General features: G+C 45.9%; 1 protein-coding gene across 1 annotated transcript; it reads right to left on the bottom strand.

The window, feature by feature from the left end:
• Positions 1-38,079: 38,079 nt before the first annotated feature.
• LOC128722115 (protein pellino) lies at positions 38,080-70,468 on the bottom strand. The gene is made up of 8 exons (XM_053815951.1): positions 70,458-70,468; positions 56,981-57,181; positions 49,617-49,848; positions 41,681-41,872; positions 38,813-39,100; positions 38,572-38,725; positions 38,303-38,480; positions 38,080-38,213 (listed from the first exon to the last, which is right to left on the bottom strand). Exons 1-8 carry the CDS (start codon positions 70,466-70,468, stop codon positions 38,087-38,089), a joined length of 1,383 nt encoding a protein of 460 aa, XP_053671926.1. The 3' UTR covers positions 38,080-38,086.
• Positions 70,469-72,089: the final 1,621 nt, after the last annotated feature.

The following is a 72,089-nucleotide window of genomic DNA, read 5'->3' as shown; positions in this document are numbered from 1 at the left end:
TACTGCTGCTTTCATGCATGCAAGATGCATGTTTTTCTGGAGCACCAAACATCCGATTGTCTGTTGAAATTATGTCGTAAAAAAAAGCAGCAACGCTCACGAAACCACAAGCAACTCGATAAGATGCCGATAGCTGCGCATGCTAGAACGCGGAAGCACTTCAACATACTCTGTATATATGTATCGCCATTTTCCTCGATTATGGCCGGTGCAGTATTGTCTGCACTTCGCGGCCCGCGTTCGCTTTGGGATTGACTTTTCCCACACAAACCTGCGAGAGATACCACGGCGATGCAATGCTGCTCGTTTGGTGGTGCTCTGTTTCGTGCAAGGAAAAGTGATACCCAGCCCCGATGAAACTGCTGCACACCGTCGTAGCGCTTCCATTTCTTGGGGAAGTATAAAACATGGAAATGCTTCCATCTTCTCGGGGCGGTTATGGATCCATTCGGTAGCGCTACCTTCGCACACATTCCGTTCACCATCGATTCCAACTACAGCACACGGGAAGACCACACCACCCACCATCAAACGACAGCTACGGCCTGTGTTCCGTCGTGAAGTCCGCCGAGGAAAACCAGTTGAGCTGGTGGAGTGTTATGATTTTTTATTGAGGAAATAAATGTAAACCACCCGTCACTATATCCGGCGTGGTGTTCTCTTCCCCAGCAGTAGCAAATATTCTGGGAAAATCTTTTTCTTCACGGTGAATAATACTTCCTTCAATCTGCAATGTTGTGAATCACAATTGCACCTAATCTAGTGCGCAAACACGATCTCGATGTATTATGTATAGTTTATTTATTAACGACCACAAGATTAAATCGATAGAATAGGACTGTAAAGCTTTGTATAAGACTAATTATCATAATTATATCATCCGAAAAGGTAGTTTTATTTTTTACGTTTGAGATAACACTTACAACTAAGTATATGAAAGCAATAAATTTGTTTCTATGTTTATGATTGTTATCAAGGCACTATTTTCGTCTTTAGAGTGACTAGCCACATCCATTGATAAGTTGAGACTTGATTTTGTAAATGAAAATGTGATAAAGTAGTACAATTTAAAAGTTATGCGCACGGCTTAGTATAATAAATGTAACGTGCGAAAAAGGTTAATTTATATTTACTATTAAAACTCTTACTAAGGTTTGAGACGCTCACTACATTCTCCTTTCGAGCGACTAGGCGATCGACTGTCTAGATTATATTTTCAGAATTAAGCTATGAAAAAAAAAATAATAGAAAAAAAACTGAACACCACATACTATCATTATTGATCTAGGCGAAATGGTTGATTTTTTGTTTCGCTTGAAACTCATGTTAATGTTGTCTTATTTCACCTGTTGAGCAACCAGGCGTCTCCATTGGCCTGTCAAGTTTCGGTTTTAAACATAAAAATAAAAAAAAATAAGATACGAAAAGCTGTGAATACGACTGCTTTAAAAAATTTGTATCACCCAAAAAGACAAGTTCATTGTTCCGTTCGAGATTCTTATTTCTGTACTACATTCGGTTTTTGAGGAACTAGGCTTCGTGAGCTATATTCATCTATGGCCAAATTCAACCAATAAAAAAATTAATTCACGATAAAGTGATTATTATTCAAAATCAATAAACCTACCTTTTTTGTTATAAAAATAAATAAAAACAGTTATACAATATTTTTTTATCGACTTATAGAACCCAGGACAAAATTTTAATATCAAAGTTATGTTTGAAATGAATATTCTCAAATAAACTATAACTTCGCAAATAATGTGACGATTTTCAGCCAGAAATGACTATTTGTCTTTTCTCATTTGTTATCAAATAGTAACACGAACATTTTTAAGGATTTCCATAAACATTTGCGCCTCAACCTACAGCTTCAATTCGACAGCATAAAACGTGCTGTATTGTTATCTCCTAACCAATCGCATTTCTCTGAATTTATCTCCTTACCAGAGCGCTCTTGCCATATCTCGTCTTAAATCAGCAGTGAAAGCGGCACGAAGTAGCACAACGGAATTCAATAACGCGATCGAAAACAACAATTTCCCCTCCGGCATCATGCTTCACTTGATACTTGCTCTAGTTTACGGTTTGTTTAGCTTTTTTTTGTACCGTCTACCTTCAGAAATTCGGCATAGATTCGGAAATCGATGGCCAGTGCTACGGTCCCCATACATATATTGTATGTCCGCTTTCGTTTCGCTAACCAACGTCCTCTCCCCGCTTTGCATCTGAGGGACGTCATCCTGCCTGGGACGAGCGGCCAACTTGCTCGTGCCACTTTTACGATTTCTCCGTTTGTCTCCCAAATGGGAATTCCCGTCCTGTACCTTGGCGTCTCTGGCGGCGCCATCTCACCGAGCGAAAGAAACGCGGCGCAGGTACCACAGCTATAAGTGCAAACAAATTTAGATAAAAAAATATTGTTGAAGTTTATTGGAATTGCCTTGCTCTCAATTCGATCGTTCAAAATCCCTCCATACATGCTAGTGGGCCCATTGCTATGTCAGGGAGAAGAAGAAAAAAGCCAGTGATATCAAAAAAAGCCTGAGGACTCTCGCCTTCTTACCGATTTGTCGCCATTGAACGAATTTCCATCCTTTATTTTTTTCCCTCATCTCATCCGCCGGGAGGCGTATGTAGGTCTTCTATTTTTACTTTCTCTGCTACTTTAAAAAAACCAGCTTCCATGAAGAAGCCGAATAGGGCAGTAGGCGTGACAACAGACCCCATAAATGTAGAAATGTCTGTCCAGGACCAGCACAGAAGAGCGTAAGATTACTCTACGGATGCTGCAGCATATAGCGAGCCTACAACACGTAGCCTGCGGCGATGAAATTCGATGTCCCGCAAACTTAAATAGGGATTTCAACCGTCTGTAGTGGATTTACTCATGTGAATTGCCATCGTCCGTGATGGTATTGTTAACGGACTAAGGTTCTCGAACTTTCGTAGTAACACAAAAACATGCATACAAACATGTGTACGAAATTAAATTGAATTATCCTAAGCACCAGATTGTTTCCTTCATCGGTACGCATTTTCTTTACCAATTCAAAAAAGGTGAAAATTCTATGTAACGGAATACATGGCTTAGGTTTGCTACACAAGCATTGAAACGCGTGCGCAAATGTTAGAAAACATACCTTTAGCGAATGACTGATACTATTTTATGACATTTTTTCATTCTTTTTAAGACATATCGTAATCGTCAGCATTATAAACATAATTATTCCACTGACGATGATATTGAAATCTTTTTTATTGCCTTACAACGAACATTATGTGTAAAATCAGCAAGAATAAACTGTTAAAAACTTTATGAAATCAATAATACCAGCAGTGGACCATGTATAAATTGGTAAGTGTGAAAATTAATTCAGCTGCTGTTTTTTTTAATTTCAATGCCTCTCTGCTCTATGTTTTCAACATGTTTGTTAATATCCTGATATCAAACGTAAGCTGATGATACTGTAGACAAAATGTGTTTCACTTAACCAGGTATGTTAGATAAATAATTCTACCGTTAAAATATTCTGTTCTGATGCTTGATACAAACTGTAAATTATACAAAGGAACTATATCACTCATATAAGCATACAAACATCTTTTTATCATCATCATCCGCGTTGAAACTGTGTCTATTATGCATCTTCCACACCTAAGATAATTATTAACTTCTTCATCATTCCTCTCTGCCAAACATTTAGATGGACGTATATTTAGAACTAAGTATGATCACAAATAATCAAAACTTTATGGAAACTGTTTACAACGCTAATAAAATTTCAAAAATAGCATCTGAAAGGCGCATCGATTTTCAAGCACAACAATTAACGCTTTTTGTGACACTCTTTGCTGTTCAACAATCGGATTCCCATCCCTACAACCAGCCCTACGCATAAACGCAAAACGTTCCCACGGATGAAGCATATTCAACCACAATCAACATTGTGCGAGAAATATGGCATACCCATGATCCTAACAGCCTGCGTCTAACAAATGACATTGATCTGGATACGATGGCCACTTACGGGCGAGCTTGACTGATTTTTACTTGCCACCGCGCATCGAACCGAGCGCGCCCGAGATTAGTTCCGTTCTGCATAGATATGGTTGGTTTGGCAGCGGGCTTCCATTTTTTGTGCGCTTTCCTTTTTTTTGTTGTGTGTGTGTGTGTGTGTGTGCTGTACCGGCTTCACAAAGCCGACTGATGGCGCTCTGCGGACACGTAAACGATAATTGAACACATCGAATCCTCCCGCCCGTGGCAGCCTCGGGGAAGCAGAACCGGATCCACAACGATCAATTACGGCGCCCTGCCATGTGGCACAAACACCAACAAAGTGCCGGAAACGCACATCCGGCAATGCCCGTCACGGCAAATGGAACGCGGGTGTGCAGGATGTCGGATGCCATCCACAGCGAAGGGGATAAATTCGCCGACAAACAGGAATCGATTAAACGTCAATTTAGGTCAAAGATGAAACCGTCCCATCGCACCCGCGTGATCACGCGCATCGCCAGTTGCGATGGTTTGGCCACACACCCACACACGCACGTGACCAGGACGGCTCGATCGATGTCCTTGTCGTGCGCGAAAAGGATGGATTCAGAAGCGATCTGAAGCGATGTGACTGTGAGCGGGGACAAATCCTGCAAACGAGAAAACACGCGACCATTATGCCGCTGCAATGATATTGTTTCCAATTTTATCAAATTGATTGGAAAGCTCTCGGAGTAAATTGTTTTGTGCAACTCGCGCGTGCAACTCCCCTGCACCGTACTCCCGCGCCATTATTGCCATACCCTCGAATGCGGTGCGATTGCAAATAATTTGCTCGTGCAGTTTTGCTCGCGTATGATCCTGCGCGCGATTGGAACGGATGGAAAAGCCGGAGCCACGGCTGCCAATTTCTATGACTTATTCCTCGCATGCTCGCAATGCACATTTCCATTTATTTTTCCTCCGATTCCGTCGATACGCGGGCGAGGTGATAACAAAGTGCGACCCCACGCTTATCCTTTGCGAAGCTCGTTTTCCCACTCAAAAGCGCATTGGTATGAGTGTTTTGTGTATGCCGCTTCCTGTTCTGTGGCTGTTTGCGGCGTAATAAGTTCCAGTTAGCTATGGCGGTATGTCCTTCCGGTATGTGTAGCTATTGTGTTGCGGTCCCGGATGCGGTCGACCGGGCCTTCTGGGAAAGCTCATTACCGAAGCACAAAAAAAGGGCACATTTTCGCACTTTCATGTGCGCTTAATTAACGACCGACAGGAATACGGCTCGGGCCGCTTTCTGATCACTCTTCGGAATGTAATCAATCGTGCCGTGGTGGAGGATGAGTTCGAGTCACGATTTCAAAGGACTTTGGACGGCAAATTGAAGACATCAAGAAGCAAACAGATCAAACTATGCCTCAGCTACCAATTCGAATAACAATATAGATAGCAAGTTTTCCGTAATACGTGATTTGATCTTTTCCATTTATAATAAAATTGATATTATTAATGCATTGGACATTAAAAATAATATTTGAGTTAGAAATTAAATGTTGTGCTATTTTACGTTATTGCAAATCTTCCCAATATTGCGATTATTGCAATGGTAAGGCTATTAAATCAGCACATTGGATAAACATAGTATTTAAACTCATCTTTTCAATATTGCTACTAAACCAAAAATAACAGTTTATTGGTATAAAATAATCCTAATCAACAAGTTTGAAAACATTCATTAAAAACCAATGTTTTACGTAGCTGTTTTGAATTATTTTTTATCAATTTGGCCTAAAAGCATTCATATTCGGGGCATTTTTAAAGATTTCTCTTCTTCAAGCTAGTATTTATTTAATTCAGTTTAATTTTTATTTATTAAATTTGCCTATTAAGTATCATGTAAAAACAAGCATTAACATCAATTTCTTTAATCGGTCGCATATGAAGATGCGTTTTGAAAATCTAACGATAACGATAACAATTTGTATTAGCTTCCATTTTGAGAATTACTGCTTCCCGTAGTAATGCTTTCATTCATACTCTCAAGCTAGAACCAACATGGCTAATAATTCAGCGTCCTGAACAAGCGCTGGAAGCTGGCCGCATCATAAGCATGCCCTTTAATGCAAGGTTAGCACGCCATCGAACGAGCAACACACGTACCACGCATTAGCCCTCGGTGCAAAAAAAAAAAACTCTTCAGCCCGACCGTCTCCAACGCATCGACGTAAATCTTCAAAGACGTGATTAATTTCACCGTGATTTCGTCCGTCCCCAGGCAGCGAAACGACAACCAGAGCGTTCTGGTTAACCACAAGCGTTGAGTTTTCCGCTCGAAACGGCCAAGGCTGAACTGTTTTTTTTTGGGTTCCACCGAACACCGCGCTTAACAGCAAACCGGCTGCCGATAACGTGGATCGCTCGAATTTACTGGGAAAACCATGATGATCCTCTCCGGGCGCCCGCGAACAAAATGAAGCACAAATTCCTCGCTAAAAGAAGCTCTTTCGGCAAACATTTATGCAAAAGCGTCCCCACCTGCTGAAAAGGATTTCCGGGCGATACTGCTTTCGCTTTTGGGGAACCAAACTCATCGCTGAAATTATGTTTCCGTGTGCAACGCGAGCGCAGAAGAAAGCGCAGAAGGAAAGCCGAAAGAAGGAAACCCGTATCGAACGCTCGCGTTCCGATTCGTAATCTCGTAAACACGCTCATACTCAATTCATCCTCGACGGGCCCTGACCGGGAATCGCGAGGCCCATGCCACCAGCCCATGCAGCCATGGAAATAAAGCTAGATGAAGGAAAATTCGCCTTCATTTGCCGCCGTTCGTTCCCTTCACAGCCGGGTGCTGTGACCCGACATTCGGCAACCAAATTCCAATCATCGCCGGATTCGCCACCGTTTCCCGTCATTTGTCAATAGCTAAACACACACACAGCCACGCACGTGCGCTCGCTTTTCTTCAAGCCCGACTGCAGTTGCGTAGCGCGAACGACGGGCTGCATTACGTCGGTAGAAAAAAGGAGATTTTGTTGCTGAACGAAGCTCGCTTTGACGAGAGACCGAGCTCGTTTTGGGTGATGGTGAACCCGCGATTCGCCACCACTTCCGCACACGTTTACAGATGAGAGGAAAATTGTTTTACCAACGCTTTCCATCACCTGTGTACGTGTGTGTGTTTCGTGTGGTCCTTTTAGAAGGACCTGCGGCTTTGCGGCGAATGTTGCCGTAAATGGGGAAAATCACTTTCCAAAGCACCAGTGCCACCGGTGGATGTCTTCCGGTGTCGACCGGGATCGGAAATTGGTAAAGAAATAGACGCTTCGTGTCCGCGAGTGGGAGCGGCTGAGTGGCACAAAGTGGTGTCCGGAAAAACGACTGCTTCCTTCGCGCTCAGCGCTCACTTCAAATGAACAGGAAACTAATCCGGCTCTTATCGTGAATTATCAGCCCGTCTGCCCCAGGGAAACCCGCTTCTCGAACCGAACCTTTCCGGGGTCTTGCATGGCGAAACATCAAAATAATGTGTAATAACTTGATCCGAAATAGTATTCACTCAGGCGTCAAGTCCTCTCTTGCGTACAGCTCGTTTTTCGTACGGTTTTTTCCCCCCCCCCCCAACCGGTAATCCCCGTAATGCGTACAAACAGCGACGGGTTTGGGGTTTTCGGGCTCGGATTTAGTGAAACTTCATTCCCAACCATCTCGCCCCGTCTCTCGTCCCTGGAAAAACGCGTTCGAGTGGCTTTTCGCTCCCGAAACGGGACACGATAAGCACTGCTAAACGAGTCACCGTAGTGCGGCGGACGAATCGAATCCTTTTCAAGGCAACCGGTGAGCCTTCTTGGTTGGTGGGGAACACTGAAGCAAACCGAAGAAGTACGCAGAAGCAAGCTTGCGATAAGAAAATGATGGCTTCATTCGCCGCCAGCGAGCGAGTTCGAATGTCGTTCGAATGCTATCTGAACGATGAACACGATTCAATTTCGCTCCATCTTCCGTTCGCCCACTCTTCACCGGAAGTTGGGAGCGAGCAGAACCTGCCCCAGCAAACGCCGAAGACAGCGATCGTCGGCCAACCGTTGATCATTTTTGCCACTCTCGAGGCAACCCATCTTTGCCGGGCCGATCCGATCCATCGTCTCCCTCGTGCCGGCCAATGAAGTTATCTGGTTTTTGCGTGCCGTTGCTGTACCGAGCGTTCGAGTGACGACGGCTTGAAATTAAATCTCCTCAAGGACACAAATCAAGTGTGTGTGTGTGTGTGGGTGGGTGTGTCAGGGTGGAGAGATGAAGCCATGCGTGCCCGGCCGGTGTTGTCGATTTGTGATTGTCGCATTATTCATCAGATGAGGGCTGGTTTGATTTCAATTTTGGCCTCCCCGATTCGATTCTGGCAATTCAATTTCTCCTCTGTATTTGAGTAGTTTGTGCAATTGCTCGGTCCCAGCGCGCTGGTGAGGCGTTGGTTTAAGGGCTTAAGGGCGAGTGACGGCATCAATGCTGGTGAACTAAATTCCGGGCTTGATAGGGCGTTTTGGGAGTGGGAAATGGATGGTTGTATCAAACTGTGCTGCTTTGATAAGGCACTATTCGACCAAGCTCTTCGCTAACAATCTAGTTATAGCGAGCTGTGATGCTTGACAGCGCATTATTAGAACCATTTCAATCATATTTGCTCTCTCGCCGGCAAGCATTGAGTGAAAAGTGTTCTAAAAGCTCCATATTTGGAACCGAATGAAATAACCAAACCAGCATGGATATATTCGTTACCATTCGTAGCTTGACGTCTAGAAACACGTTCTCGAATATGAACACACTTTCATGATTTCATGTCTATAAATAATCCTTAAGAATAGGCGGCATTCTTTTTTTATTTATTCCATGAATTGTTTATTTATAAGTCAGTTAAAAGGACTACACTATAAATGAACTCTTCTTTAACATAAGACATCATTACACCAGCTATACGAGAACCATTGTTCTTGAGATCACTTTTGCTCGTTTTGAAATCATATTGTTACTACAGTGCTGTTTTGGTAGCTCTCTGTTTCGTAAAAACCGCTCAAGTGCATAAATTACTCGAGAGGACTCTAGCAGAGAGCCTTTTATACTAAAGTCTGAGGAAACTTCTTCATTCAAGCTACCTATTACAAGAGCTGACGCTGCAGCTATACAAAAAAACACATATATAGTGTCAGTACTCACATATGGCTTTGAGACATGGCATTTTTTTCCAACTGACTGATGAAACCCTCTTAGTCGCATCCGAGAGGAAGATACTCAGAACGGCTTTTGGCACCGTATCTGTGGAAGAACGTTTTCTTACAGCAAATGACATCTAACGATACATCCATTACAGTTCTTTCAAGTTTTCCGAATGGAGTGAGGTCTAAGCTGAGATGAAGTGGTGACAAAGATGCGGCTGCCAAAAAGACCGACATTAAGACTACTAAACGGTAGTAGCGTGTGATAAGTAAGTAGTATATTGCAAGATACCTGCAAGTAGCGATGGACTTGTATAGGTCAACGAAGTAAATATGCTCGAATAGTGTAGAACATTCACGAAAGTACAACAGCCCATGAAACAGTGCATGTCCTTTTTGCTTCAATCTTAAGAGATGAAGCTGCCTGGAAAAATTCCAAGTACAAAAAGATCATCAACTGCTAGTAACTCAATGCAATTTTAATTATTAAGCCTTCATATTCCTTTACAAGTCCATCACTAGAACCGTTTCATCGGTTCGAGCGGTGAGAAAGAATTCTCTCGAATAAAAATCAATCCCACCGTGATTGTTTCTCAGGGCCGATCATTCCCGTGAAAAGACGCTTAAATCACACAATGCACAGGCTTCCGTTCAGGTAGCGCCTCATTTCCCGCCAACTGTCCGCATCAATTTCAATTCCTTCCGCCGGGTTTTGTGGTTCCTGTTCGCCTCGAGCACCAAAGTTTTCGCCACTCCCAACGCACTACGCCAGCACATCGGTATCGGCCCAAAAAAGGGGCACGATTCCGGGGGTTTTCCCAAAAACTCCGGCACCATTCTCTCACCCAAAGCCCAGGCACGTTCCGAGTACGTGCGAAACGCCACCCTGGCAAACTATCGAGACGGCATGGGGCAGCGATGACCCCCTGAGAGAGAGAGAGAGAGAGAGAGAGAGAGAGAGAGAGATCAAGGTACGAAATTGCCAATATCGCATTCACTCATACTCGTAATAACAGGATAATTTAACTTTACTTCCGTACCGGCATAGACGGAAACCCACGGTTCTCCCCTGGTGCTAGTGGAAATTAACGGGCTTAACTGGCCCTTACCGGCTCGCATTCGCAGGCCGGAGATTTTTCCGGAAGGATTGACCCGCAAAACAGGGGGGCCGATGTCGTCGGATCACATTCCATCGGGAGTACATCCGACGGGCCACTGGGATAGGGCGTGCTAGGGACATTCTCCGGCTCAAGTTCGCCGAAGCGAACCGCTCGTAGCCAAAGACACCCAAGGCCCGGGCCCGGGTGTTGCCGTGTCGTTGGGCACATTTTTAATTATACAAAGGAGGGGATTTTAACAAACGAAAAGTAGAAAAAAAACAAACGGGTGAACCCCGAACATTTTGATAAAATTCGCAACCGGCGCCGAATCGCACGTCGCCATACGAACCGACGATATTGTTTCCGACGCTTGGGCACGACAAACACAAACACGCAACCATGCTTAATCTCTCTCCCACACACACACACACGCACACACACACACGCACACACACTCACGGAGGCACCAACGCCCGGGTGAATGTGTGTTCTGTTAATTAAACTTTTACAACAAAATTGAGCAAACTTTAACCAACTCTCTGGCTCGTTGATGAAAACGGCACGAGGCACACCCGTCGCTGGGGTTTATTTCAGCCGCGTTCCTTTTCCCCACGGTTTCCACTGGCCACGGTGGGTGGCGTGGGTGGGAAAGTTCCCGCTCGTTTCCCGCTACAGCCACTACGGCTTCGAGCCGCGGCCTTTTTCGTCATTAGTAGCAAAGACAAACTCTAGCTTCCCGGTCTCTAGCTCTGGTCCCGAGTCTCGAGCTTGGAAGACGTGAGGAGCAACGAGGGAGAAAAAAAAATGTATATATATATGGAGGAGGATAAAAACTCCCCAACCTTCGGGTCGTCGCTTTTCCGCGTGAGTTTTCGATTTTTCCGCAATGCCCCATTTCCACGACCGTCGACTCGTGCCCGACCGAATGCAAGAGACGCAGTAAAGAACGGCGACAAACGGGATAATGAAGTAAAAATTCACTCGTAAATAAACATAATTGCCGCGCCCGCGTGTGGGTGGGCGCATGCAGATGGGAGGAGAGGGCGTAGTAGTAGTGCGCGTCGTTGCCGTTGGATGTGCACTTTCCATGCTTGCTGGGCTGGCGAGAGCTGGTTGGATGGTTGATGCCGCCTCGGCTAAGTTACGAACTACGAAACGACGCGTTGCGCGCTTTCCCGAGAGAGCGCGCGCGCCCATTCCCAGGATCAAGCGCACCCCTTCTGCGCGTAATTTGATCCACCCACTCCCCCCTTACCTCCCTCCCTATCAGCTCGAGAAGTGTTCACGTTTGATATCACACCACTAATGAAATGGCTACGCCCAGCGCGACGATTGTAACTTTGTGCTTTTTATTCTAATTACAACGCGCGCGTGTGCTTGCGCGCGGGTGAAATGAGGAATTAAAAGGAGCACGTTGCAAAAAAAAAGAACAAAACAAAAGGAACTGATTCGTGTCTCCGCTTTTTAGTGAAATCCATTTCGGGCGGACGTGCTAAAGACGCGAAGTGAAATGGCGGCTTGTGTGCTGGGGCTAAAAAGAAAAAAGGAGAACGAAACTAATCAACTGTCAACTAGTGGCCGAGATGTTTTAAAAATCAATCTCTCTCTCTCTCTCTCTCTCTCTCTCTCTCTCTCTTTGTGATGCACTAAAGGCGACACTCGTCAACGCAAATAAATGCATTTTTTTGGTTTCACTCGCAAGCCGCCCTCTCTTTTTATAAACTAACAAATTACAACGCCACACTCACGAAGCCGATAACACCTGCTTTATCCACGGAAAGCAGCTTGATTGTGCTTTGCGACAAAAATCACCGTCAAATGAGGCGAGTGTAAGCGCGACACGGAAAGCATAACTTTAAAAAAAAGGCTCACACACACACACCCAAAAAATACACACCCCCACAGTTCGAGGGAGTTTTATGTCTCGCGAGAGATGAGCAGCCCAAATGAATGCTGCACAAATTACGATTCATCACCGCACGTGTTTCGCACGTGTCGCATTTTCCGGATCCGGTTCCGGTGCCGGTTTTTTTTTTTTATGCACCGGAATTATGCACACCGTTCCACCGGGAGTGCGTCATCAGCAGCGGGCATCGGGCGCTTGCAAAAAAACGGAAGAAAAAAAAACAAAACCCCTCCGAACGACGAGTGACCGACCGAAAGCTGAAGAAGCAACCAAAAAAAAAAAAAGGGGGAAACACACTCACTCGGTGCACAATCAATTTGCATTGAAAGCGGCGCACGCAAACAGTCATAAAACAGTAAAACCTTAAAGTCCCGGAATGCCGTCACCCCGTCGCAAAAGGGAATCGATTTCGGGTGGGGGTGGGGGCCATAAAACACAACAGAAAGTGCTCGCCGAGCAAAAGGAACCCGATCGAGAGCACTCGAGAGCAGTGATTGTGTGGAATTTATCGGATCGAATATTTAAGCGCCGCATATTTCAACATCACTTCTGTCCGGCGAGTAAAACCGACCGTACCGGGGATTCTTGGCACGATTCCGGCCACCTGCCATTGCCATTGCCCCACGCAAAGCCAGGCGGCAGTTCATCGATCATCGACCGGTGTTTATCGATTTCCCAACCGACGCATTTTCCACGCCAGGAGTAGGGGCGGGCCAGCCCCGTTTCCAGCATGCAACACTCGACCGCATTCAAATCGCGCACAACTGCAATCGAATGCAATCAAATCATTTCCCGACACTCTGGCGCGCTCTCGCTGACGCTCGCTTGTGGCTGCACCTGAAGCGCCACAAAATCGTCCTCGTCGGCTCGTGCCATTGTTGGGGAGGTGTTTTTTTTTTTTTTTGGCACGTCCCAGCATCAATCCACCCACCGTTACGCCGTTGCTCTCGTGCATAACAATCAGTTTTCCTATGCTTCTTTTTTTTCAATCCAATTCCCATCACGGCATATCACAGCCACCGGTTGTTGGGTGCCAGAAAGCCATCACGCAAGTTCCCCGGGGTGTTGTAACGCAACCCGCCAACTCGCCATCTGCATGCTGCAATCGAGCGACGATCACCTGCACTGCCTCTTGCGCTCACGATTGTATTGTGCCCCGAAAATTGAATTCAAAAACCTCCCCTTTCGCAAGCCGCCCACCGACAGGAAAAATCTATTATCAACCCACAAGCAAGCGGTTTCGGTTTCTTCTCTGCCACCTGGCAGGCCGGTTCCACCCGAACGCTAACCCGCCGCGATCAGAAGCGTCACAAACACAATTTTCTAATTTCCTTACGCTTGCCGCGATGCGGTGACGCGCGTGAAAATGGGCGCTGGTGGGTAATCTTTATCGCTGCCACAGCCACCCGGGGACGTGCGTGATCGGAATGCGAAAGATGGGCGGTGAAGCGGTGGCCGCCTGGTACGACAAAATGTACCGAATCGATGGTTGCGAATGGTTGCGCTTCCGGACACATTCCGGGAGTGGCACATTTTGTGGGAACCTGCACTTGCGGTTTGTTGCATTGGATTTTCACCGACATGCGCTCGCAAAATCCACCCCCACCGAAGAGTGAAGGAAAACATGTCAAAAAGCTGCCATTTTGTACACTTTGCATAGCTCACGCACACACTCTCGCAGAAGGCACATCATCATCTCCCACGTGCGGTGAAGTAAAGCAAGAAACATTATCACCAACGGGGAGGTTTTCCGCCATTCCTTCGGAAACCGTGCTTGATTGGCTTGAACGTGCGTGGATCCAAAAAAGATCCAAAATGCAACGGCAAACAAACGATCATGGACGGCGTACGCATACAAAGTGTGTGCCGAATCGCGTGGGGGAAATTCATTCAACCAAAGTCGCCCTCGCCGCCTTCAATACACAAGCCAACTCCAACGGCAAGCGAAAAACACCCACTCGTCTGGCTCGGTTGCGGAGGAAAATCGAATAAAACGCCCCTTACCGCGCAAGCCGGTGTGGATATGCAACAGCTTCGAGTTTGATTCGATTTTTCGCTCCGGATGCGCCCGCAAAGCGTGCCCTTCTGGAAAACACTTGTTTGAAGTGGCGCCGGCACCGGCAAAAGCAAATAATATCACGCCAGTCGAATTCTTGCGGGCGAGCGTGTGCCTGCGCGCTACGGCTGAGCTGGAGCCCGAGTTGGTGGAGAGAAGAAAATAAAACAAACCCCTTTTCCGATCGTGCAGGCTTTAAAGCAAACGATCGATCACCGACGGGTTAAAGTGAGCAATTTCAATCGTCGTTTCGACCCGTTTGTAATCTTTCAACCCTTTCCCGGGCATCGGGGCGGGTCGGTTAGAACAAATGCCTTAGGAAAATACACCCCCCATCGCTGGGCGCTGGTTTCCCCATTTTCCATTTTCCGCTCGATGCTCGCGTGTGCGATCGAAACGTTTTCCCGACCCAAAGTCCATTTCTTTTAATATGTCCCCCATTTGTTCGACAAGCCTTGGCGCGCGCCGACCCGTTTCGGTTTTTTCCGCACCAAAGGCACAAAAACCCAGCCACCCTCACCAATTGGAGCGCAGCCAGGAAAACCAATAACATTATCAAAGCACGGCCACGGGGTTGGTTTCGCCCGTCAACCGGGTTTCGAGCGCCTAAAGTTGTAGTAATCGAAGGAATGCGGCAAACCCCGACGTTCTTAGGGCCGAGCGCAGTCAAACGGTGCGGTGCGGTCGGTTTGTGTATGCTTCCTTGCCCATTTTGTTCACACATGATCGGGAAATCGGGCACCGATCGATCAAAGTCACCGAATGTGATGGAAACCGTAAATTGTGGGAACCGCAGCCGGAGCGCATGCCAAAAACAATCCACTGCCGATTGGATGATAAAAGTTGCCGATAAAAGTGCGAGCTTTCGTTTTCGCGAGCGAGGGCTGTGGGCGTCGAATCGTTGTTGGGGCGACAAACTTTAAATAAGTTTGCTGAAAATGCTACGACGGGTACGGCTCACGGAGCGAGAAAATGTCTTTAAAGCAATGGAAACGATTGATTGCGTCGTACAATGGTCCAATACCTTTGAGACTTCTATTTTTTAGGCCTCAGTTAGCGAGTTCGAGATCGATTTTTCTCGATTTCTGCTAAAGTTGAATAGCCAGTAAAAACATGTTAAAACAGGCACACGCCATGTATTGTGGGTAATAAGCAAATGGTACAAAATATTAGCCGCACAAAAGTCGATGTAATTGATGCTATTGATAAAAGAAACTCATCCTTATAGCGATAATATTGTAAGCATTCATATATCATATAGCATACACAGGAGGACATATCTATGTGTAATGAATCAAAAAAAATTATTAAATCATTATACTGGCGCTTTTTTTTTAAGCCAAAAATATGTACAATAAATCTTTCGATGGAGACCTCGCTATAATTTTCCAGCTAAGCTGAAGCTCTTTTGAATCAAATATAAAGTGATTCAAAAAATCCAATAGATGAACGCGACAAAGCGAAACAAACGATTGCCCCGTTGAAAAAAAGGCAAGATCTGAGATATTTATCAACGTTTAGCGATCAATTTGCAACCACGAAATGATCTAGATAATGTTAATCACAGTTGCCCTAAGCGTTTCAGCCATGTTTCCCAAATTCATGCGTAGTTTATCAACGAACCCATTTTCTATTCCGTTATTGCGTGTTTTCAATTCGCACACATAAAAACCCTACTTACCACGGCAATCGTTAACTAACTCACCAAATATTAACATCGTACATCGGCAACGGAAGCCACAAGACCATCTCAATACGTTTGACCGTACCAAACGCCACCCGTTTGCGCTAGAAATCACAATCCCCTTGGCTGCGTGCGGCAAAATTTAAATATCCCATAATAATAAGTCCTGCTGCTCTCAGCAACATTTCCGCCCACCGCGGCGTTTCACTCGCACCATGCGACCGAGGATTGAATAAATATCAAATAAAATACTTCATCCTTTAGGGCCACCATCCAGGGGGATCTCCGTTCGAGGACAAAGTCATCATCAACATCGCGTGGGCTTCCGTTCGCTGGCGTCCCGTTACGTCCCGTGCGTATCCCGTGCCACGCCAATGATAGAAACAAACCAATCTGAATCTGAATCCGATCCGCTGGCGCATTAGTCCTTCGGCAACGATCCAAAAGTGGATCCATCCTTCCCGCATCGGTGACGTCGCCAGCGGAAACCGTCGCTCGTCGTAGCGCTGTGTGCACATCATGATTCATTGGATTTTATTGGCAAATAAAACGATTTTCATGAATTTTAATTATCGCTCATTAATTAATTCAGCATTAGCCGCGCAGAGCCGCTGCTGCGAGATGACTGCTTCCGCTGCCAAGCACAAACGCTGGTTGCCACAAACCCTCGATGCCAGCCAGTTGTGATTGTTGTGCTGCCCGATTTAATTACTACATGCCATCCTCCCGGAAAAGCTAATGTACTGCGGCTGTCCGTGTGCACATTTGGGGTGATTTGGGAAGCCCAAAACAGGCTCACGGCATATGGCCTGTTCGCAGCCGAGGACGACACCGACACAGTTCCGGTGTCAATCGATGTCTAATTAAATAAAAATCGATAGCTTTGGCTAAACGCCGGTAGACACTCGAACACTCGTGCCCCAAAAAAAAGGCCTCAAAAAGGGGGGGCATCGGCCATCAGTGAGCTGTGATTTGATTGGATCACTTTTCACAGTATTTGCGTGTTTAGTGAGGTGCAGGTGCACCTGTTTTGGATGCGGCAGAAATCACACGTCAATGAACCGGCCAACATTGGCGGCGCGGGTTTTATGGTGGGAAACTTTTCCCTACCATACGTTAGGCGACCCGATTCGTCATAAATGGGCGATGGCGGAGTGAAGCATCCGTACTCGATAACGTTTCAATTAACGCTCATAACCAGGTTCGGGTGAATGCAATTGAACTCGAGCGGAACAGGATCGCATTTCAAAGGACGCAGCGTAATGAGCGATACATTGCACCGGAGCGTTATTAGTTTACATTGCACCATAGTTGTGATTAGTTTGAATTTAGATTTTCCGAAAAACACGTTGGTTGGTAGGAATTTTTGCAGCATTTCCTTTGCTATATTGCTGTTCTAGTGAATTCAATCTATCATCCACAAACAGCAGTTGTGATCAAACAAGCTGAGTAATTGGATGAGCTAAAATTAATATGCCACGATCGATGGTTGACAAGCAATACCGAGACAGCTCAGAAAGGATATTTGTTGAGATATAGAATTCCTGAAATTGGCTACTGTCCGTATGGTTCGGTTCAAGCTCGTTCACTCAGTTGGCAAATAAATGAGATCAATCAAATCTTATCGAATGCTCAACGAAATGAATCAGTGCAATGCCTACCGATACCATTTCTAGGGAATTCTTCACTCATTAAATATTGCTATCATTAAATTTTTGCTGCATTTATGCATTTTTAGCGCAATCATTTCTTTGTCTCATCATCAAACTCGGTTGTATATCATCAACAGCAGCTTCGCAACATTAGCCTGCGTTCCATAAATAAAAAAAAAACACCCCACGTGTGAGGATTCAAAGCTCGACAAAAACCCTTCACACTTGTACCATGAACCCCCGGAAAGTGGGAACTTTTTCATACCCAAAAACATCAACAGCTTAATTGCTGATGGACTCGCATGCAAAAGTGGAACGAAACACACACACACGAGAAAAGACAGAGAACAAAGATCTCATTTCCTTAAGAGCCACCACGAAAGCGGCGCAAAAGTCTGCTTTCGATCTTGTTAAACAGATAACGCTACCCTTCGCTAAGGGGTACCTGGTTTGCCACAGGCCACAATAACCGTAGCATCTAATTATCTGGGGTATCTTGGGCGCGCGTGTGTGTGAGCTCCGGGGTGCGCCACCGGAAGCCAACACAAGCAGCCAGCAAACCCAGCGCCACAACGGTGAAGCGCAACATCACCACATGTCCGGGGTTGCAACCGAACGCGAAAGGACCTTCCGGAAGAAGGCGGCTTTCCACAGCTCACGTTCGCCCTCCGAGACAATACGATCGACAATTTGCCGCAAAAGATGCCTTTCCAGACCCGGAAAAGCACTACAGCCTGCTCGTCGGTGCCGCAACAACCACCACGAACCGACGGATATTGTTATTAGGATTTATGCTGCTCGCATTACAGCTTTTCGTACAACTACTCTTTTCTGGTTCCTTTTTTTTTGGGACGCGGAAGCACACCTTTTTGCGCGCGGAAGTTAGCGAGCGGCGGTTCTGGCGAAAAACCCAAAAAACATGCCCATGCAAACCGTGTCACCGCGATCGTATATGCACACCCTCCTCGGGTGCAAGATAAATAGTGCATTTTAACACACCCAAACGCGCCCATTTACGGCATCTCACAGTTTCGGCGCTTTGCGTTGAGCGGGTTGAGGTGCACACAATTTGAGACAACAAAGCTGCTCCATCCACCCACACCCGTGGCCTGAGACTGTGTGTGTGTGTGTGTGTGAAGCACTAGTTTCTACCTTTTTCTTAATGATGTTTCCTGCTTGCGTGCGTCTGTGAGCCCCGCGCATGCACGCAAACTGAATTTAGGGAGCACTTTCCGCTGGTTCGCATGCCGACACGGGAGAACGAGAACGAGAAAGGGAGGGAAGCATGTAAATGCCTGCACCACACCCCCAACCCCCACCCCCACCCCTTCTCCTCCGCCCCCCTGCTAGGTCATACGTTTGCTTTCCGCTGCTAATTCGTTTACGAAAAATCTCTCCCCGGAAGGGAAACCTTGGAGGCCACGGAGGCCACACGTGCAGCTGCACGAGTTCACACCCAAGAGCACACACACACACACACGGAGGCACATGTCCCGAGTAATCGGATGCTTCGTGCGCCCCCCCCGAGAGTGCAACCCGGCCGCTTAATACACGCCCGCAACACAGGACGGTCGTTGCCTCCGTTTCCGGTGAATCTATTAACACGACCGAAAACCCGGACGCTCGAAACCGTCGCTCTGCGGTGCTATCATGGTATGGTCGTTCTTTTTCATTAGTGTGTGTCTGGACCCCAAAAATGCCCTCCCCCTCAACCTACCCCACCAACAAGGGCACCGGTTAGCAAGAAATAGGCCACAGTCCCACGCCCAACAACCCACGAGCGAAACTGCGCCAATCAGTCCACCCTGGGGACCCGGGGGTTGCTGCCATCATCTTGTCCTGAGACCCGACGCGTTATTGGCGTACGTGGTGTGTCGTAACCCATCTGTAGAGGCAACCGGAAGTACGACCCGGGTGGGTGGGCATTTTGGGCATTTCTGGCTTTTACCACCGGGAGCATGCTAAATTCCCACAAATTTTCCACCAACAACGCGCTCATGGGAGGTTGCTGTTCCGAGTGAGGGGTCCTTTTTTGTTTGCGTGTGTGTGTGTTTCATCGTTCTTTTTTTTTTTTTGCTTTTTTTCCCCACTTATCTGCGCCTACGAAAAGGGTGGCTCGCGTTTTCGTGTCAGCTGCTGCCGGCAAGACCTCAAGCAGGGCAGCAAAAGAGTCGCCAACGTCCAATAAGGGGGCCGACGTTTCTTCCGGTGGGAAATCGCAGTTTCGGGAAGACGATGAAACCCGATGCCAAAGGATTTGTGTGCCCCGTAGCGGGGGCCGGTGTTACGCAAACGTTTCGCAAACACAAATTGCATCCCGTGAAAGGAAACGTTGCCAGGGGAGGTTGTCCATTCGCAACGACTGAGACCAACGCAAAAAGGGGGCGCATTTCCATGTCATTCACGCCATTTCCACATCGAATCAATGGAATCATCGCGTCGAAACGATGCCCATGCGCACCACGATTCAAGCTGCAAATGGGCACATTTGGCTTCATGCAAGCCTGCCCAAAAAAAAAAAAAAACCTACCCACCCACGCAGGATCATTGCGCACATAAATCCACAACCCCATGCATGCCGCGCAATATGGTACGCCGCACGTTTGGCAAGCTGCTTTTCATCGAATCAAATTTTTTTTGCTAGGGGGGAGAAAAACCAAAATTCCGGCCCACACCCGTAGGCCTCACATTTGCATGTAAAGTGGCGCGTCCCACGGGAGCAATCATGATCGGACGCCGGATCGGTCGCTGGCTCGAGCTTTTATCACTCTTTTTTCAACTTCACCTGCCTTCACCTGGCTGCGAGCGGCTTTTGGCTCATCTCCGCCCGTTGATGATGTTTCTATTTCCATGGGTTTCTTATGTTTTTTTTTTTTTAACTTTTTTGGCTTCTTCGCCCTCGAGACGAGCGCACGAGGGGCTTTATCACTCCATCCGGTGGCTTCCCGAGCGCTTACCATACGCTTCCGGTGGCCAATCGTGCTGGCCTCGGCTTAGACGCTCATGAACTTGATTATCATACTTGCCGTGGGCACGGGCAAAACTGCAAGCAAACTTATATTTTTATGCAAACAAGCTTCATACCCTCTCGTGAAGCTGGCAGGATTGCCTTTCTTTTCCTTTTCTTCTTCTTTTCCTTTTCTTTGGTTAAGGGTAAGGCTTTCACCGGGCATCACCTTCATCCGTTTGTGATGTGCCCGTTTTCGGCTTCACGAAACGTGCACTGCCACCTTCGAACCCACGGTTGGCATCCTCAATCCCCATTAGGCGACAATCAGGGACCTTTCCGAGCCACACGCAAACGAGCTGGGTGGGATGTCCTTTTTTTTTCTCAAGACGCCCGAACAACACAGCCACGTACAAAGTGCCCATTTCGCTGGCACCGTCCATCCGTGCGGGAAATGTATGTAAATTTGGCTGACATTTCCCAGGGATTTACGGCCCGGGTATACTTCACGCGAGGACACACGAGATGGGGGTGTCCCATTCTTTGCAGGCCAATCCATCGTCAAACGCCTGTGTGTGTGCGTATGAAGGCCGGTTTGGTTAATGGCCGCATCATCCGTGAAGGCCGCCACGTTTCGCGACGACGATTGACGTGTGTTGCTGTCGCTTTTTCTTTTTGTTTCGTCCTTGTCTGCCTTCTCGATCGTCTTCTTCTTCTTCTTGGTGTTTTAAGACCAGTGAGCCTCGAAAAAAAAGCAACATTCATTAGGCCAGGGCCACTCCACGGTGGAAACGAAACTCCACCCAAAACCAATCAAGAAACCGGGCAAAAGGCAAGAAAGCACCCCCTCGATCGGGGTGGCTTTCTTTTTTGTGTCCGCTCGCACTCGAGCAGATGGCGCTTTTTGGGAGGGTTCCGGGTGGGGGCGTCAACAGAAAGGTCACAGATCATGATCAATTTCTGTCCCGGAGTGGAGTTTTTGGTGTCGGAATAAGTGACAATTTTACAACTTGTAAAGCGCACGTTATGACGAGTTTCATTGGCGCTACAGGCGGCACTCGTGGCATCTTTACGGTGCTTCAAATGTTACCACCATAACGAGCAGACGGTTGATCTGAACGTGTTTTTTTCGGCTGATTTCGTAGCTTCATTTGCTCATAACACATTATTGCACTAGCCTATAATGTATCTAGCAACGAATTTTAACGCTCTGGTTGTTCAGTGTTTGTAGAGCCTCAGCAACAAATTTAATACACAAATGAATGAACATTAGTCGCATATTGGAAGGTGTATATTTTTACATATTTATGTTATAAATTTTCCACTATATTTGAAAATTTAATAATTAAAAAACAACACAAATAACGCACAATTTCTTTCACATGGTGTTAGATTACATTATCAAAACCTTATTTCTTTCATCAATCCAATATATGCTACCAGTTTTCCTGTCCAACAATCGTCAGAGAGATGATCTTTCAACGGTTTAATACTTGTTAAGCCAAGTTAAGTAGAAAACCGAGACACTTACTCTTAGCAGGATAAAAACTTTAAGCAACATCCAGCGCCCAAAACAACGCTTGAATCAAGCGAAAATGTACGACCAGCCTAGCCGCCCGTTCAAAACCACCCCACAAATATGCCTCGACAGCCGAGTTGCCCATTTCCACCGAGGCGCCCCATGCTTTCCCATAGCGTTTCCTTCAACCCACACCGCCACACCCAAAAACCTTAATGTGCCCGCTCGTATCTCGTACCGTGTACGCCTCTCAATTACGCGTCGAGCACCATCAAGGACCTCGCGCAAGGAGTCCTGCGTGTCCGGGCCACCGAACAATCAAGCAGGTGTCACCTCTCCGTCGCCCACGCGTGTAAGTCGATCCAAACCTGAAGCTGGAAAAGAGATAACGAGAAGATGCGCGGCTCTGTATGTATGCAAAAAAAAAAAAAACATTCGCCCGGCGCGTCAAAAAGACGAAGTCCCACGTGCACGCAGGCAAACGCAAACGGCGTGGCGCGTGGTAGCGTTTTGTTGCTTGCGCATTCCATTTGATGTGCAAATTTCGCCACCATCAAGCACCAAGCCAGTTATCGGGGTATCAGTTTGCGTTTGCGTTTGCGTTTGGGTTCTACGTTACGAGTTTTGGGGGAAAATTTACCATCACACGCGACGCGACCTCAGACCGCCGGTGGTTTTTCATTCGCCCGGTGGCGAGAGGAAAACCAAACGCGTCGTCCTGGTTGGTTTGTAAAGCGAGCGTACGAACGTAGCCACCGTTTCGCTCTCGCTCTCGTCTTTTTTATCTCCCTCTTCGTGGGCATAGCCAAATGCAAGCCGTCATCGCTGCAAGAACGTCGGGGAAGTTTCGCCGGATCGCCAACATCGTCCACAAAACGATTGGCATCTGTCAAGGCTTGGGCAAAATTTCCCTTTTCTTCTGTTGCTGGTGCCACCGAAAAAGGTCCCCCCAAAACGAGCAAAAAGAGGAAACCTCCCCCACCGACAAACCATAGCGCCATAAGCCTTCCCAACGACGGACGGATGGACGGACGGATCTTTCCCGGTGCGTTTGGGGTTTCATTTCATGTGGTCAAGCAACGCACGAAAGCCACCATTGCGAACGGAAAGGCGTTTTGTTGGCAAATTTTTCGTGCACCCAGCGTTGGTCTGTTCCCTAAAACCTGTCTGTACTTTTGCCGACCCGTGCGGATCTGGAGCGGTTTCGGTGGCTCGAAGTGGCCCCTAATAAAGCTGTCGACAATAACCCGTTTAGATCTTGTTTGATCTACCCCAGGCGCGATGGAATCGTCGCACATTGTTCATTTCGTGGCGGCTGGGTGTTGATGGGCGGACAATCGCGTTATCATTTACCTCGCCGCTGTTGCTAAAGGCCTCCCAGCACACACACACATAAATTCTAGCTAACAACATCACAAAAAGATCATCAGTGCAGCTGCATTTATGTTAAATTGAGTTGAATTGAATTGGATAGAATTAGATGCATACGACTCAACAGACACGAATGTTGTAATTTATTCATCACACTTTAAACGGTATGTTTCAATTTCAGAAAAAAAAATTGATGGTAAATCCAAATATCAACTTCTTTTGAACCATTGGCCTAATTACGCATAACAAGCAATGAGTTCTGTGACTGAAAACTAACTGTGCTTAACAAACACAATGATTTAAACTATCTTTGATAAGCATTTCCATGTACAGTACATTACCGTAGCAAATGTTCAATAAAATTATCTCCACGGTGCTTTAACGGCACGAAACAAAGAGCAACACCAACCGGGGAAGCATTAAATAAATTGTGTAATTAGTTTCGGTTGCCAATAATAAGCAAATAATTTTTAAAATGAAATATCACACCGCTGCATGAAACTAGCAATCACGCATTCCCCGAATACACGCGCATTAAAAATCGTGTTCAAAAAGCCAATCGAAATTAAATTGCAAGATAAAAACCCACACTTTACCTTCGTCCAACGTTCGTGAAGGACGTTGTTCAAACATTATCAAACGCTTCCTGCAATCCACACGGGGGGAGTTTTGTGAATTTCATCCACACCGAGACAAATGCGAATGGCCAACCGCGTGCCCAAGCCACAGGGTAGATACACATGTCATCCCAACACCAGGCGCCTCCATTCGGGAATGGGACCACCACCACAAACACACACGACCCCAGCTCGCAGCTCGTCATCACAAAGCTCGTCATCCACCATCCCAGATCGGGGTATCGGGCTCGTCCGTGTGTACGGACTGTTTGCAGGGCAGTAGAGCCAACACACGACGCCCGACTCCCGTTTAATATCATCAATTTACATCCAATCACTTTCCCGGCGCACGGCGACGGAGAAGCCGCTGGAGAAAGGATTTAATTAATTGCGATTTGATGTTTGCTGTTTGCTCACCAATTACCTCAATCGAGCGGGACTCTGCCCGGTATTCGGTTTCGGTTCGGGCTGTTTTTGGCCACGAGCGCTGCCTAACGATGGCTCTTGGTGGCTGGTGGAACCCAACACCGAAATGCACCACAAACCGAACCGGTGCATTACATTAAAGCCTCAAGCTGTCCAGGCTGAGCCCACAACGCCCGGAAGACGCTCGGTTGCGTGCGAGTTCGCATCACTTTAAGTGCGCCATCAACGAGCGGCCATCTTGAAGGGACGGCGCGCGAAGAAAAACTCATCTTCACCTTCAGACGGAGTATTCGCTCGGGTTCGAGCCCGTCGTCTGTAATCCGGCAACAAAGATAAACGGTGGACCGGTGGGCCGTATTTCGTTAGGACGGAACCATACCACCCTTGCGGGATCGTGTTTATGTTTCCAATTAAATTGTTAACATCACAGCGGCAAAAACGCACCCGTACCGCATCCGAAGGGTGGCCATCGGTGGATCCGGTCCTTTGCATATTCTGCCGGCCTGGGATAAGAGGCAACGATAATCAGCACGCTGACAGAGAGAGACAGAGAGAGAGAGAGCAACGATAAGACGCCAGATTGGTGGCTAATACGGTGGGACCAGGTAAGACGCAAAGACGCGTCCATCTTTAATCAAAGACCAACACCATCGGCATCAGATCCGCATCAGCAACAACATCGCTCATGTTTGAATTAATTCTACCAATTGAAATTATGTGAATTGTGCACCTGGTGCCGGTGCCGGTGCCGGTGGTGCCACGTCCGTCATCGTACGCCGATGGTTGGGAAAATCATGCAGCCAAGGGGAAGATTAAAGCACACTTTTGTTCGCTACCGGCAGCAGGACAGCTCGACACGATGTGCACCGGTGATTATCGGTGGAAGATGGCTGGGAATGGGCTCACACCGGGCACCGGGATTCATCCCGAATGCGAATGCGAGTATCAAATGTGGGCTTTAATTAACGCTCAACGGCGTTTGCGATGGTCCTAAGCTACTGTTAAGCCTCGTGCGCATTAGTGCAAACCTTCTGGCCAGTGGGTAAGTGTGTTTCATTCTGTTTCGGCGCTTTGGCAGAGAACTCACAGGGATGGGGATGCTCGCGGGCGCCAGATGTGCCTCGCCGACATGCATAAATTTGTTCTGATCAACCGACACCCGTGTACCGATTCGAGCGAAACACCGGCTAATGAGAATATTAGTTTCCACCTTCCAATTCACTGGTGCTTCTTGGCGATAATTTCAACGCCATTGTGCTTTCATTCGGCAGACATGAGGAATGTGAACCACAAATGTACTAGCTTGAAGCTTGAAGTGTAACTGGAGTGGATAAGTGCAAAGACTATCGGCATGTGGGAGTTTATTGGTTGTAACATAGCACCGATTATATATTTAACTGAGTAGATTGTTGTTTTATTTTGTGTCCAAAAAAGCATGAACTGTTGATGTTGTAATCTTCAGTTGTTCAGAATTGCAATTTTTTGAGAAAGCTAATCTGAAACATGACCGTTCAACATATTAGGGTGTTCTAATCAGGTTTCTTCCACGGCACACTATGCAGAACTCTACCGTTTTTTTGTTTATTTAACCTTGTCAGTTTATCTTATAGTCGTTTATGGCACCGTTTTCAGTGCCCTCCGAGTGTCCTTTCCGAGTACCTTTGTTTAGTTACGGTAAGACAAAAATTTTAGCAATGCAATTGGGATATTCTACATCACCTTATACACTCCCCAATCCGACTATTACTTGTTCTTTTTCTCAAAGAATTCACTCCTTTTCGAATCTTTCAAAACCCTTAAGCAAACGCAACCTGTTTTGATAGTAAACTTCAGCAATTTAAAAAGTCAGGCATAATAAGGCTCCCTGCATAATCGTAGAAAGTTAGGACTTAAGCATATGAAACGTAATAAATTAACTTCAAAAGACAAATATTGAGAATTCGTTTAGGATCATAACGTGGAAAAACAATCTAAAAAATAGCCACTTCCCTATCGTCTTATATTCAAAAGTAATTTATAATTATCTTTTTTTGCTAGTTTTATTTCTTCTAATTTTAATGGTTATTCATCCCAAAAAATAATAATATCGAACAACATATCGTAAATGGTGCAATGGGCAATTTTTATTTTCAATTTTCCCCATTCATTGGGAAAATTCAAAACACCCGCACAAATTTGATGCATGAAAGTGTCTGCGGTGCATCGAATATAGCGCACGCATCATTTCACTGCTCCTAAAAAGCTGCTTAACCAGGCCACTCATGCACATAGTTTGATCTTTACTCAGACAGACTCATACATGTCGCCCAGCGCAGGCTATCATCAAAGGGCGCTCTCATTTGAGGGCTTCTGTTCGATCGTCACTGCGCTGAAAACCTGCCCAAGCTGCACCAAAACACCCCAACAGCGCCAGTCGCCTGCAGCCACCCGGGAAAAGGGAGCTGGAAAGTCAACGTTGCTGCAAATTACAAGCTCAATGGAATCGAATTACACACACGTCCAATTGCCAGCCAGCCCTTCCCAGCCAGTTAATGCCAGTCTGGCCTGGTGAATGGAGACGTGCGTTGTCCCTTTGAAAAGTTGCTCCCTGCTTTTGATGATGTGATATTATTACACGACCATCGTGTCACCCCAGCCTGGCGCCCCAGGAGTCACATTCCCGGAAATGCATCCCCGTCTTATTACCAAAGACGATTACAATTCAATAGGATTGATCTTTTGGAGTGGCACACGTAAATCAACCGTCCTGCCGGCAGCCATTGAAGCGAACCAACGAACGGAAACCACGGAAGCGCAAACGGTGACGCATTCGGTCAGGTGGGTCTGACCTTTGTGTTATCGTTTCTGGTCGATTGGGCTACAATTGCGACACCGACGACGGAGCTGGTCGATCGGTCGCCCATTAAATGAGCACCACTCAATTGATTATTTGTCAAAACGATGAATGTGGCTTCGCGAGCCACGTGACGGCACGTGGTTTGCCTTTCAAAGCGCCGCAGACAATGGGATAATTAGCGGAGGTGAAATTATGCAGCCGCCCCGAAAAAGAAGAAACCTCGGTATTGAATTTGAACTGTGCGTTGAAAGCAAAGCAAAATTAATTTGAGCTTTCGGAAACGAAATTGAAATTGTCTCACGGGCTTTTGTGTGTACACGTGACTGGTTTTACCTGGACTGAAATGTCGGCAAAGGAAAATTACATATTCTATTGAGAAAAAGAGCTGTTCTTTGGCGTTGCATTCAAGGGTTCTCTTCTTCTTGTTGGTCTTCTTAAATGGCTCGAAAATCGTTAAACTTTCAAGGCCTACTTTGTTCGGGCTTTGTATTAGTTGAAATTTTTCAACTAACCTTATAGACAGCCCTGCGCATTTCGAGGCTTAATTATGATTTGTTTTTCCTTCAATTGGCGTATCAAACCCCAAATAAGGATCATCATAAAAAAGCAAAAGCGAAGGAAAACCCCTTTTTCCGCGCGTCCAAAAGCGGAAGAAGATGGAAAAACGTTCACCGTACCCTCAACCGAAACCGGAAACCCGTAACACTTTTGCCACATGCAATAATCACAATTTGATTAGTGGCAGCGGGAACCGTCAAGCGTCACCGAAAGCCCAAAAAAAGGAAAAGCAAAAAGGAAGTAAAACCACAAACAATGCAAGCGGATGGCAGCAGCAACAACAAAAAAAAACAGCAAAGGAAGAGGGTTTGAGCAAACACAACCGCATCGGCAGAGTGGCAGTTTGTGGCAGGAACCAAAAGCGAACAGGTTTCAACTCACGACCCCGAAGCGAAAAAGCGAAACAACCGAAAAAAAAACCCGTCAAACCCCGTAACCGTTTCTTGCGCCAATACGTCCTTCGGGCGGTAAAACGAACGAAACACAAACAAAACTACACACCGAAGAAAAACAGTTTCCCCCAAAAACGCGTTTGGTCCGGCAATTTTTTTCCTTGCCATCTCTCTCTTTCTCGACTTTCTTTCGACCGCTGCGTTGTCGCATACGTTTGAGATTATTTAAATTGCGCCATTTCCTAACCGATCCACCGTCACACACATACACACCAACGCATGCACACGTACACTGGCTGGCCAGTGGATGGACAGAGGCTTACTCCCGGGTTTTTCTTTTCTTTCCAATCTCACCAAACGAGAATGATTGAGAAATTGTGGAAACTCGAGCAAGCGTGCTGAAGAGGAAAGTGAGAGAAAAAAAAACAACAAACACACACACACACACACAACAAAAGCAACAGGAAGGCCACCGAGAGAGGGCACGAGCGGTGGTGCACCCAATCCCTAAACCAAAACCCTCCCCCTGGGGGGGAAAAAAGAGAAAAAAAAAACACCTCCAATCCCTCCCACCGAAGCGGATCCACGGAACGATCGCTGCTAGTCCGCTTTTCACTTTTCGCTCCAAATAATCCCAAGCATCGGGACAATTTTCCACTTTATTGTCATTGGCTCGTTTAACTACCGAAAATTTGCATGTAATTTTTGAAATTGTTTCTCCTTTACAGCCCCGCACCGCCACCGACATCGAATCCTTGGCACAATCCCCCCGGGACGGGAGGCCATCTTCATTCTTCATCTTCTTCCACCGGTTTTGGTGCCATTCTAAGCGCACACACACACACACACACACACACACCCTGGCCGAATGCGAGGAAGCGTCAAAAACGGACGGTCATGGTATGGTAGCGGTAAGCACGATTACGATTAGCCGGGACCGTTTACCGTAAAATGTTGGCGAAATACGGAGGGAATCTGTTTGGACGGCACCAGGCACCGGCCACGGGAAGCAGCAGGAAGAAGAAGCAAATGAAGAAAAAAAAAACATCTCATTCACACGCATAGCTGGACCCGGGTCGGCAGGGAGTTGGCACCCGTGGCCCCGGTTTTCCCCGAGTGCACATTCAAATTCATACGCCCAAGTGGCAGGGGGAGCATGAAGAGAGAGAGAGAGAGAGAAAGAGAGATAGGGAGAGAGAGAGTGAGAGCAAAAACAAGCGCACCTCCATGGGGCGCTCCAGGACGAACGAAGCGCCCCAAAAATGCACACGTTACATTCCCGCCGAAATTATCCTTACAAATTCGGTTGGGGAGCAAGAGAGGGAGGAAGGACGAGACGAGAGACAGCAAAAGTTTTGCGCTACCAATTACCATACACCCACCACCCCACCCCCCCCCCCCCCCCCCAGGTCGAGGTCCTTGCGAGCTTCGTGGAAAACGGAACCTGACACAAAACTGATCCCATATCGCTCGCGAAAAGTTTTTTCTTTCCCCTAACACACCACACCGGGCGAGGCTGATGCGGAAGCAGCAGCAGCTGAAGAAGAGTAAGAAAAACTTCTTTTTTCCTCCTCTCTCTACCCCCACCCACACACCCTCACCACCAAAAACCCCAATCCCGACGGCTTGGGCTTCTTTTAATGGTTCGCGAGTGCCGTTTTTTTTTCACACGGGAAGCGTTGGATGCAAGCAAAATGGCATAAAATAAGCATTCACCTTCTTCCTTTTTTTTTACGGGGTCTCACATTACGAATCTTCTTTTTTTTCCTATTTGCCTCCCCCTCCCCCTCGGGTTTTCCCTCACTTCCGGGGTCTCTCAAATCGAGGCTTCGCGGGATGACAATGCCATGCAAAGATTGTGCCTGAGGTGAAGATGCGCGTCCTCGAGCGTAATGGTCGACCGTCTGTTCCCGTGCACGCCGGTGCCCTTGAGGCTTTTTGGGTGGGTGGGAGTTTTACGATGTCACACTTCCTGTTCTGCTGGAAACTATTCCTGGCTGGCGGTGGCGAAACACCGGATCGCCATGGGGTGCGATTTTAATTTCCCATCTTACGCGGCAACACCGTAACAAAGTTTCCACGCGCCACCGTCAGCTGGCCAGCGTTTTGGACAGCGGACCGTTCGAACGGAAATTAATTAATTGAAAGAGAGAAAGAGAGAGAGAGAGAGAAAGAGAGAGAGAGAGAAAACGCACACCACCACGCGCGTTGGAAATTCGTGAAACCATCGCAACACCTGGCCGTGATTGTGATGCCATTTGTTGCACGAATCGTAAATTGTGGTGTTGAGTTTGCTTGTGGAGGTACGGTATTTTTTGTGGAGTTAATGGCGGTGTTTTTTTTTTTAAATAACTCACTCCAAAATTACACACGGTTGATATTGATTGCATTATTGCAATAATTTGGCAGCATCAAATGATAATATTTATTTTTCAACCATGCACTTTCCGTTCGCCGAAAAAAAATCCGTCTCCAGTTCCACCTGTTTTATTAAACGCTTGTTCTTATTAACATAAGTTGAAGAAAACAAAACCCCCATCTCTCAGCGATGATCGTAAGATGCAATAGTTCTCGAAATTCCAGTAAAAGCTGTTTGTTTTCGTAACTGCAAGCACTTCGCCAAAGCCATACACATTGCCGGCGACCCGCTTATTCTACTATTTTTATCCTGCTATAAACAATGAGCGATAGATTTGCTGGCGATCTCCACCGACGAGCGCCCACGCATGCAGGACAAAAAACCCACCCCAAAACGAGGGTGACCGATGTCCGGGAAAAACGCACCTCTATGCGTTATTAACCCGTAATCGAATTCCCCTAACGTACGGCGAGCCCAAACGAAATAAGTAAACGGACCGCATCCTTCAAAGCGACCCGGGGGGGAAATCCCCTTTTCTCACACCCTTCCCACCTGCAGGGGAGGGTTGTAAAGTGCTCCCACCCAGGGAGAGGAACCATTACCACCGTCGTTACAAGCCGAAGCAATTTAAAACCATTTCAAACGGCAACCCCACCTGCACTTTGGCTGCGCGTTTTTGTATTCTTCTCTCTTTCTCTCTCTCTCTCTCTCTCTCGTTTTTTTGTAAAGTTCCAGTAACGGTTCTCGCATTTGCAACAACAATAAAAAAACACCGATCTCCTGCAGCCACCCACGGGGGTGGGTTTGCAACGTGAGAAGGTGCGAAAACTGTGCACGAAAGAACCCCGGGCGCGACACTTTCGTCCTCTTTTTCTCTCTCTCTCTCTCTCTCTCTCTCTCTCGCTCTCGGCAACGACACTTCCGCCGGGTTGTGACAGCGATATGACAGTGGGTGTGTGGGTGGGTATGTGTGAAATGGATAACGGGCAAGTGCAGAAAAAAAAACCGGAAAAGGAAAACCCGCCGGCAAGACGAAAAAAAACACACACACAAGTTTTAGCAATTGCGAGCGCGAATAATCGGCCACAGACGCGAGAAAACCTTCGCCCCCTTCGGGCAAGTGTGGGTGTGGATGTGGGTGTGTGTGTGTGTGCGTAGTGTGAGAAAAAGAAATTTAAAGTCACATAAAGCTGATAACAGCTTGCGGTGGGAAGAACCGGGAACCGGGTGGATCCTTCCGAAGGACACTTTGCTTGCTTGCTTCCTTTCGCTTTTCTTTTTTTGTTCGCACACACACACACACGGGCAATAGCGTCCCGGGAGTCCCAAAAAAGTCCCAGCCCTCAAGTGGCTCCCGGGGACACTGGCGCCGCGATCGGTTGCAACCCTCGCCAGCCAGCCGTAGTCCTTCGCTGGCGAGAGTAAAATAAATAAAAAAAAGGGGCACACGGGCGAACGTTTATGAAGAAAAATGGTACCAGGGAAACTAGCAGCTGCTACCGTCGGTTTTGCCGTATCTCACACGATGATACATTCGCCCGGGGGTGAGAAATGGTTCCTGCCCTGGAATGTCTTCACTCCACCGCAGGCGATATGCGGGAGAGCCTCACACACACACACACACGCACGTACACGAGTTTCCCGTACCTTGCGGCTATTACAAATTTCTCGCCCAGCGCCAGGCGTTCCCGTCTCTACCATCCTAAGATCCGCGATCGCTCCAAAGCTACCCAATCGCACACGTGTGTGTGGGTGTGTGTGTGTTTCGTTTCACACCCACGCAACACAAAGACGGAGGAAGGATCCTGTTACCGGCGCACTCGATGGCACCGGAGCTTAACACCGGCCAAAACGACTCCAAATACCTCGGGTGCCTTCCGTTTGATCCTGCCTGCGTTCATCTCCGTTTCACCCTTCTGAAGTGCGCTGAAAGCTAATCGTCAATATCGTGTGATGGAAAACGCGAAACGAAACACCCAGCCGCCCCATTTTAATCCTTCTCGCCTCGCCACGCCACCTGCCAATAGCGCGCGAAGGTATTAACGAAACTTTCGCTCGTAAAAGGGATCACACAGTTGGCGCCGACGACCAGTGGTGTCAAAAGAGCAGAGGCGTCAAAGGAGCTGTTTCCTGGGGCAACAGTCATCTCAAGAGCGTTAACACGTGAGTATAATGAAGCAAATTACGTGGGGAAAAGCGCCTGCTGTGAAGTAAAATCGCCATGCAAATTGCATTTCCATTTCAGTTGTGATAGAACTCGATTTACCACAAGCGAATCAAACATTTCCGCGTATTAACGCTGCATTTCGGCATCCCGCTCTCATGCCCATAAATTACACCATTTCTTTAGTATCGCAAAATACCTCTTCTTCTTCTCTTGAAGCAGAATGCGATTCGGTAAAACATTCACCAGCAACCCCAGCGGTTTGACACCACTGACGCACGGGGGCACCGTTTTCGTCCTTCTAACCACAAAACGACTGACGCGCCACCGTTCGTCCTTTCGGTTGGTTCCACGCGCGCGCTCTCGTTATTATGTGAGAACACCAAACCACCTCACTCCAACCACTGGAACCGTGCGGGAAAGTTCTTTCTATTTTGCATCGTCATCACATTCCTATTTCGTGTCACATTTCAGGCCCTGCTCGCGCCAGCCAGCCGTACACGACGGGCGTGCTGTGGTCACCTTTTTCTTTTTTAGTCCCACCCCCGTGCCACCGTGGCTAATAGCAGTTGGCGAATATTGCGAAAGTTATTTTTAATTATTTTAAACTCGGCAAACTTCCCCGGCCCTGGCAGTGGGGAAAATTCCTTGGACCCCTTGATGATCGGTGTGACAACTTCTTTTTCATGCTCGCGCTGGCCCTACCGGTGGTCCACGGGTGGATGTGTTTCATGCTTTTGTAAGAATAATTTTTATAACTATTTCCTCCCCGTGCGGATAACTTTCGTATTACATATCGCTATCGCCATCGAGGAAAGGAGACAGGGAAAACAATTTCCCCGATCCGGCCCGGCAAACCGGGGGGCGAAAGTGCAAAGTCAAGCGGAACGAAAGTTTTGCGCTTGTAAAAGGAGGCAAACTTTGCTAATCGAAAGTTTCGTCAATAATTGTTAAGACACGGAAACGAGGACCTGACGGCGAAGGGTGCCAGAAGGTATAGTTTAAATTTCCCAAAGAATCAATCCCGTCGAGCTGCCGTTGTGAGCTTCCGTGTGATGGATTTCATTGCAGTTTATTTATTTTTTTGTTTTCTATATTGATTCCGAGGGGAAAACTTTCCCAATATTTATCGTGCCGTATGCAAATAAAAAACGTAAAGTGTGTCACAAAACAATGAAAAACGAGAAACATTCCGGTACTTCGGAACTCATCACGGAACTAAACGACACCATTATAAAACGTAATGTGCCGAAAATTTGCTTCATTTGGCATTTAATTTTTAAACGGTAAATCAACGGAAGCTTCTCGTTTTGTACGTTAACGTGGAACATTTTTTTTATCAAATAAATTTTTTAACGGTTACAGCACGCTCCTGGTAGCATATCCGACGATACCTTGGTTTGGAATTTTATATCAACGTTCACGTGGGTGGATAGAAAAGTTACCAAGGACGAGGCTCACCGAACGATGACGCAGTAGTGCGATGGTGCAGATTACAATTATTCGCCCCCATCAAACGTGGTGTGAGAAAAAAGCACACACAGCCTGAGGCAATAGAAGAGGACGAGATGTAAAATCGTTTGACAGAAACACTAATTTAACCCGTCGCAATCTTTACTACGCCGCATAAGAAATAAAATTGAGAAATGCTGCCTGTGCGGTGCGTCTTTCGCTTGTCACAATTTCGATCTCGGTGGATTTTCGTAGAATCACACCCGTGCACCGAAGTTGCCTAGAACCGCTCGCTCAACCCCAGAAAAACCTTGCGAGGAAACGAGCGAAAGCCCTCCGCGCCTTTCGCATCTTACCACAAATCTACCGGTTTAGCTTAATGTTTTCCCCTCCCCTCCCGGAACCCCGTTTGCCCCGTTCGCTGCTTTATCGTGGCCACCCGGCACCAACTGTAAGCAGCACGGAACCATTTCCACCACCTCATCCGCGCGGCGAACGACGCTGAGAATGGCATCGATGAAAAATGCATGCAAACGACGAAATGGATTGGGTGCGGGCACACACACACACACACACACACACACATCCTTAAGCAGCAGCACTTCCTGCTGCATTCTGCCAACCGACCCACGGGTTTCCCCCCTCCCCCCCCCCACCCACTTGAGCAAAGAATGAAACAACGGAAAGCTTCCAGCAAGCGCAAGCAAACGGACGGACGGACGGAAAAGACAACCGATCCCTATCCGGTGACACAATGCGTCGTTTCGCTTCTTACAGCTTTCCGCACACGCGGCACAGCCCGTAAAGGCGGGAGGGAGCCCGTGCAGGGAGTTTAATAAATTAAAAATTATGGCCATCCCGGATGATAACGGAGATCAAGACGTTGTTTGCAGTACGCTTCCTACCTCCGGTTCCGGATGGAAACAGGGCACGGACGAAGTTGCTATGTATCTTTCACCAGGCTGCCGAGGGAAACCTTAAATTGGTTGAAAAATGACGCACCAACCCGGCGGATGAGCGATTTTTCAACAAAACCATGAACTGTCTGCCTGCCGGACTGCGCAGTCCTCGACCAGCGCGGAAAATGTCCTCTCGAAAGGTATCCTCAACTCCTGCCCGGCGTGGCGGTGAGATGCTGACAGCTTGACACGATGACAACTGTTTTCCGGGCCGTGAGCGTGTCAACGAGGACACGGGAACCGACCGGGTAGCGCGCACCAACTTGCAATTAAAATGTTTGTCCCGGGTAGCACCGTGGCGTTCGATTCCTGAAAAACAATGCGCAAGCTGTCTGCTGGAGAAGAGAACGGTCAGACACGAAAAATCCACGCTCCGGTGAACCGATCAATTACTTAATCATTTTGAACCAACGGTACAAAAAAGTACGAGAAATAAATCCGGGCAATTTAGGCAATTGCCTGAATAACGTATACAAGACACGCTTATTCTCGTTTCTTTCATTCTTTCTTTCCCAGACCATGGTTGGTAAAAGGAAAAACAACGGCACTGCGCTAATTTTTCACGACGCGTACATCACACACGCTTATTTCATCTAATTATTTTTATGTAATTCTCTTATCAATACTTTATATACACTTTCGCTCATAAACGGGACATCATCTTGTTGAGTGTTTGTGTGTGTGTGGTTTTTTTTTCTCAATTTTTTGTTGGAAATTACATTGTTATCGGTGTGTAACTGCATTTTTTGCTGCTTGATTTTGTAATATACTCCCTCTCCTCCCTTTCATCAGTAATCGAAGCCATTTCAGCACAGCTGCAGCAGAATCGTTAATAAACGCATTTACTAATACCCTAATGTTTAACTCCTTGCACGTTCTCGCTTTCCTTACGGTTAAGTTTTTGTTCATCACTCGTGATATTTTTTGTCGCATCAGCTCGTTGCCTTGTCCGCTTGTTCCGTTTTTTTTTATCCAGTCGTTTTTTTTTGCTTGCATTTACTCTGAGAACATGGCTTTTTTTGTTATTGTTTATCTCAACACAACCAATTCAATTCACTAGAAATTTTAAAATGGTAGTAAAAGCGAATACCGAAATCACAAAGCCTATATGTAAATATTTTCGTTTAAGGGGGTATTCTAGTCTAGAGGCAGATATTTCGGTCTGATTTTTTGAATTCCTAAAGAAACATATCTATACCGTCAAAATATCTCATAATTGAAAATCCCGCAAATTGGTGATAATGGTAAGCAAAGATTAATCTTTTGCCAACGAAACAAAATTCTAACGGATGCTTTTTTGTGACGTATTCCGCCACATGATAAATCTTGCAACGAACGAAAATCAAATGATTGAATGAAGAACATTCGCGAACAATTAAAAAAAATCCTTCATCTGCAGTTCTTCATTTTGAAAGCGCAATTTATGAGTTGCAAGTTTTGCTTGATATTTGTTTATCTAACCTTTAAAAGAATTGAAAAAAATTAAACGGGACCATTTCAAAATTTCTAAACTAGAATACCGCCTTAATGCAACAACGGTATATGAGAATTAAGAAAACGCATTTCTCTATAAATGTTGACGCATAATGTCGTAACCTAAATGTAAACGAAACGAACCAGAACGACACAGGCAATCTGAAGGCAATAATACGCGTAGTAGAGCCGTTTCGTTAATGCATAGAAATAAAATAAATTCAATTATTATTCTATATGTAATGTAAAAGCATGCCTGAAAGCTAATTCTAATCTTAGTCCCGAACCAAACAAACAAAAACTATGAAACCGTTACATCCACAGGATCAACGATAAATGTTTCCTAAAATCTCAATTGCTACACGATTGGTCACTCAGCTTCTCCAGAGAAAAGAAAAATGTTAATTATAGCCAAAATGTGCTAAGTAGACGCGCTACGTTGAATCCATCGCATGCTGCTAATTCATTTCAGTTTTACAACACAACCGAACACAAGCAATGATTCTGGTAATTCGTACCGGAAGCAATAGAGAATTCGGCTGTAATTTAAGACAAAGAGACATCTGAGGCGCGACGTGGCGAAATCGTCATATGAGCATGAGTTTCCCTCGCATAGTATTAAAACAGTCTTGCGCGCAAATTTTGCCGATCCTACAATTACCACCAGCATGCATGGAAAACACTCGAACCACTTCCGGTATAAGTGCTTGGACCCAACCGCTAACACACAGAACAGAACCATAACCTATGATGTGCGGTGCATTACGAATCGGGTGCCTCTTTAACCGAACACACGGAATATCGTGTTCACTCCACGTGGACCTGGTCTCAAGCTATATAAAATGTTCGTAGCACGTGTAGGTAGTGACCAACAACGAGCGATTACTGTCTTCTCACATTTACTAGTTATGTTTGGTTCGATTCCTATTGTTGATTGTTTATTCCGTCACGTTGGCCATCAACCCGCTGATGCTGCTACCGATGTACACCACTTTCATTTTATTCGATTGAAAGATAATAACAATAAAAACAAATAAGAAAGCGAAAAATAAAAACAAATATTGAATCAGAAGAAATAATATAGATACATCAAATAAATGTTGATACAAAAAAGATAAACTCAAATAGTCATAAAGAGAATGTTCATGATAATGCAAAAAATTGCATAAATCAACAGTACATCTACACGCCAATAGAGGGCGCTGCATCGCGCACACGACATAAAGCGCTAGATGGCGTTAGCCTTCACAGTCGCTCTGGTGGCCGGTACCCAAACTGGGAAAGAGTTGTTCGTAAAGCACAAATTTGAATAAAAATAAAATCGATCAGTTGAGCACAATGAGACACACGAACGACGAAAATGACGATGATAACGATGACCACGACAAGGACGTTGAGGATGATGGCGAAATTAGTCTAAATTATCCTGGAAAATCAGCTTAATGTAACCGGGAGATCCTACAAGCGGCGCCGCGCAGAACGGACATACCGACTGGAAATCGTTGGTACCATGAGGTATATCGACATTGGCCCAATACCTAGAAGACAACCAGAAGAAGAGAGCGAAACGAGACATGTATTAGCGTTAAATGATGATACTTGAGTGCTTTCACTCGCTGATATTTACTTGACCGTTTTTTCCGTCGCCATGTGACCGCACGGATTGAATGCATACGTTGGTGGGCCAGAATCCACGTAAAAAGCAGGCTCTACTCCCATACACAGCGTTACTACTGGACCGACTTCCAGACACATCGGACACCGACGAGCGTTCGTGTTTTTATCTTGACCCCAGCCGTGTTGTCCTGCGATCATTCCAGCATACAGCGTGTGGATGGGATAAACAAAGACGATTAAAATGCTATATAACTAGGATATCCAACGCCAGAAACTCACCTTGTACGTGACCACAGTTGAGATATACGTAAGGCTGATTGACGTGATCACCCAATGACACTTTTCTAGGAATAACTAACGTGTTCAAACCGACCGGGCACTGAGGTCGGCCCGCATTGATTTCGTCTACGAGCTTCTCTAGGTCCTTCTTTGTCTGCAACGAGAAGCCGCCCAAACAAACGAAAGATCATTAGAAGTGCTGCTTGCGATGGCAGGTTTTCCGTAGCCCCAGCACACTTACCGGTGAATGCCGCAACCCTTCAGCCGAGCGCCATAGTAGCGTCGCTCCGCAAAGATCGATCAGCGTGCCATCCTGTAGCACGTTGGATTCGTCGTATATTTGTTGCCCTTTCTGCTGAGCGGATCGGCACTCCCGTAGGCTGAAGACATCGCCACCGACCGACGTTTCACGCCACTGACCGCAATCCGCGGTGCCACCGCAGAATTCGCCCTTCGGGTGCATTATTAGCACGCCGTTTGTGGTCAGACCATCGATTTCGACATTATCCTGCCATTTGGTAGCTTTTTCCTTTAAAAATAACAACACCAAAACATTAGTTTGCTGAAGTTTTTTTTTAACTATATGATTTTTAAATTTAAACCCATTTAGTATGGTAGATTACAATATATACGTCACTAATTAAACAACAGTATCGTGTTTTACTTTCTGAATATATTAACACTGCAAAGCATATTCAAAATGACGCACAGGAAGCGGCCGCAACGTAATTCAACAGTAATTTGCAATATTACTGCGCAGCAGCAGCAGCAACAACGCCACCGTAACTCGTATTCGCATCGAATGAAAAAGATTCCGGTATCTTGGCTTAGCTTCAGCGAAGTGGTCGCCGTTCGACGTGATCCCGTCGTCGTTTCGGGCACACGATTTCCTTTCCAATTGCAGAGAATCGAAGATCCGGCATTATCTGCACGCCGCCTGCGATGTACGTGATCGAAACAACGCACATCCGCAAAGGCTTGGCCAATGTGCAAGAAACCATCGGCGACGGCGTCGTCGTTTATGGGAAAGGTGAATCAAGAAGAAACCAAAGTTGTATTGAGCTATCCAAAAATCCAACAAAAATGAGAGAGGTATGACGCTCCATTGAAGGCCAGCAACGCCGCGGCAGAAGATTCGTGAGGCAAAGATGTGTTAAAAAAGCATAGCTTAAAGACAAAGTGTACGGTATATTTTGACAATGATTGAAAGCTTTGTCGTAGAACAAAAAGGCAATAAAAATTAAATTTTACTTAGTGGAGAATTTAGGATGATCATTTATATGTTTTTTTAATCATTGCAGTATTCATGGTGATCAATAATATGTTGATTTGATCATTCATATGTTAATGATCACCTGATTCGAGCTTGAACGAAAAATGTCAAATAAAGGAAAATCGAGGCCGGAAGTCCCCTTTCAGACGTCATTACGTTAGCAAGAAATATGACCTCAGAATATACCTCAGAATGAGGAAGTTCACATTGAGGCTTTCTAACCTAATATCAGTTTGAAATTACCTTCAATCTGAAATTAATATAACAAAAAATAAGCAAAATAAAATATATTCAACCAATTATCAAGGGGCTTCTATGATTTAAATTTGTAAGAAAAGTTCCAATTGTGAAATTGTGCATCTGACTCAACGGAGCCAATGATTCATCTATTTAGTCCGATACCGTTGTGTCAATTAGTTCCACACGTCATCGCTCTCACTGTACGTAGTGCCAATTTGTCCATCCGGAATTCTCACTATAGAATATAGTCACCTTTTGATAATTTCACATATCAAACCAATTCATGCTTCTCTTGCGCTTTCGATTTCAGAATTTTATTTATGAAACAAGCAACGTAAATCTCACACCACGATGCAGCTCCATCACGTTTGACATAAATATCTCCTCCCTTTTTCGACTCATTCATATCGCTACTGCAACTCCCATGTGCTAGAGAGTCCGATCCTTCTGTACGCGTCGCGGCAATGAATTAATTGCACAGCGCAAGATGTTACGCGGGGCGACTTTACTACTGCCTGTTAGAAAACAACTCCAAAATATTTGTTCGACCACGCAACGGCCAACACAAAAGCCAGTTATCTAAGCTGACTAAAAAAAAGCGTTCCAAACATCCAATTACGGTGGGTGTGCATTGGATCCCGCACAACACGGACGAAAGAGCCGACATGCTTCACATCACAAAACGCAGGTATGTAGCTCTACCACCACCGGCCGGGGACCAGTTCCAGTAAGCCGGTTGGGATTTTCATTATCATTACCAACAGAGCGCGGCGTCTCCACGATATCGTCGGTAGCAAAAACAAAATCGAACACTACGATGCCGCGCAAACTAGCTCCCGTTCATAACGCATAATATAATGCTGTCGTGGCACGAGACGTTCAAAGAGCCTTGATGCAGCATATGATGATCATGGTCACGAAAATGCGCCAACATGCCGCTGCCTACCGGACGGATAGTAAAACGATCGCAGAACCTGTTTGAGAGACTGTTTCAGTGGCCACTTTCAGCGATCCTCCTCCCCGGTCGGCTATTGCGGTGGCAGTTTTCGTACGGAAAATGACAAGACCACCTGCTAAGACCAGCACCAGCAGCTGGCGCTAGTGCCCCACCACAGCTACGAGTGCTATCCTTCTATTTCACCTGTACTTGAGGTAAAAGTACGCTTCGACACCCAACCGAAAACCGGTCTACTAGCGCGGGGAAGCATACTGAACAGCGGTTGGCCACATTTACATCCGTTTTCCATTTTCAGTCACCGTGCCTTTCCCTGCATTTACTCTGTTACACGTGCAATATGTCACTTTCTTTCTGTCTCTCTATCCCACCTAGGCGCAGCAGCACACAACCCGAAGGCTGGCGCAATTACAAAAACACACACACACACACACACATTACGCATGTTTGGCCTCGACACTTTCCGCAAGGGTGACATAAGTAAGTATTTCTCTTTTTTCCCTCCCGTTTTAGATAACTTCCGTTTGAGCTTCCAATGAGCTTAGTTTGCTTTTCATGTTGCCAAAGCGCCCCGGTAACGGGCCCTTCCATTCGCAAACATCGTAACCAAATGAGCGGACAAAAGTGTACAAGCAACGTACCCCTAGGAATATGTTTCTGCTGGAGTCGAAACCTGCCGCATATATCCGCGTCTTGTTGCCATCCGCTCGATCGACCAAGATCCGGCAGGCGAATCTGGAAATCGTGCTCTGTACAATTTTGGTATCCTTTTTGTCGCCCGGGAGCGTGTCCATCACAACGAAATCTATTGGTGACTCGGATGATCGTCCAACCTGCAAGGATAGGAAAATAGGAGAGAGTTTTATATAACATGTGCAATTTATGTAACGTTCTTCAATGATTATACTAAAAGAAACCAGATCACTTATGTACTCATCCAAATAAGAAGACTTAAAAGGCAAAAAAATATGTGCAATTAAACGATCTGGTACGATATTGATAACGTATCGTGATAGTTGAGAGCAAAACCCCAAACCCAAGCCAAACTAAAGTTGAGTATTATCTGGCACCTGCGCAAGGATGAAAAACGGGGCTATAAAACCAAGAGGCCATACAAGTGGCATTGGAAGCATTGGCGAAATAACACCACCGTTCGGATTTTGGAGTCGTCGCGTGTAACCATTTAGCGCGCTGGCTGTATTACATTTCAATGACTTAATCATCGCGGTGAGCTGGTCCCACCGTCTCTGCCACACACTACGTGTTGATTGAAAACAGAAAAATATCCCATATGTCGAGGAGAAAAGAAGCAGGTAGAAGGCGCCAGAGATAGTGGGACGAAGCCGGCTGAAAAGGAAAAATAAAACACCACCATCAGGCGTTCAAGGGGGCTTTTCTAGCGAGAGACTCCAACACAACCGCTGGCTCAAATGCACAAGTGCATGAAGAAATACGCGAAGTGTTAGCCACGACAAACACATCGGCAGCAAGGGCGAGCGTGCGACACCGAAACCGAATCGGACAATTAGAAGAGCCCACTTCTAGCTTGCCGTACTTGAGGGAATGGAGAGAAAATAAATAGGGCACGCGTGGCCCTTTGTGGTCACTCGTTTGTGGCGCAGTAAGACGATTTTGTTGGCCGTTTGTTTTCCAGCACAAACAGGCCGCAATCTACCGTCACTTATTAGGTTGCCCTGAAACGAACAGTTTAATTAATAACAACGACATTTCCATGTACACTATCAACAACGTGTTGATACTGTGAGTTAGAAGTAATTTATAAGCAACCTAGTTTGATCATCATAATTTGATACAGAAATTTTCAGCTTTATAGCAAAATCATCTATTAAAAGACGTAAAACAACAGCCATTCGAGAGTGATTGTTTATACGCACACAAAATCAAACCTCGAGCGCACAATAAAGCGAAATATAATCCCGGCCACAAGGGGAAAACACAACGGCACGTTTCCAAGCGCTCACGATCACACACCAAAATCGGCACAACCTCACCGGCGAGAAGGACGCGAAGCGAGAAGAAAAAACGGCATTTTCCTGCAGCCCATCGGCGGCGGCAGCCAATTTTTCTGCCAACCATTGCACACAAACTGACCTTCGCGTTATTTCATTGTTTCCCCTTTGGCCGCATCGATATGGCCCGCATTACTATGTGCGGCCACGGCTGTGATGAAAATCCAAACACATCTTGTGGCAAGCGAAAACGATACGAATATATCCCCGCCGCCCATGGCTCTATAACTCGCGAATCATCCCATCATAAACGGTGATGTGGACCATGTGCAATCCATCGTGCCCTTCACCGTACGAATGACTCATGGCTCTGATGGTGAAAATGTTGCACCCATGCAACGCGAGCTAACGGTGGTGGTGCTATGCAAATTGCCATGAAAACGTTATCTTCAGACCGGAGAGCACTTCTTCGATCCGAAATGGCATGGCAATCGGTAGAAGTGTGCACTCGAATTCATTACCCCATTGGCCACATTGGCCAGCGTCGTTCATCAGCAAACGCAAGAGCAGATCCCGGACCGATTTGGAATGCAGCATTTCTCTTAGTGCTGAGCTTCGCCCAGTAGCTTTTCCACGGCTAAGAAAATTGAAATTTCATCCCCATCTGTCTCTCGGGAATAGCATTTTGGTGTGGCATGGTCGCCATCGAACGCGTTCCACCATCATCATCGCCATCTCGCTGTGCTCTGCTTACACAGTGACACAAAGAAAGTGCAACGATCCGGGTGAACGCGCCCGCCGGCCCGGTGCTTTGCGAACTTGAGCAGATTTGTGCTGCTTCTGTGTCTCAAGGACGAACGTCGAACCGGGTGAAGCTTTAGGTGCATCTTTCGTCTGGTCTCGTCGGCCGCGAGTGAATGTGTTGCAAAAGAGCAAAAGACCCCATTACCCAAGCGCCAAGGACACTGCCGCTCGGTGGGTGGTCGCGAACGGATGGTGGTGCATTTTGCAACACAGGATTCTATCAACGAAATCGGTAAATCGTATCCTGCAGGCGGCTCAAACACACCATGACTCTCTCTCTCTCTCTGTGCCTGGTGGGTGGGATTCACGATGTGCAACCGTTAGGAAGAAGGATTAAGAAGGTCGTCGTCTGCAGGATCTTACTCCGCTACTATCTCCCAAGGCTACAGCGTGCAACTGCGCACGGTGCCTGGCCGTTAATAAGCCAAAAATTTATCGCCTCGAAAACAGTCGCAAACAGTTGTTACAAATTTCCTGCTCCACGAAGTGTGAAGCGTGCAATTGGCCGATTGAACCTAAGGGGTGTCACCATAACGATTGGGAAAGTTCATTCATCCTGTCGTTTCGGTACGATATCGAAGGATGAGACGATTTGTTTTGAAAATAAACACCATTTTTCGAATACACAACGTCACTAACGTAAACCCCGCCGTTACGATAATATTTTCCGCATCAAATAACTCGAGCAAAAGTTATACAAAATACCCCTGGCAAATACACAAAACGATGACCCCCTCTTTATGCAAGAAACTTGGTCTCGCCGTAGCCTGGGCGTATATTTATTTGCCTGTCCAGCATCGGGAACGCAAAGCGTGCGAATTAGTTTCAACATCGCTGTTTACCGATAGTCGCCAGGCTCCATCTTTTATCCGTGCACTTTCCGTCGTACGGTCGGTGCATCGTTTCCCGTTTCGCCGGTACTCGCGTGTCGCTTTCCTTTGTGTCCATTTATGCTTGAGACATTCTCATGGCGCTGGAAAGCCGGACAAAGTGGGTCCGCTCTCTTTCTCGTTCAGTATACAAGCGAAAGCAAATAAACAGTTATACACAGAATCTTGCGACTCTTTAGCGATCGCTTTCGCTCATTTAAATCTCCCTTCTTTGTGTTGCAATTAAGCTTTGAGCAATAATTCACTTTATGGTTATTTTAACGATTTATCAAAAATCTTCTCTGCTAGCTCTGGGAGTTCTACGAAATACGACATCAAGACTATACTCAGAAAAATGCACGTTGCTCGTGCAAGCACTAAATTAATAAAAACTAAAGCAATCCAATATGCCAAATAATGCCAACATGCCAAGAATGATCGAGAAAAAAACATCAGTTACACAGCTCTATTCCTTTGAAACAAACATTATACCCGGACATTAGACGATATGTCCTTCAAGCAAAATTTTGCTACACATAGTGACAAATAAAAACGTATGTTAACAACACCCCTCAACCTTGGAGGCATGCAATAAAATATCTTTTCATACACACTGCGGTTGCTGCGGTTTTCTGTACATTATAGAGTTTCATGGAAAATTCTTTTGCTACATTCTTTTCACTCTGGTTTTTTATAAGGCTGTTTTCTCGGTTAACGCACCCCATTGTCGCGCTTGTGGCAATAAAAAAGAAAGTACCTGTCTAACAAATGTCAATCGTTGCTTTTACGAGTGAAAATTTGTTTATGTTCTGCGCGACATTTCACGGATGGTGTCCACCACATTTGGATGAGTTTATTTTACTCTTTGAGTTACAAAAGAGGCATTAACTAAACAGCTTTATGTTTACTTTTTAAAGAGCAACAAAACATCAAGAATGGTATAGAACACAGATCTAATGTGAACGCAACTTCCTTTTGATTATTATGGCGAAGGAATAATCGGCAAATATACGAAAGAGGAAGATACCTATACTTAATGTTGGTATAACTTGGCCAACGTCATTTACAGTGTTTACAGTCGAGCCTCTATAACAGGCACAACCAACTTCAGGTTACAACTTCAATGATATCATAGCAGATTTCATGAAAACATAATTGCATGGATTCAAGGCATAACTCAAGAATTTCCTTCCCAACCTGAAAACCCTTGGATTTCCTCCCGCTTGGAGCAGTACACACGATCTTCTCTCATCCCACATCCAACAGACATTTCTAAAAATACTCTACGTATAGTCCATCGTAGATGCACCTGAGTAGGAGAAATGTTGAAACTGTTGCTACCGCTCTTAACATTGACAAACAATTGCATCTGTATGAGACTGACTCGGAGAGAATAGAGCGTGGCTTGCTGCAGAAGCGCATGCGGACTCTACGGTTATTGACCGTTGATCTTCGCTGTAGTTTATGAACAAAATAAACATCCCCGAATCCGTAAAATGTATATTTAAACGATACATTTCTACGCCAACAGTAATACGATTTAAGATATATCTTTCCATTGCGCTTTTATATCAAATTATATTTTCTCAACTCACAAATTTCATACAAATCTATGTTTGGAAAACCTGTGCCTGTGTCACTCATGTTCTGTGTTCCTGGTTCTAGCCAACACAGTAGTGGAATTAACGCAAAGGTTAAACTCCTCATGCGCGACGCACATACGGAACACTGACGGTAAATCGAGGAAGCCAGACGCAAACAGCGACAAGAAACACTCGCCGCCGCCGGCAAATAAAACCCCGACAATGAACAGTTAGCCCCCGACACGACGCCACATCTCTGAGGGCGTTGAATGCACGTCCCATCCAACCAACAGGCGGTGGGAAGGAAAGCTTACGATTTTCGCGCGAAACGACACGAGGAGAACTCGTTTGAATGCACCTAGCGTGCCCTCGCGCGGCCAACATCAGTGGGGTCCCAAGTTCGGTGACTCCTCGACGCGATCTATTTTTACCATTCAAACAAAACAATAAGTCACACCGACCGTGGGTGTTCTAGTGTTGCGGGCGTATGCTAGGGTGGTATAGTTGAAAACATAATAATTAATACAAAGCACCGTTAGCGCTCGAAACATAGAAGCCCATAGTTTTATGATTATCTGTGTTTTTTTGGCAACAAACAATAGCTTCCTCTCGTAGTAAACAACGTGAATTAGGACCCTAATGCATGTTCAACAACAACAAAACTCATGAAACATTCTCAGTTGCGTTAACGAATAGGTATAAACGAAACAAAAGAAAGAGCGAGAGAAAATCGAAAGAGAGAGTACCGCCAAGACAAGTGCATTGCATTGCAACTGCAACTAATAGCTATGTTGTGGATCGATTTTTTTTCTTATTATTTTCATGCATCTTTTCCCCGTCAATCATACCCTTCTCAAGAATCAAACGATTGCTCATTAAAACTTATTTTTTACGTCGTAAAATCAAGCCGAGTGGAAATGGGAGAATAGAGGATAGCGAATCGTCTTCGCTAGAATAAGGGCTGCAGCATGTCTCTTCGTGGAATATGCTTTTGATTTCAATATCGTTTATTATGCTTTCGACCACGTACTCGACGTCATCTGTCGCATTAGGCCGCTCGGCAGTATTTAACGTCGCTTAGGTGACAGTTACCGCTATAACATCGTACTCCCACCCACAACAAAGTCCGGTTCACCTCCGGTTAATCCATCGGCCATGTTTCCTTTTCTTATATCTCTGTCTTTTTTTTACGAAACTTTTTTTCCTCATTGCTCCTTACTTCCTCTTTTTTAAATAGACGTGCAAACAGAAAAACATTCTTCAGTGGCGCACTTCGAAGGGGTTGCGTAAGGCTTAGACTTCGAGTAACTTAGTAGCTAGAGTACTCAACTCTTATCGATAAGGCGAGAGTTTTAAAAGCTCTTGACTTGTATCAGAGATTATTGATTTAATATTCTAATCCATACAGATTAAAACACTGCGTCACTGAGTTCGAACAAGAATAAAAAAGCCTCAATGTTAAGATAATTTCAATTGTAGTCTGGAATCAATCAAAATCTGCTTTGTATGATTTGAAATTGTCCATGTAGCCGAATAGTCACTCTGCATACGAAGAGGCTCAATCAACATTACTTGCAAATATTAATATTTTTTTCTTTATCCTAGGTACTGTGCTAGTTTAAAAAGCGATTTCTAGGAACTAAGTGATATGAAAAATGTATCACCCAATAAATTTGATCACCGCTAGAATTTAAAAATAAAAGGTTTGCTAAGTATGACTAAATTTAACTTAATATTGATTAGACGATAAAAAAAATTTATCCTTTTAAATTCAAATAGTGTGTTCCATTTACTTTAAAGCCAGAATGAATTAATGTAGAAGATACGCTTATGGGAGTATATGATACACCTCCTGTCTACATAATACCAACTATGAAATCCTAACAAACTATAACTACAAAGTAAAACGCTTGAACTTTAACTTAGTTTTTCGATCAAGGGCAAATAATAACGTTGCTCAACTGCTTTTCAATTCAAGCTAGAATCAACACTTTGTGTGCATGCATAGTTGCAAAACTGCAACAGTACATAACGATTCAACAATTGCATCATCATCATTCTTATGCATTAACACACCAATACAAAATCTGTCTGTCTGTCATATCGCATTCAGGTAAATTTAAGATAAAAAATTTTGACTTTTTTTTTCAATATTTTAGAGAATTTTATCTAGACCACGCATAAATCGAGCACATCGCAAGAAAAGTACGGAGAGCATTGAGCAAATTCCCCACGAAGGTCACACAAAAGACGAACAAAAAAGATAATACACATACGTACTCGAGCTTCCCCAATCGTTTCCCCACGGATAGTACAAAACCTGTTTATTTTTTCACGCTACTTAAGCTGGTGCAATCTGTACCGGGGCATTCAAGTGGCAACGTTCGCGTTATCACCGGATACGAACCAAGCCCCTTCTGGCTTAGTAAAACACACGCGTCAATTTTTATAACTTATCAGTAAGAGTCAAATTGAACAACGAGACATCATCCACTGGCGGAAGCATAGATTCGAAATTCCATGGTTTCTTATTTTTTTGCTCAATACGCCATGTTGGCACTTTCATATAGAGCATAGCCGAAAAATGTAGATTCTTTAACTATTTTTACCATGCATTCAATGAAGTATGACCCGGATAAGAAAATAATCATAACTATCAATCACCATAAGCCAAGAAAAACAACTAAATAAGCATCATCAAAACTATTTTTATTTAATAACAAACTCTGGCTACCTGGCCAGCCCATCCATTAACCGATCGCAGGCTTGTGATACACACCCGAAAAGAAAACATAAAGAAAGTGTTTTCCGGCCCTTTGCCCAAAGACACGCTGGTTACAAACCTACTGTAGATAGGCGCAACCGGACGTGTGTCGCGACAGAACGGAGAGGAAGGTCCCATCCGACTATAATGGTTCCCGGAGACCGGAAAAGATTGCGAAGCTATTTACAAAGCGCCGCCTGTGCGTTCCACCGGAAGCGGTGACATACTTTTCCCGATTTGCTTTTGAAACTCACTTCTGCCCTGATCGTAAGATTCTACGCACGCGCTTTTTCTCGCTAGTGCGACGAGGCAAGCCAACAAAAATCAATGAACACCTTCAATCCCAAGCTCAAACCTCCGGAAAGCCCCAGCTAATGATGCACGGATTTTGGGAAGGGTCAATATTTGGACGGGATCGGTTTTCTGAGAATCTTCCTAGAAGGCCCTTTAAGCCATTCACAGCGTATCGTGTTAGTAAACGACCATATTTGGCAGTGAACATGATGTATTTTGACGTAAAATCATATAGCTAGTTGACCACCGAGTGCAGGCAGTCTGGCAAAACTTTTCGAGCATATGTGCCTCACCTGAAACATATCCGTGTCCGGATCCTCTTTGTACTCTACGATGACGGCCTGGTTGCGGGACAGCGTGTACGATATGGAGTGCTGCTTGGCGTCCAGGATGGCCTGGGAGGACTGAGGCGACTGGACGATGTAGTGCTTGGAACGCTTGACGCCGTTCGATTCGGTGCGCTTGTACAAGACGAACTTCGACCGGCGCCGGCCGCGATCGCCCTGTGGTAGAAAGCCATTATATCTGTTGAAAGGAGAAAAGCAACGAGAACATATCAATCAATTGTGACCGCTAGCGGGGAGTCTACCATTATGCGCCTGCTATTGACAGTCACCAATCCCTCCCGGATTTTGGAAAGGTCTAGGGGCACACCCCCATGGTGTGCCTCCGGATGCTCCGAAAAACAAAAACAATAAATTACACTGATTCGCCGTCAGGCGACAGTCGCAGGAAAAGAAATGGTAATTAAAATTAAAATTCTACGAGAGAGCCAACCTAGCGAGAGACTGAAAAGTATATCATTTCCACAAAACCATCGCACAACGGGCTGGGCAAAAAAGCAAAAAAAAGGGAAACGGTCAGATACGGGATTGAGGTTAATGCGTGGAGAACCAGTGGAAACGACGATGATGAGGGTTCACGGCTTCATTAGTGACGCCCGTTTAGACAAAAAAACGAACATTTTGCCGTCCATCAGTCGTGCAGAATCGAGCCAAACCCACCCAATCGAGCGAGGATAACATGTCCTGCTTTAATATGCCTTTTTGCGGTATTTGTGCCGCACATTTCTATTTAATCGGTCTGAAACGTGGAAACCCGCAAGAAAAGGCGCGATAGACCCGGAAAGAAAACGATATCGAGTTACTAGCGACGATAGAAATAAAGCCAGAGAAAATGTCCTGACGCTCCCCCCGTAAGGGCGCCTTGGTATCGGATTCCCGTTGTCGTGGATTCTTTCTCGGGTGATTGATCTTAATCAGTTTTATGATTAACAATCCACCGGAATGGCAATTGTGGGGATGGCGGCAATTGTGCACACTATTTTGCTCCATTAATGACAGCCACTGCTGCGGACCTTGGGAGCTCTGAATTAATAATATTCCCCCACGAAGCTTGCAGCGGTAACACAAAAAAAACATGAAACAAAGAACCATGAAAACTCCGGACCCGAATGAAAATTAATTGGATGCCGCATCTACGAATTGGCCCAATCCACGCATCGCATGCTCGTTTGCACACACACACACAGACCACCCCCCGACCACCGACACCGAGAGGGCGCTTGCTCCAAAAGCAATCGGAAGGAAAATCTTCCCCCTTACACAACCCCTTACAACCTTGACTTAGAAATGGCCAGCCGTTACACTTGACCAAACGCCGGAACGAACAGCGCGCGCGAAAAGACACGTACATGTGCGCCAAAACCGGCCAGTGCACAAAATGAAAAAGAAAAAAAACGCTGTAAAAAAAACTGCGCATATGAAAAAATATAATTAACCTTACAAAGAGACAGCGAAAAGACGCGAAGGAAAAAGCGGAGCACATAAAAACCACTTCTACTTCCGCTGAATTATTTCTGACGGTTTCGTTTCTTTCGAGTGCTTTTGTGGCCAATGATTTTCAGTTTTTTTTTTGTTTTCATTCAGCGGCATGATATACGAAGCATCGTGCAGAACGAACACAACCCCGTCAAACGGTCAAGGGTATCAAAGGCGCACACGAAAAAAAAAAGCGTCCAACACAGAGCGCTGCTTTAGCCTGACCAGGATGTAGAGCGCCGCCTTCGATCGATAATACGGCCGCAACCTGACGAAGACGACCGTCGACGTTGGCGTCATTGGAGCGTGTGCAGGCGCGCACACCTTCACATTATCGACCCGGGCAGCTGGTAAATGCGGCCGAACGTCAGATTATTATTTGATTTGTTTTTACCCACATTTTGCCCATTGGACAAAGGCACTGTTAACCCAGCCACGCGATAAATGACTGCAGTTTTAACCTTCACTGAAAGTGTGGCCCACAAATCATGCGACTACCTGCCGCGTCCATGTTTTAGATGGTTAAACACAAGGATGGGTTGAATTTTCCGCACGATGTAACAAAAAATGCTCCGTGTACATTTGGACTCACCTTCAGAGAAAGGCACGATTTTTTCACTAGTCGCTTCCCTTTGTTCAATCATTCGTAACTTTTACCATTCATTTATCACGAAACAACAACAAAAAATGTAAGCTAACTTTCCCAAACCCACCCCCGTTACAGTTCCAATCAATGCTAATTCGAAGCAAATATTCATATCCCTTATCCAATTCCCGCCCCACACATGAGTGTGATTCTTGCCGAAAAATAAATCGCCCGGAACGGTGATTGTGGCTTGTCCCGAGGCGATTGGTTGGCTAGCAAAACTGGAACAGCCTTTTTCTCACTGCTCGTGTGCAACACACCGATGGGTGGGAAACACAAAACGCCACCGCCGCCAGTGACAAAAGGGAAAGAGTGTTATCTGGTCGGTAAAATCGACCCACAATCGATACGAGAGCACCGGCACGAACAACAACACCATATGATGTAATGTGGCCCGCCCGTGTCTCGGTTCGAACACACGCTTATCCCGTTTCCAGAGACCGAGAATGAGACAGAAAAAGGGCTGCAAGGCGTCCAGAGACCGAGAATGAGACAGAAAAAGCTACAAACAACACCCATTCACTGCATACACAGGGCATGGTTGTAATGATGTAACATACGATGCGATAATACTGGACACACGTAGAAGTACTATGCTAAGTAGATTAGCATATGCGTACTATCGATGCACCAAGAGAAGGACGACGGCTCTAATGTGTCAAAGCGCGGTTCAAAAGTGGTTTAAAAGCGGTTCAAGGTTGTCATACCTATCTTCGAGCTCTTGAAGCGTTTAGCAAGTTCAGCGTGTGCGCGTTTCAAAACATGTAACTGCAACAAAATGCTCGTCCTAATTAAAAAAATCCCGCAGTTGCACGAAACACGTTCTCACTGGCGCATGAAATTCTCGCGTGCTTTATGAGCCCAATCAGATCACCAGAAAGGACACCCCATTGGCCGGATTGCACGAAGCAACCAACCTCACGATCCGAAACGATATCAAACGATGAGCTTTAATTGCCAAGCAAGTTAACGCTATGTTAGTTCTTCCTGACCAAGCACGCTCACGTCAATCAGAGCGATCGCAGCGAAACTGAACCACGGCGAGTTGTGCTCAAACACGCCACGGATGTGAAAAGAGTAGTATCGATCCAGCCTTTGCAGGCGCATAATCAACATCATCATCATCAGGGTCACCCCCGGATGATAGGAGGTCATAAAAATCATCTATCACATCCTCGTGTGACGCGTCACCTGGTGGTCACCTTCACGCTCTGTCCGGCTTTTGACATCGTGAAGAGCCCCCATATTCGCACACACTCTAGTGTCCAACACCCATACGTACACTTTTGGCTAGGCTTCCCTTTCAAAGGCACCACCACCAGTCGAGGATGACACTCGAGAAGGATCAATTTCATCGTCTGCCTGCGACCAACCCCCAAGGGAAAACAGATTAATGAAACATAAATTGCTCCCCAGCAGCAGCATCTTTGGCTAAGGTGGGGCCGGCTTGGCTGACCTTCTTCCAGAGGTTTTCTGCTGCTTCCATCCCAACGCCAACCCCGGCCTGATTACAAAGGGTCTCTAACGAAAATGAACCGAAAAAGAAGTCCCTCAAAGGTTCCTCCTGCCGACCGAGACGACCATGTGCGTAAGAAACGCGCGTTTAATGATGCTTTGCTGCGTGTTGCCCGATTCTCTGGGCTTTCTTCATCAAAAGCCATCCGCTGGGACCGGGACACACCAATGACCCCTGCGGGACGGTTTTCGAAGGGACATTTAAGCAGCTTTCTGGAATGATGACTTTGGTATGGGGCAGGTTCTCGCCCGTTCGTCAATGGAGCGCGCATGCGTGTGCTGTTATTCTTGAAGATTTATCTGCTCCCAGACCGCCGGGGCAGGTTTAGCGTTCCGGCTCCGGGTTCTTTCGGTCATTTGCCTTTACGAATTCCGCCAAAATAGAATGTCCAGTCACGCTCAATCAACCGCAGCCTATTCTGTAAAAGACAACCCGCAGCCGATACCACAAATTTCCGTCTTCGAGCTACACGTCGCATAGTAGAGCATACTCTCCACCATCCAATCACATACAGATGTTCTGTAGTCCTAAAGGGTTTTGCTAAAATGCATTTATTGTGCATTACTGTGCACATAAAACAGCGTATTAAATGAACCTCGTAACACTTCAAGCGGCTGGCGAGAAGACGCCTTCGGCCTGTAATATGTAATTTTGACCTACGCAAGAACGCAACAAACTTAAAACGATTCGGGATTCAAAATTCACCCCAAAAATCCAGCCGATGCTGGACCTACCCCATTTCTCGGAAACACAACCCCCTAAAAGATCGGATAAATTAAATTTAGTATTAGGGATCTTATCGCCCGTCCGAAATCAGAAAACGAGTTCCCTTCGCGCCGGATTCCACATCAGCCTTAATTTATTTTTATGCGTTCTTCACAACAGCGCTATTCTCCCGCCTTGGGCTATGGTTATGCTGGCGGCTACACACGAAACACGGCTCGTAAAACACATCTTCGGAGGCTCTAACTGCGCCGTAACTTAGCATCCGGCTGGTTGGAGCGCGACCAGCACCGCGCCCGCAGGAGGCTTCGAGTAGAAACTTCTTCATCATGGCACAAAATGATTGAGCTTTTGGGGAGCCTCGCCAGCCCCACGGCTATCGAAGGCGAACGAGCTTGTTTTAGAAACCGAAATGAAAAAAAGGCGTGAGTTGCTGAACCGACCAACTCCTGCCGGTGTAGTATGTCGCTCTAAAGGGCGAGAGATCGTGAGCGATGCCGTATTGTAGGGCTTCGAAAAATTCAACGACCAACAACCGAGAGGAGTGAGATTACTAGCGGAATTAATCGGACAGTCAAAAGGAGCGCCCGTGGCTCTCAGAAGGGATAGTTAGGAAGCCCCTTTCTGACACATTTGGAAAGGAAAGTAAAGGCAAAGAACAAAAAAAAACAACAAGAGTAAACCATTTAGGATTGGAAACCCGAAACGTTCTCGATATTTACGAGAAGATATGATCCGTTCAATTCGATATCCCTATATCGCTGAGTCTAATTGATCCGCCGACAATCCTATTTAAACACTCTCACTAAACACCTGAATTCGCCTGTTGAAGTATAAACGCATATTTTCAACTCGAACTTTGATACAAGATCAATGAGAATGAGATGATTTTTAGCTCATACTACTGCCCTGAAAGATCAAACAACAGAAGGGTTTAATATGTTGGCGGTTTACATGAAAGGTGTCTCAACAGATACACTTGTGTGGTGTTTTTAACTTAAGCACTTTAAAAAAAAGCCTCGGATTTAGCTTTGGACACTTTAATTGTCAAGTAGTCATTCGGCGGCAAAAACTTGCGCAGGGATGGCAGCTGCGAAACGAGAATATGCTCTGTTGAAAGAGTGCTGAAGAATTCTTAAAATTACTTCAAGGGATCTTCTGTTACAAGATCGCACGATCTTGCACGTCGTTGTTACTCTGTTGCCGTAAAAAGTACAACAATGTAAGCGAGGCAGCGGGCGAAATCGAATCAAATTCGAGAAAAAAAAACCTTCACAACAACCGATTACCCGATCTACAAGAGAAACACGCCACAAAGTCGACTGAAAACGGAAACTGAAACAACTCCTCCAGCAAATGCCGGGAAAAACGAATTAAAACATTCAAGTGAGATTATTTCGAGTCCGCTTCATCCAAACGTCGGTCAGCATACGTTGAGCCAGGCTCGTGCGTTGCTCCGAACCCATGATCAGTCAAATGAAAGAAGTTGATTCATTAGTTTCCCGTTCTGGACATCGGCTGGACCCGTGCTGTATGCAACACGTTCAGTATGATGTATGTTGACTGACGGAACAACCAGAATGGCCACAAGAAGCAGGGGCGAAAGTAAAAAAAAAAGCATTCCTAATGGCTGGTTACGAGCAGACAAACGAACGCTAACCAACCTCCCTTCGTAAGGGAGGATAAGCACGGACCATATGCGCGTGTAAAGGGATTTCGAAACACCGGATCCACGTCTTCTGTGGGGTTCCAAGTCAACAAAGAGAACAATGTCAGAGACGTGCATGGAAAAATCACAACAGGTTTGCACACAGCACAAGGAATACAGGAAAAACATTTTTAAACATTATAAATCCAAATCTAAAAATTATTAATTATAAAAAGAATATAAAAGGACTAAGCTGCATTATAACAGGCACTACTGGCAAACATTCAAATCAAACAGTCACAAATTCACTTTTCAAATAAGAAAATATGTATGAAATACGACGATTTCTCCTGTCATTTCAATTTTTTTAAATATATTTCTTCGAATATGATTCGATGAGATTTTGACGCAAGTGATGTAATTTATACACAAAGGCATTAAAAATAAATGGTGCTCAGTTGTCTAATGGCGGCGAGGAAAACCATCCAAAACACCCTGGACAGCAAGCTGCAGCAAGCGTCAAAAAAGCGTTAGCAAAGAAACTGCAGACTTTCAATCCAGCATTTCGAGAGCACACGATTCACCCCAAATGGCACCAATAGGTCGAAAAACAGGCATACAGATTGACAGGCCGGCGGCCCAGGCCCGGCCCGAGCGTGCTGCTGAACTTTGAAGCTTTAACATTTAACCAGCAGAACACAATCGTTCAACCTTTTCCTCGCCTTTTTCTCAGCCGGTCACGACGACCACGAGCTCAAAGTGTGCCACTAGCAGCGGCGTTTTCGGAGCAACATGCCCTCACTTTCGCTTCCAATGGCCGTGCAAAACTCGATACACAACGCCCGTGTGGTGGGCTCTCTGATGGAAAAACGTTTTGCTTTCTTCGTGAGCTTCGATGGTCGAGCCGAACCGAGAGTAAAAAACCTAGCGAGTGAGGAACACGGGCTATTTGCTATTTACAAAACGCGTATGCCTTGTGTTTCCTGGGAAAATGGGTATCATTCGTTATCACGGTCAGCACCGAAATTAGTCGTCTCTTTCCCACTCGGTCGATGAAATGATTTCCCATCAAATCATCAGCACACAAAATCGGAACAAAACGGAACATCGCGCACGCACGCCTCCGTAAGCCTTCCTTTGCAATAAGCATGAATCAGCAATTGGCTAAAATTAGGAGAACGTCGAAATTGAGCCACACACAAACCCATCCCTCCATCGAGGGGAGCTAAACTGAATCCGATGGGTGATAAGAAATGGCGAACGGGAAGCGGGAAACTGGGATGTTTTGTGCCTCGACCACTTACCCTAGTATCACGAGCTCGCCGTATTTCATTCGCGGTTTATCTGTGTCTGCATCACTCTCCGTGATTATCGGAGACTCTGTGCCGTCAGTCCTGCGGAAGAGAAATGGAAGAAAACCGGGAATGGTTAAAAAATTGTGCCCATAAATGCTCGCCGGCGGCTCAAGAATATATTCATCAAAGCATCCATCATATTGGCCGGCGCTTAAAGAGGGAATCCCGCACACTAACGCAGTTTGCTTGCGCTTCAATAAAATATAATTCTGGAATGGAGAAACTCAGGCCGCACATAACGGGCACAAAAATCGCCCTCTAGTCGAGCGCCAAAATGACGCCACAAACCCACGCGCGCGAGCGCGGGCGTAGTGATTGACGAGACGTTTTTTGAAAAATTTCGCAAAATACATCGCCAACAGAATGGTTTTCTCACGCAACTCGCCGGCCCTGGCGCAACGCTGGTGCCTGCTGCTGCTGCTGGTTGTGGCTGTTTGGCTTCGAGGCGATTCCAAGCGTGGCCACGAAACATCACGAAAGGGCCACGGCGTGCGCGCACTTTCGCGAAACACAGCCGCCATAATCGCCTCGACTACTCCTAGGCTGGCGCGCTCGGCTCCGGGGTGGCTCCAGGAAAAAACGGGCGGCCTTCAAAAGACAGTCTCGCAGGCGAACGAAACACACGCTAAATGCTAAAACACTGCTAGCAAAAAAAAAGCAAAGAAAGAAAGTACCCGATCTCGGTACACAGCATAACACACAATACATCTTGCAACATAGCGTGGCTTCGGGCAAACATACGGTCACAAAATGATGAATTATTGCGAAATAAATAAAACAATTTAAAACCCAAACATCGGGCAGAAAAGTAAGCGTCACTGTCGCCATCGACTTTGATTTTGTAGGCCAAAAGACTCACAAAAGCTTTCAAATTTACATTAAACTTGTGTTAGAAAAAGGATCATCCTGTTTTTGTGGCCCATGAATGTTTAGTAGCGTTTATCGTGAGCGCTTCGGTGGAATTTTCCCAACCAAAGCAAGGCCATTGTGTATGAATATTACTTTGCAATGGTGATGTATTCCACTCAGAGACGTCCTATTATCGACCACCGATACTAATGTGCCGTTTTCTGCCTCCACGTAGAACCTCCCCAACCGAACAGCCCATTCGCAAAGAAGCCAAGTCAAAATGCTCCCAACAAAACGCACCATCCCACATGCGCTTCCCAGATGCTGTATTTTCCTGTACATCTTGATCACAACCATCAGCACCCATCATCCCCAGCAGCAGCGCATCACAAGCGGCGGCAGTCGGTGGAGCTACACAGATATAAATCTCCGCGCTGCTTGAGGTCTGACCGCCCCGATGCTCACCAGCCGAGCATAAATACCGACCAGCGATCGAGCGGTTCAACAACCGACCGGGGAAAAGATGGCACTTGGTACCGCAGAGAATTTATTTACGGCAATGCAAAAGGAGAATATTGAATCAGGCGAAGAATCATCACGCGGCACGTGCACTGGCATTGGGGCGTGTGCTTATTGCCAATCTTCTCGTGGGCACAAAATGGGAGCAAACACCAACGGGGAAAAAATGGACGATATTTAGAGGAAAAGCGGTCACCAAAGATCACTTCCGTGCGGGTGGCGAAATGATGAGATCATTTTAAAAACCCTCATTGATTGTGATGTCCTGGGGATTGGAACGTGACGACGCAGCCAAATGATGGTTGGTTGAACGTTCCGGGAAAGATCTGGCAACAATCTGAAAAAGAACCAACACCCCCATTGGCGACGACTCCACGTGACAGAGCTAAGAGAGGAACGGTAACGAAAGTTCTTCCTGAAACTCTTGCGCCATTTAAAAATAGCATCGCTCACACGCGCGCACGTGAACTCCCCAGCCGCGCGCGGTGAAAGGTGATATATTTACCACGTGTTCACATTATTCTTCGTCCATTCTTCCAACTACCACTCGGCAATGTGAGTAAGACACATCCCCCAAAAACCATGCGCCTTCTGGAGTGCGCGCTGGTGATTGAATCACAGAGCAAACATCAAATCATTCCCACCGCGATCGGTCTCTTTCTTCGATTGCTTTCGACGTACGATCGAAATCGTGTGAGGGCCCCCAAGGGCGATAATGGACACACACGCACGCGTGAACCACACCACCGGAGGTGCTCTCGGAGTGAAAGTTCAGTGACACCTTCAGGGCGCGTAGGGCAAGCGAACGACAAGGGAGTTTTTGCTGGGCAGCATGGGGAACGAACTGTTTCTTTTGGTTCATCATTCAACTTCCAGAATAATCTCGAAAATCTCCCCCTCAACAAACCCCAAGAAAAAAAAACAACAACATTCCGTTGGTCCAAAGGGGCAGCGTACTTTCATTGGCCACGTGGTGGCGCATTTTCACGGGCTCTAAAAGGCGCCATTTGTCGGCAGTAAATGTGGGAGAGGGCCATAAAATCCCTAAAGCAAATGAAAAACACAAAAAGGCAAAAATAAAGCTAAACGTCGGTTGCGACGACGCAGCGGGCATCGATTTTCAGTAAGTCTGTTCTCCACCGAGATGGAGAACATCGCCCATCCATCACCTTTTGGGGTGCGCGCGCGTGAAGGAAGACATTTAGAGAGCGTTTTAATGCGCGCTGCAGAGGCAATGCAAATGCTAGAATTTACGACCGACATGCTTCCGTTTTAGACTTGCACCGCGGTTTCATCGTTCGATTTTGCGTCGTTTTTGGAAGCACTCGTCGGGCTCGACATTGAACGATGATTACTAGCGATTAGAGCGCGCCTAATGCAGATCATTTGTTTTTAAACAAAGCTCAGAGGAATCACCTTCTTCAAGCTGTGAGCACGATTCTACACCACATCAGCAGCAGCAGCAGCAGCGTAATACAAAGCCAACAACCGCTTGAACCAGGAAACTCTAACCGACTAATCCAAACGTACGCGTCTGCGTCAGCTGTTAATTAAAAGCACTGCAAAACGACCGCTCGCGTTCGTTGGAAGGTTTCCTGCTGAAGGTGACCGCCTTTGTACCTTCGCGGTGTCGGCGACAACGCCACTCACACGCTCAACAACTTCCGACGCCAGTCCTTTGTGTGTACGGTGGAAATGTGACACCTCAGGACGAGCCCAGTCACCTGACTTGAGTGTTCCGCCATACCATGCCGTGGCATCAAATATTCACGCGATATACAGGGCACTCCAGGGCGCCGCGTGATGAAGGTTTAATCGATTACGATAATGCTATGTGCCGCGAATAGACCGACTCCCCAGTGTGTGTGTGTGTGTGCATTCACCACAAGCTGGTGAGATCGATAATTACGAGTCACGGAACGGAATAAGCATTAGCATCTCGCCGTACCCGCGCCAAAGGGTTCCCACGCACCTCCTATCTTCCTGAAGCACGTGGCATTGCTCATGTTGCGGCAGAAAAACACACACACACACATACACGCCAGAGCCAGCTGATGCAGGCGCGGTTCAAAGTTGACGTCAACATATGCTCGCTCCAGGAAACCGGGGCTGATTGCTGGAACCGATAGCAGCCTGATGTTAGCGGTGGTGGAAAACGATAAGGGATGGGCGCGAGTGAGGTTGAGCGAGCCGATCATTTTCGCCATCAAATCTCACATGCGAATGTTAAGCGAACGATTTGAAATCAGTTTCAGAAGCAGCTTTTCCGCCGATCGCAAGCATTGAGGTTGCATTTTGACGGCTAGTAATGCATTTTCCCCCATCACAAGCAGCAGCAAAAAGTAGCATTTATTTCGTTTGTAAATTAATTCCTCCAGACGCCTGGATGCGGTTAAGTTCATAATCAATCTAGCTAACGAACCGAACCGCTATCTAGAACACACATGACCTCGAAGGTTTGTACGTGATCCCCGCCAATAGAAGCGCATGATAAGGAAAGCCCCATACCAAAGGGACACAATCTCGTCGCAGAAATGCTTTCATAAACCAACCGATGCCCCCGAGGCATGATTATTTGTTATTTTGACAAACACTTAGCTTCAATTAATGAAGATTATCAAGCGACAAGGCTGCCTCGATAATGCGCATCACCAACGCCCGCTGGCAGCCGCACACAGCAGACGAAAAAAAAAACCCTTCGCACCAGATTAACGCCAGCTCAGAAAGGGCCATGCATTCACAAACCCCCTAAGGGAAAGCAGCAAAGCTCGTGGCTTTCACTCCGACAATCGTGCGCGCGATAACGGCACTCAGCAGCAGTTTACCACAGGGACCATTAGAGTGACAAACCTTGGTGGCAATCACAATTACACACAGTAACATCATCTTCCCGGTCCGATAAAGCGCTCGGCTTCCATCGACCGATGCAACAAGCGATAGCAGCATGCACAATGGCCCCACAACAAATCGGAGACAAGCTGTTACATCAGCCGGCTGCAGTAGGGAAGACTACTCAGGAGGCCAGGAAGTACTTACGCAGAAAAAGGCTAGACGATTCTTGAGTGAGAGATACCGCACAACCCCGTTCAATCAACACCGAAGGGTATACTCTCTACTATGCGCTTTTCTTTTTTCATCAGGCCCCATGAGGACGATGAGCAAAACCCCAGGCACGAGAGCTACAAAATAGAAGCAACATTCGCTCGGTGTCATCCTTCTCCTGTGAGCAGCAATCGCCGGCAAACCGCGTTGATCAAACACAAACCGCGCCGTAAGTGCCCGGTCCTTCCATGTTCCTTTGTTCCGCAATTATTCGAGTGCCAAGCAGGCAACAACACCCGTGGCGGGTGAGATGGCCAACAACTGCTGCGCAGTTTAGTTGACGGGGTGTGGGATTTTAAACACCTCGACGGCGAAGGTTAAAGTTTTTTTTCTAAAAAACTGACTAGGAAGCGAAACTACTAACTGTTTCGCGACGCATTGTCTGGCTGATGGTTCGGTTCAATAAAAATCGATAACCTTCTACGTCTCGCAGGCGCATTAGTAACATAATCACGTGCCTTCTTGCACGCCATCCATTTAAGCCTAATATAATCACTTAGCTATTCGTCTGATCCCGCGGTTGTGCTCGTCCTACGAATGGCGAAAAGAAGCTATTTTTACCGCGCAGCCTGGAACAATTAACTATCTTTGAGATCGTTGTTGCATTCCTCCAGCCAAACAAATCGCCAAAACAGCGCTTACGGATCTCATCAAAAATACCTACCACTCTCCGGTTTGTTGTTATTCCGAAGGAGGTGTATCCGAGAAGCGAATACCCTAAATTAGAGCTAATTATCCAGCTACTCTACATTTTCGCAAACGCGCTCCCTCGCGGCTCGTGGCGGTTTTTCTCACTCAATTTCGGTCATTCCCGCGCATCCGAGATAACACCAAAAAAAAAACTATCCCACTGGCCTAAATTCTTTCGTACGTTCAATTTTGTGCCCCCTTTTGTAACCTCTATCGGTGCTCTCTCGGCGCCGGGACGCGTTTGAGTGGGTTTGTTTGCGCTTTTTGTTTGTGGTTTGGTGTGCCACATCCCAACATCCGGTTCGCTTGGTGGATGGTGTTGATGCATCTAAGCTTGAAGGGAGAGAAACGACGTAGAACGCCGGCTGATGCACGTTTCACCTCAGAACAAAAAGGTAACGGGGAGCTATGTTTTCTAACCAATTTCCATTACGATTTATAAAGAAATATAAAGTTCATATTGCTGCGCTAAAATGAAGCATATTTATTCGTCCTATCATGTTCGTATAGATACGGATGCTTAAATATCAGCTTGCTTAAATTAATTGCTACAATTGAAAATAATGGTTTAACTCATGCTTTTTTACAATACAACGTTTTGCAACAATAAATATTTTTGAATTTATTTTGAACCATTCACATGTCATTATAAATTGACCTTTACAAAGGATCATATTTCAATCGTATGAATGTAAATAAACATATGTACTAGCTTCAGTAGTTATGCCTCATAAAACCTCGTTTTCTTTGTTACACCTATAAATTCACCTTCCTAAATCATTGACTGCCAGTGTTCTAAGGCCCGATCGTACCAGTGATCAAAATCGTACCTGCCCTGTTTCCCTGTTTTCTCTCGCTCTTTCCACTCTCTCGAGGCAATGCATCAATCATCGTTGCATCTGTTGCAACCTGCGCAGTCGGGTGCATTTGCACGAGCACTTTTTTCCGTTAGCCGTCCACGCAACTTACACGGTCGAAGGGAGATGCCCTTTGTGTAGCACGCTCTAGGAGAGTTACACCCCGGGACGAGTGGGTTTGGCGATCGAGTGGAAAGCCCTCATGTCTGTGACGTAGAAAAACTCGCTCTTCCCATGCCAAACACGCACACACACACGTTCTCTCTCTCTCTCTGATGCACGCTCATTTTCTCTGCTGTAGCTCAGAATATAACACGCAAGGGCCGCGAGAGAACCAACATTCACCGGGAGTTTAATGACCGCACGATCGACGAAACTGTCCGGTTGGTTCGAAACCGACGCCAACAAACAGAAGTACCGCAGGGCAGACTTGTGGCTATAAATCTGCCGTAAATCAATGTCGAATGAATAAACTGTGGACTCACCCCATGACGAATCTAACGCCCTAACAAACACGAGCAGAAGAAGAGCAACTCTTTGCAAGAAATTACACGACGCTAAATAATAATGCTTAGAATTATGCCTGCTATGATTTTAAATACAGGCAGAAATAAACCGATTCGATTCAATCGAGCCAAATTGATATACAAAGCTAGCTTTTATGAAATCAAGAAATGTATGGACATGTTGTACATATTATTCATAATACATATAATAATAGTAGCACTCAAATGGTGGAGTATTTCAACATGGAAATAAAATGTACCGTTAAGGGCCCCCTTTCAAATACAATACTAATAACACAGCAATCGAAACAACCCACTGTATTACGCATGTTATATTCATAAGCACGAACCTAACAAACCGGCAACTGCGGGCCATTTGCAAACAGATCGATATGCCACACGAAAGGGCCAAAGCCTGGTGACAGGACGCCAACACCACCACCGATTTCATCGATCGATTATGAACCTTTCAAGCGATGCCCTTCCCCGGATCAGCCACAACCCGCCACAGGACGCTCATCCGTTGAACTTGACAAAATAATAGCCACCCCAGTTGCCACCTGATGGCCTCATTTTTCGCAGACCAAAACCCGGCGGCTGGAAAGGATATTTTTTTTTGCTTGGCAACAGCAGCTGCTGCGCAAGCAACCTTTTTGGCGGTATCACCCGCAGGAAGAGTGACGCGAGGTTGCTGCCCTTTTGCAAGACGACGTTGTCGTCGTCGGGGAGGTTGTTACACACATTCTGCAACTGGTGCAAATTTTAGTTTTATTGAAAAATGAATACCCAACAAGACACCCGCTTAAAATTCATTTTCCTCCTTCCGTTGCCATTCCGGCACCACGCTGGCGCTGTAATGAAACGCAACACTGTACCCCTTTTTCTCGCTGCGGCCAGATGACTTATTTATGCTACGCTTCAGAGAATCCAGTGAGTGATCGAAACGCTGCGTAAAAACGACCCACAGCAAACGGCAGCTGGCGTTACTCTTGCGGTTGGTTTTTCCCTTTTACAGTGCCGGATACGCACACCCGCCCGACGGATGGTGGTGATGCCCTAGCAGCTAGGTGGTGGGGGGGCATTACGAATGGAGCAGTTGAATGGCCTCCCAAAATATAGCGAACCGGTACGGTACACAGGCCGTACCGGCGAAATATTAGCCCTGGCAGTGGACAGGCGATGCATGAATATGTACGATGATTAAAACCCCAAGGGTGGTGGGAATAAATGGATGAAAAATGTCGTCTGGTTTGCGCGACGCGAAACGCTATCATACGCGTGTACCTCTTCTCTTCTAGTAGCACACTTTCGCCGATTGAAATGCCAAAAAAAAAACAAGCAGCTGCATGTACTGCAGCAATACATTCAAGCTAGACGAGTTGAGCAATTTGCTCACAGTTGCGAGCAGCTGCCCTTAAAGTCAGATGGACCAGCTGTTATAACTTGGCTGCGATGATAATATGAGTCAGTTTTACCAAATGGCCAGAAGCATTTTAATCAACCAATCGTAGGTAAACCCCTCACAAGCAGAGTTTAACAGAGCGAAAAGTTTTATTCTTCATTTTTACATTTTTCGAAAGCAGCACAGTTGGTGAAGTTAACAAACCGATATGTTACTGCAGCCTGTTAAACCTCGACTAATAACGAGATTTTTTTTTCAATTTACCGACTTTTTACAAGACAAGCTGTTTCTAACGGTCTGATTGAAACATAATCTCTACGAGGGTGCAACGTACGTACGTGGGTCCGTGCAATAATTGAGAACAAAAAATCATCCTCCAAAAATGATCATCACCCCGTTTCCAACTTATTTCGTTCTTTTGGAAGCCGTACGATGATTAGCGCAAGTTTATTGCGACGAACCGTCGATAAATTAATTACCGGTTTATAATGAAACGTAGTAAAGTTTAACGAACGCCCATAAAGAAACGTTCGCCGTGTTACCTCAACCGAGAACCTCCGTGATCCGACCTCGAGGCAAAGTAAGCTTACTAACTATGATGTCATCGGTGAAGCAAAAAAAAAAGTTAACTTAAAAGACTGCTAGTTATTAGCCTCGGTTCCATTTGAAAAGGATATCTAACAAACAAGCCAATATTACGTACTGCAGTAGTGTTTGTTACATGTTTCTTCCTTCGCTTTACTTCTTCCGAAACAAAGACGCGCCTCACAACGGAGGATTCTTTTCTTTGCAAAGTGATGCAATCGACAGCATGCATTGTGCAGTTTTTGTGAAAACTTTACAGACACAAACGCCACACGACTCTGAATGTCAACCGTTGAGCGGAGACGACCGGAATCTCATGAAGCACACACCTGTATTTCCAGGATATCGGAGGCATTCTCAGTGCAGAGATGAAGCACACCTCTATCCCTGACCTCGATTACGTGCTGATTGTGCTCCGTTTTTCCCGCATCGTTTTCAATCGAAGCGAACACATGAGTCATTCCTTTCACACCAACCACCATACGGCACCCTTCTGTGCTTCATCATGCAAATAGACATGCATCATGCGAGGCAACTCTGCCGGAGGTCACATAAAATCGCAGCTGAAAATCAACCAACCCCCAGTGGGCCACGGAACGGAAGATTTACAATTTCCCGTCAGATTTGTATAACGACCACAAGCGTACATCTATTGGTGAATGTGTAAAAATCGATTTTAATGCTTCAAAAATAACCCTTAACACAATTTTTACAGTCCAGGGTGAATCATGATTTAAAAAATGCAATAACACACACCAAGGGGTTTAAGTTTGGGACCAACAGCGGCATGGCATGCTGCTTATTAGCCCCAATCAGGAACGCATTGCCGTGTGTCCTTGAGCTGTCGCTGCACCGGCATGCAACGCGATGCATAGGATATGAGTCATCGGTGGCACGGTAAATTCTGCTGCCATAAAGAGCTCTCCCTTATCTTGGTCGAACGACAGTCAGCGGTTGTTCTACTCTCGTATGTTTGACTACGAAACTCCCGGGCAGATCCATTCCGGAATGCTTAATAATGCTTACACGACCGTACACGGAACGCGGAGAGTGTCCTCGTTCGAAATGGGTTGGTCATCGGCCAAATGCTGAGAGCTTCCAGGTTTGAGTTATGCTCATTTCCTGTTAAACTCCGTATGTACGTAGCATCGCTAGAAAGCCAAACGAGAAGGAAATATTATGCTAGAAGCCGAAAACTGATCGATACTGCTGACCAGAGAACAGAAGCGATAGACCATAATAACCATTCTCTCGGTGGTCAATATCAATTCGATTGAAATTTTGACTTATCGATTTCTGCTTTCAACAGCGTTTAGGAATGATTCAATTATTGATGAGGAACTAACTCATAAATAAATCGATTGACACGACTAGCTTATACCAGCGTAATTCCTCGCCGATCCATTATATTCACCAAACGCTTAGACACAAGCAATAATTCACGTTTCAGCTATCTTTTCTCAGGGATTTACCTATCATCTAAATTACACCCTAAATTAATCATGCACATGCATATCATTCTATCCAAATCTTAGATCAAAATCATCACGGAAACACAAAATTACATTGCTTCCGCATTGAATGATTATTATTTTTCAAATTGCTCTGCCGTCTTCCATTGAAATTAATTCTCACACATTTTCCTTACGTGAAGCATAAAATTATACCATTTAGAACCCAGCATGTTAAGTCCGACAGTCTCATGGACGAAAGACATGGTCCAATATTATGTAACATTTTTTTTTCCTTCACGACCCTCACTATTCATGCCTCCCAGCCAATTGATTGTTAGTTCCGTATTGTATATAAAATGGCAACAAATAATATCCGAGAATTTAAAGCTAATCAATGCATCCCACTTAAGGAAAATTATTGTCTAGGATAACGAAAGCAAACCATTCCTACTGCACCCAAAATTTCCCCGAAAAATGTAATCCAAACACGATCGAATACAGCACGGGGGGCATTAATTTACGTTACGTATTTGCTTTTCTTCGAATGCGCCGGCCGCCCGTTAGCTCCAGCGCGCATTTTCCGAACTTTCATAATAAATTAGATTCACCACCCACACACGCATACCCGGGGGAGGGTTGGCCACGCGCGTTTTCTTCAATCGCTTTTGCCACCCCCATGCTCCTTTTGCCTGAAACAAGCTCAGCCTAACACTGGGATGGTCGCTTCAAGACACCCTCTCAGCTAGCACGTGGCACATTTCGCTAATTGAGTCCAGCTAAAACCACCAACCGTTCTCTGCTCGCCATTCACCACACGGTCGCCGATTGGGTGGCACAAAAGGCATGCAAATCTTTGGCGAGATTATGCAAATGGGGCACCCGAGACAAGGATCAAACCGAGTTCCAGCGCCACCGCGATGGCACACCGTGGGACACTCGAGTTGATAAAATAAACGGAAAGCAATGGAAGCGCTGATAACTGCGGGGAAGCCACGGGCGGTGCAAAATATCGGCAAGATAAACGACCATCAATTGATTTGTAATTGCTGCATCGTTCCTGCCTCATGCAGCCTGGAGGCCGCTCGCAAACGCCGTTTAACTCCCGAGCACGTTCCGTTGCAGTTAGAATGAAATTCATTGCCTAGGGAATCGCAATTTTAAAGCGCGACAGACAGGTTGGGGGAAGTTTTCAAACAAACGCTTTAAAATTATTTAATGATGTTTGCTCCCGGTTTCGTTTCAATCTAAAACCCTCTTTTATAAAACATCATTTTTTACAAGAACAAAAAAAATTAAGCATCGCCATATTTCAAGTCCAATAATTCAGGGATTGGCTGATAATAAAAGTACCAACAATCACTTAAGTAACACATTAAAACGTGGAATATTTACATCTACTTCTACTGAGATCGCTTAGAAGGTATTAACTAAAGCCCGAAACGCGCAATCTACGATCTACTCATCATTCCAACACACCAAGTCTGAATTAGTCCATTCTTTCTACCAGTGCCGTAGACGCTCTAATTAACAATCCAAACGCCTCAAAAAGTTCGTCCATGGTTAAGAAATAGCCTAACGGCGACTTAGAGCCAACGCAAAAATGAACGTGCCTGGGAACACGAACTAGCCAATGAGGCATGCTCTACCACGAATGGGCTGAACAGAGGACCACCGGGACGTCGATCGATCGGCCAGTGCAGAAAGCTGGTCATTGTGCACTCGTAACTTATAACTTTCGCGTGCACCCGTACCGGGCAAAACGTCCCACGAATGGTTAGCAGCTTCTGCAACAGGCAACGGCGAGGTGGCCACACTCTGCTGCAGCAGTCCTTCGGTGGTGCCAGTGGGATGGCCCAATGTTTCGCTAATGAACGCATCATTATCGCACCAGTCTTATTTCCTGGCGCGACGAAACGGCGCACCACTGACATCATCTGCCGCATTAAGTATTTATGGCGCTTTACATAAGCCAGAAGGCAACAGGAGCAAGGGCGTGAAAGGAGCCCTTTTTTTCGCTTACCGAACCGAGCACAGCTGTTTGCAGCCGTGCCGTGGATGATTAGCCTCGGTTTGGTTTAGTTCTGACAGTGAAGCCCGCTTTCAACTTGTGACACACTTGACCGAAGAGCAGATGCGTGACAAATGGGCGCTGAAACGGAGCATCGAAAAACGGTGGCCTCGCCAATGTCAGTAGTTGGTGCGCGATTGTACCAACAAACCCTTGGGTCTTATTTATCAAAGCATAAACCATAAATCATTCACATTAAAAAAAACGGGTAATAAGGCAAACCGGTTCTTATCTCTTACTCGTTGTTCGATGAGAAATATATCAGTTGTTACGCTTTCCATCCAAGTGTCAAAGAAAAAATGCCCTATTTCCATGGGGACTTTTCCTCTTTCCGTTCTGATTCTATCCCCAAAGAAGGCAATCGTAAATCAGCAATTCCTGCCAAAAGGCAATTGAATCAGATTGGAAAAATTCATAGCAAAACTAACCATCTCCAAGCCCTCTCCATCGGGTTTTCTATGCGATAAATTATTAAGACACCAGTGCCGATATAAAAAAAACTCCACCATTAAACGGGAAACGACATTTCACTGCCCTCCACAGTGGCAGTGTGCAAGCGGCGCCTCAAAAGCAGTCATTATAATGGCATTTGCCCTGCCAGCTGCAGCCGTTGCACCGCGAATTAATTAAACATCCAATAACAGTTAAACTTTAATTGCAAACCGCCATCGGAACGTGTTCGACCTATTTTATAGTGGGAATTTGTTCCGCTGTGAATTTAAATCGATAGCAAACACGCGGAGCGTCTCACTGCCAGGTTGCAGGTGGTGCAGGCGTGTGGATGATGAGATGGATTTTTAAAGGTAATTCCAGGCACCTCACTGAACTTAAAACCAAGCACTAGGCCCATTCACCAGAGGTGCAGGTTTTATGTACCTGTAGGTGCCGTTTTCGTTTCGGACGCGAAGGTTTCAGGGATCCGATTGCACTGCGCGACACAAACAAAGCAAACAAGCGCTTCTCCAGTTCTGTCCCATCTTTTTCTAGGCCTTCTTTTTTTCCTTGGTTACTCAATGGGAGCCCTTAGCTTGGGTGAAGGATCATCGAAGCAAGCCGGGCGGCCAAAGGTGTTGGATGAATCGAAACAAAAACAAAAACGGAACGAAGGACGAAGAATGATGGAATGGAAACACAGAAAAAAAAACTGGCGGCGCACTGTCGCAGAATAGGACGGGATGTTTCGATATCGAATTTCTTCTATCATCGTGGACGAGATTCTATTTTCTTATTCTCTCTGCCTCCCGAAAAAAAAATATCACAAATTCCAGATAAAGTGCTTCGTTCGTTCAAACGGTGCAAGAGTTAGTTTGGATAGGCCGCCGATCTCGATCACATGCCGGTTGAATTTTTCACGGAGTGTGCGGAAAGCATAAATCTCAGCAGAAACAACTTACCGTTTCACCATGCTTTCGACGACGGTCGTTCCGTTGGTCTCCGTAATGCCGACGATGCTTTCTTCCTCGACCGAGCCTATTGTGTACGGGATGCAGTTCGTTCCGCACTCACCGGATGGTGGCGCGCGCGGAATCGCACTTGTGGTGACAAAAAATAAACCGGACAAACGAAAGGGCAGCGCGAAATCGCCAAAATGGAAAATCGAATTCCGGGAAGAGACCGCTACTTAGCCGAGCGAGCGATCGATGGAGAGAGAAAGAGAGAAAAGTGGAGCCCAGACAAGGAGCGGAATATACTGGAGCAGGTGGTGCAAATTATCGGACCAATTGCTCTGTTTTTCCTTTGTTAACCCTGTACGTTTTCTAGCTGCAGCCACTTTTGCTTTGCATCACAAACAGAGGGCGATTCTGCGGGCAGCACACGGCAAACAACTTCCCTCTTTTGTACGGCACGCGCTTGTTTTCACCGAATATTTCACTGTAAACACTCGTATGCACAATACACAATCGAAACCGCGGCCATCAGAACCAAACACAGGACCTGCGCACACTGCTGCTGATGCTGCTGGCACTGCTGTTACCTGCTCGCGAACACAGCTGCCTCCTTGCACAGTCTACCGCAATCGCGCGACAAACCAAAACAAAGTAGCCGCGGTCGAACGCAAAACACCTCTTGTGTGGGCTTCTTTTTTTTTACTTGCCTCGACCCGTCAAATCATTGGGTGCTGCTGTCAGCTTCTGCGAACACGATTCTGACAAAGCTCGCGTGCATAAACATCGACTGAGCGTGCCTGGAACGCACACACTGGCACACGACACAGGACGAAATGGTCCTGTTTCAATCGCACACTCTCGATGCAAGGATGCTTCACAATCCTCGTCTAATGCACTTCACACTTCCGGGATATGCTTGCTTTCACGTCGTCGCCACAGCTAGAATAATAACAATCGTGACTTCACTGGAACGGAGGTTTGCTACTATTCCCTGTGTCTCATCTTCGATTTATCGTAGAAAACATACAATACATTTAGAATCGAATGCGGTCTATGATCTAATTGAAACTCGACCATTAGTACGCCATGTACGATCGCAAAAAAAGCTAAGAAGTGGTTTTCTTACTCAATCTCTCTTCTAGAATGACGACAGGAATATGTTTTGTCTTCACTTTTCGACTCAACCCCTGGCTAAGCCCCTAATGAACTATGTTACCCTACACTACCCCATAAAGCGGTGGAAAATTTCTCAAATCTCACCATTATGTAAATAATAACCGAACGGAATAAGAAACAATCAATCTTGGCTCCCTAAATAATTATTCTTGCAAAAGTTACGTGTTGGGAAAATAGGACATGTTCCGTGTTTTTGGAAAAATGCCACGTTTGTTTGTGTTTGTGTGGGTTGCCGAAGTAGTGTTTATGAAGCGTTTTCAAGCGTTTTTTTCTGACGCATCAACACACTGCACACAAAATACAAAAAATAACCTGAACACCACTGGACAAGAAAATCTACTCCGCAGTACCGCCGAGCTAGCTCATTTTAGAATCATTTAACCAATATCTTATCCTTGCCATGCAGAACACGTTTCGCAGGTCGTACCGCAGACGAATCACAATAGCACTAAACAACCGCAC

Source organism: Anopheles nili, chromosome 2 (assembly GCF_943737925.1).
Source record: "Anopheles nili chromosome 2, idAnoNiliSN_F5_01, whole genome shotgun sequence".
Classification (NCBI taxonomy): Eukaryota; Metazoa; Arthropoda; class Insecta; order Diptera; family Culicidae; genus Anopheles; species Anopheles nili.
Note: the sequence above shows the minus strand (reverse complement) of the source record. Positions and strands in the feature narration are given on the sequence as shown.

What these genes read in the sequence shown, in the direction of transcription:
- LOC128722115 (XM_053815951.1), bottom strand. An exon ending in CAACTGTGGTCACGTACAAG is followed by an intron (nt 38,481 to 38,571) that starts GTGAGTTTCTGG and finishes GAATGATCGCAG; the next exon opens with GACAACACGGCTGGGGTCAA. An exon ending in GCGACGGAAAAAACGGTCAA is followed by an intron (nt 38,214 to 38,302) that starts GTAAATATCAGC and finishes GTTGTCTTCTAG; the next exon opens with GTATTGGGCCAATGTCGATA.